This window comes from Aphis gossypii, chromosome 1, assembly GCF_020184175.1.
Source record: "Aphis gossypii isolate Hap1 chromosome 1, ASM2018417v2, whole genome shotgun sequence".
In the NCBI taxonomy this organism is placed as follows: Eukaryota; Metazoa; Arthropoda; class Insecta; order Hemiptera; family Aphididae; genus Aphis; species Aphis gossypii.
Window position 1 is genome coordinate 88,710,959 of NC_065530.1, and position 72,089 is coordinate 88,783,047.

At 35.2% G+C, this 72,089-nt stretch overlaps 2 protein-coding genes and 1 long non-coding RNA gene across 3 annotated transcripts; 1 reads left to right on the forward strand and 2 right to left on the reverse strand.

Annotated features, from left to right (window-relative positions):
• Window positions 1–1,983: 1,983 nt before the first annotated feature.
• Window positions 1,984–6,182, reverse strand: LOC114128470 (protein MCM10 homolog). The gene is made up of 5 exons (XM_027992984.2): window positions 5,237–6,182; window positions 4,750–5,127; window positions 4,551–4,688; window positions 3,286–3,545; window positions 1,984–3,216 (listed from the first exon to the last, which is right to left on the reverse strand). Exons 1-5 carry the CDS (start codon window positions 5,337–5,339, stop codon window positions 2,230–2,232), a joined length of 1,866 nt encoding a protein of 621 aa, XP_027848785.2. The 5' UTR covers window positions 5,340–6,182; the 3' UTR covers window positions 1,984–2,229.
• A 15,889-nt stretch (window positions 6,183–22,071) lies between these two features.
• LOC126549261 (uncharacterized) lies at window positions 22,072–32,228 on the reverse strand. Its single transcript, XR_007603409.1, has 3 exons — window positions 31,975–32,228; window positions 22,739–22,962; window positions 22,072–22,667 (listed from the first exon to the last, which is right to left on the reverse strand). It is a non-coding gene; the product is annotated as an uncharacterized LOC126549261 (long non-coding RNA).
• A 15,051-nt stretch (window positions 32,229–47,279) lies between these two features.
• Window positions 47,280–47,750, forward strand: LOC126555879 (uncharacterized). The gene has a single exon (XM_050210821.1). It carries the CDS (start codon window positions 47,280–47,282, stop codon window positions 47,748–47,750), a length of 471 nt encoding a protein of 156 aa, XP_050066778.1.
• Window positions 47,751–72,089: the final 24,339 nt, after the last annotated feature.

Consider the following 72,089-nt stretch of genomic DNA (forward strand, 5'->3'; position numbering starts at 1 on the left):
ATGTTAATACAATGTGTCATGTGGTAACTTGCTTATAACTTAACAATCACTACTGAATACCGTTGGACAAGTATGACTAGGTGTAACTTAAATAGTCTATCTATAGTTCCGGATTAAGAGATTTAACGCCTCTAGGCACGTATAAAATAACGCCAATTTTATCAACAAGTAATAAGAACATTTTTCCTTAATATACTTATAAAAAACTTTTTGTAACTTGATTGCACAATTTATTTTTTAGATTCTGAACGAGTGATGAATGTATTGATTTTTTTTTGTTTTTATGTCTTACTCTTACATAATTTAATTTTCAAATCATCATTATCTTCATCATCAAATATAACCTAATCACAATTAATAAAATAAATTAACATGATGTATAATTTTATGAAAAATAAAATACATATCTATTTTTCTTTTAATCATTCTTTTTGTGTATTTTGTATACGATTAATCTTTTGTTTAATTAATTCCATCTTTTTCAATATCATCAACAATTTCTTGCAATAAATCAATTTAATTTTCTAATTAAGTGTATATAGTTGAATAACAGTTTCTATGTCTATAACAACTGTAATTTTAAATTAGTAGCATTTAATCTGGAAATTGAATTACATCAATTTAAATATGAAATAATTACAATATCACATGTAAGTTGTATTTATATCTGTATAAAAATATTAAGAATACAGAGGTATATATATATATATTTTTTATATACATTTGAAGTTCTAATTTTTACAAAATTTGTAAAAATCACAAAATATTACTAACTATGTATATTTTGAAATATAAATAAAATTTATAAAAACTCAATTTTTATAGCTAAAATTTAAAAATGTAATACCTATTACCTAAAATATTCATCAAGTAGATTATACTAGAACTAAAAAATAATGGGACTTTATAAATTGTATATAGGTATATTATGAATTTTACCTTACATAGGTAATTGGGTTAGGTAAAGTTTAGTTTAGGTTACAAAAGGTAATTACATTTTTATAATAAGCACATAGATTAATTTTAAATTATTTTATAGGTACCTATATTATGAACTTATTTACATTGTTTTACTATATTCATCGTATGATGTTGTTAACTCAAAAGTTAATAATAATAATATAATATGGTATAAATATACATTATTAAAATATTTAACCATCAACTTAAAATATTTGTATTAAATACCAAACATTATCAAAAAATGATATCAATCTAACGCAATACTAAAAATAAAATAAATTACTTTAATAGCTAAGTATATCAACAAACTTATCATGAAATATACTTGGTAATAATGCAGATGGTTATTCTCTGCTCAGAGTTAAATTTTTCCATATAATGATATATTAACATTGAATTTAAATTTAACATACCCATTCCAGCTACCCACTCAATGCTTCAAAAAATAAATCAAACCATAGTTGTTTCTTGAATGTCTATACTGTAATTGACAGAATTATGATAACAAAATAAACTGAAGAAAACACAAAATAAATGGTAGGAATACTTCAACCTGAATCCAGCAATATCAATAATGATCATGAGTTAGTAGTTTGTGAAGTATAGCGAAATATAAAATTAAAATCATATATCAGTTTTTGTTTTAATTGATAAAGTATAATTATTACTACGAATAAAATCTAGAAAGGTTTTTAAATTTCCAAAATTAATATGCAAAAAATAAGTAAAAATATTTAACTCTTTAGAAAAAAACCATATAAGATTTAGATTAATGTGATTATAAACTCATAACAATATTAGTTATTTATTTTATAATATACATGAAATAACCAATAGTATAATATTATATACTTGGTATCTCAACTTATAATTTTTTATATTAATAATAGTTTTATGTGTATTACATAGTAATAAACTAATTTGAGTATAACATACTCAGATAATGGAAATGCATTAAATTTAATACTGACATTTAAATTTTCACAGGTAAAAACAATATTACTAGTTGCCAAAACAATATAAATAAAAAATAATACATATATATTTATTACAGTTTTTTTAATGTTATAATTCTAGTAATAATTCATTATTAGTTAGTATGAGTATAAATATATTTCATGTAGGCATACAATTAAACAAATATATTAAAGAATATTATAGTCTATATAAATTATTTTAAATATTTTATATTACTCAAAATCATGAAATAACTTCTATATTAAACAATACATTTGCAAAGGAAGTATGAACTTATTTTATAATCAATCAATCTTCTTCTGCCACCATTAAACTCATGCTAAGTTTAGGTTGCATAGAGCTTAAGAATGTTTGTTCGTCTCCACGAATACTTAAATTAGTTTCTTCAACTTTTTTGTAATTCATCATAGGAGCTCGTTCCCATTTTGAACCATTGCAATTTTTACATGAAATCAAAGGGAACATTGTCAAACAAGTAATTCTTGAGTTGCAATCATTACATTTGAAAAACCTTTTAGTAGCATCTAGTACACGCAGCATATGTTTTTCAGTTTTACACCATTCAGATGCTGAAAACCAAGTATATTTGCACACTAGACAACGTACAGCTTTGCATGGCACCTTATATGTGTTCATCATTTTATATTCCATTTTTTCTTTTTTATCCATTTGATCAAAATATTTTTCTTCAGCTTCTTGCTGAGCTGTATCAATAAGATCTTGGTTCTGAGATGTAGCTTTCATTAGTTCCAAAAATATTGGTGAAACTTTTTCTTTGATAGCAACTTTCTTTTTTTGTTCTATATCTAAAACAATATCTTCAGGCAATTTTCTTTTTTTACCAACATCCTTACTTTTTTCAAATAAATTTGGATTTTCTTTTTGAATCGGTCCATGTGATTTAATCCAGTTTAATGCATTTACTTTAGCACACTTTGGATGCATAGATCTAAAATTTTTAAGATTAGCTGAGCTACCTAATATTTCTTTAAAAGTACACATTTTTTGAGCTTCTTTATGATCAATATTTTTTTTTCCGGACCCACTTAGTTCATTGGTTTTTATATCATTAACAAAGTCTTTAATAGCACTAGCTCGACGATTAGCAATAGTTGTACGAGGTGTGGTATGAGATTCAATTGGGCTTAATGCAGGCTTTTTAGCCGGATTCAATCGTTGAAGTTTAACTTGGTCTTCTTTCATCAATTTTGAATGATTAGATTTAGTAGATACAAAACTTTGACCACCATAAAACACCTCATTTTTGCCTAATACCTACAATATTAATAACAAATTATAAATTAAACTATTAAATGTTTAAATATTAAGTAAAATTAGTTTTACTTTATCTCGTAAGCTGTTGGCAGCTGTTGGTCTAGAATTTCCAATATTTGCTCTTTGACTACAATGCTTGATATATTCTCTTTTTACATGAAATGAACAAACATCACAGTTATTAATGTTTACAAACATATCACACTTATCTCCATTTTTCTTAATTCCTTTACAAGTTCCATAATCTTTGGATCTGCCCCACAACATCACTTGGTCCCCACTATTTATGGATAATACTACTTCATCTTTCTTCTCTTTACCATCCAATTCTATTTAAGAAAATAAAAAATATTATTTTTTAGTTAATCAGTAGGACATGAAAGTTATAAAACCTAAAATAGATCAAATATATATTCATATTATGTAATTATTCATTAAAATCTAAAATATGTTTTATTCAAATTCTAAAAATATTTAATAAATTTAATAATTATTATTTATTAACATATTCACAGGATTAAAAAAATAGATAATAATATTTTTTAGATGTCACAAAATGTATTTATATTTTGCTAGACTGAAATAACAAGGATTTTCTTATCTGACAGAAGCTTAAGTTAACAGTTGCAACAAATGTATTAAGTAAATTAAAAAGAAAAAGCTGATGTGTGAAAAACGTAATATTAGTTTTTGAACTGAAAAAATATTATTGATACTAAAATAGTAATTAATAAAAGTATGTTTTTTACTTTTTAAGTATTTGTGAATTTTATACTATAATTAAATACTATTTACTTTTTATAAAGTGTATGGAAAAATATTATACCCATATACATGGTTTATAGATAAATACACAGATACAATTATTATCTTAATACCCTATCTTTGAGGACTTTAGTACATTAATCTAGACAGGTAATCTTTTATTTCTTCTCTATGAATAATAATAATTCATAATTGCTTAATATTGAATAGATATTATGCAGGGCATAGCAGATAACTTAACTCATGAAAAAATGCCAACAAATTGTGAATTCTTTTGTTAAAATAATTTGGTTCATCCATTGTTTAGCAAATATCCACGGGGGCGGAGCATGTGGGTGACAGTGTAATATACAAGTAAAATATAGAAATACATGCTGTCTACTCTATTTGTATGTATTTACTTAAGGATTACAACATGCAACAATAAATTATATTATCAAGACAAAAAAAAAGGTATACCTAATAAATATAACTGACGATAATAAATTTAACAATTTTATAATAGGTATAGTATACATTTTGTTTATTACCTGATTAGTTAAAATAGTCAGTAGTCAATTAAGTCTCACCTTTTGCATTCAGTATTCCAACAACAAATCCTATGTCTGTTTTCCACAAGTCAGCATGTGAACGGCCAAATAAAAATATTGTAACAGTACTCATACCTGCTTTTAAGTCACTTATCTTCCATATGCTAAAAGTAGAACCTAGAATATAAAGTATTTGGAAAACGATTTAAATAATTACACTAAAAAAGGCAATAAATACCTTTTTGAGAAGTCTTGGGAAGAGATTTGTTTACCAAAACGCCAGCTACAACCCAATCAGAACTGTCTGCAGACTTAAGATGTTTTTTCACTTGGCTGACGGGTACCGGTATTTTTCCAATCATTCTATCTTGAATTGTCTGAGATGACAATAATGGATTGATCATACATAAGCCAAACACAGGATCTGCTGTAGGATCAAAACCAAATTTTGGTATTTTGGGCATGGACTTCTTTTTTGGTTCACATTTAACTACCACTTCGTCTAAATCAACAATTTTCGACTTCATAGATTTGAAAAAGTCACTAAATGTTCCAGTTGCATTTCCAGATTTCTCAGTTAGTTGACTACCATTCTCAATATTGTCTTTTATTACATCTACAGATATAAAAAAGAATGATACACGAGATTCACAAAGAACATAGTATATTCCTATACTGTTTCAAATAAGAATCTAAAAAACCAATAAGCAAAAAAATGCACTTACCCTCTTTAGAGTTTATGATTTTTTGGGTCGTTTCCGGATAATTTTCAACTTCAGCATCTAGGAACAAAGCCAACGCTTTTAGATCTTCGTCGCCGGAATTCATAATTTCGAACGGTAGACTAATTAATTACTACTAATTACTGTTTGACGAAGAAAATATGTAAGTTCAACGTTACTGTTTGTTTCCAATGTTAGTGAAAGTTATAAAAACATGTATTATTTATTTATTTATTTTATTTTACTTGTTAATGTAATTATTATAATGTTATTATTCATTACCAATTACCATTATTTATCGAAAGTAGTTTGATAATAAATTGATATGTGCGTTTTACGTATTCATGTACTCGTGTATCTACTTTGTGTAATTTTGGCGGTAAATGTAATTGATAGTAGGCAAATTAATATTATGATAATAAAATGACCGCAACACCATCTATCCCAGAGTTGATGGTGGGGCGTTCAAACATTACTATGTTTAGCGTCTAGCCTATGACACGTTGCCATCATCACCAATTGTTAAAAACAGAACATTATAAAACCGCTAAATCAAGAAACACAAAATACGTCATTCCTTACGATTAGAAATACTTCGCAATATCCGGCCTCAGTATAAACAAGTAAAAATATAAAATAAAATATTAATTAAGTAAGTTAATTTCAAGAACAAAAAATCATTTAGTAGGTATTATACAAAATGCATTCGAACCATAATATCCATTAAAAGTCTATAACATCACACTTATTTATTAAGTTATAAATTTAATTCAAAGGTAGGTGCTGGATAAGTTGCATGCAATTATACGCTAATAAATTACTAATGATTAGAAAGTATCTGTTTACTTAACCTATTTACTTACACTGTTCAACTAAATCTTTTTTAAAAATTTTTTTTTATGATGTTTGAATCATGTTCAATCCAATCATAGCACACAGAGCTATTAAGTATTAACAATTTACAATCTAATATAAAATACACAATTAATAATAGAGTGATTAAGTCTAAAAAAAGAAGGACAAGTGGTTATCTACTGTACAGTAGATGAAGAGTTTAAAATGGGTTACTGTAATAGTATAATACTATAATGGATGAATTCAAAAATTCATCAACGTATACGAAAAATGATTCTGAGAGTTCTCAATTTAGAGACGAATAGCCTGATGGCCTTTATTTCATGTATTTTTGATATTATTATAGGTAAACGTAATTTATTTTATTATTAGTATTTACATTGGGTTAATTTTTGTCGAAAACATACGTAAGTATGTACATACCTACATATGTGTGATATTTATTATATTATTAATATTGAATTATTATAATAGTAAAAACTATGTGTATAATAATTTATACTTAAATTATATCTATTATTGTTATCTATATTTTAGTTTATAACATTTTACCGTTAAAAGTCTGAATATTTAGATTCATGGTATAAACTATGAACAGCTAATTGGTATAATGTGAAATAGGTAGCTTAAAATTAATCCACATATTTTTTAAGTTTTATATAGCTAGATGCGTACTTAAAAATGATGGCATGTATAAGTACCTACTTACCTAAATAAATGTAAATTTAGATTTTTTAAATTTAAACCAAATTCATACTTTTTAAGATTTGATTAATAACTCGAAATTTTTAGTTCATTGATTTTTTTTTTTGATTTTCTAATAACTTTGAGTTATAGAGAAGTAATTGTACATTTGTACATATTAAAGTTACTTGTAAGTTCCTACGAATAATATTTTTGTATTATAAATTATAACATTGTTATTCTTCATTCACATTTGTAATTTTATCCAAATTTTAAATTCAAATAATTGTATATAAAAAAATGTGTTTTGTTTTAGGTTTGCTAAAATCTTATCAATTTTTAACCATACAATAATTTACAATTGTTCGTGATTTTGAAAATTTTTGCTAATATCCTTGCATTAAAGGCTTATAAAAATAATTGTTATTATATTCTAGGGGTGGAGGTATTTTAATTGGAACATAAATAATTTATGAAGAACCAACATTGCATTACATTTTCAAGTAATTTTTAAAAAACATTTTTAAATACCGTAAAACCGCAATGAACTAAGTCACCATATCGGTTATCGGCGTATACAATATACATACATACATGTACAGTCGTACATATGAAAAAAACGATGTTTATTATTATATTATTACCTATCTTATTAATAATTATTATATAAAATGGTCTCATTAAAAACATTTGGTACCCACCTATCTACAAAAACCAAAGTTCACGCGGATATGTCAGTGGCCAGTGCGTAATATTTCCAATACCGTTGATAAAAACAGCGGACGTGATCTTAATAAATTGTTTTATTATTATTTATGATAATCTCTGCATTATAGCGAGCTATCGTGATCGCGTAAAGAAATTTAATTTATATAATTGTCGAGACAAGACGTGCTCTGTTTTATAAAGAGCAACAAGTAATAGTCATAATATAAGTTAATTATTATTGTTTCTTTTTTTCTTTCTATTGTACTTGCAAGTTGCCACTTTGCATTTATAGCAAATTATAATTAAAGTGATATAAATCTCGATTTATTATTTTATATTGTATTAATGTATTAAAGCTAATTGGTAGCGAATGGCCAGCAGCGCACCGACTAATCTATGAGTTACCTGTATTATTTATTATTTTATTATCCGGTTGTATACCAAACTACAAATATTATTTTATTTATTTGTTTTAAACGTTGTGAATAATTATTCTCTTAATTATCATTCAATATTATAAGCTTATTACAATCAGTAACCATTTAGGTGCCGTTTTATTACTTTTAGTTGTTGAGCCAGAGGGGTCGTAATAGATTACTATTTTGTTAATTTGTTTATACCAATTTGTATAACACATTATTATTTATATTATTTTAATACATAATATTATTACTTACATTATAGTTATTACACTGATACCTAGATTATTCTACATAATTTTTACACATTATCACCACACAATTTTATGTTTGTTCAGTCGGTACTCGGTATAGATATTTATATATTATATACATATTATACCTACACAATACGCACATATATTATAGGCGTAACACACGATATAGAGCATAGGTGACTAGGCGCATGGACTAAATAAATATAGAATGTTCCTGGCGAGAGCAATAATTGAAAAAAATGTGGATAATCCAAAAATGTCTAATGTTTATGAATAGTTAAAATGTTAAATAAGAATCAATATTTTTTGAAAATGTCATTACTAGAAATAAACAATCTGTACAATACGTTTATGTAGTAAAAGAAATAACATGACTTGAGGTATTGAATAAAAAACTACCCATTGACGACACTGCGTGATTAATTATGCATTAATAATTATTTATTTATTTATTGTTGAGAGGTTGAAATTATAATGTAAATATAAAGTTTGGTATATATTTTAGGTTGCTAATTTATTGTAAGAGGTCACAAAACCATTTCCTTTTTAGTCTGCGTCTTGGATTTCCTGGGAGTGTTAGAGAGAAGAGAGGTTTTTAATAAGAGGATTTTGATGGGATAGAGCTGACCAAAGTCGCTTGTGGAAGCGCAAGTGATATAATTATTTGGCAAATATTTTTAATAACTATATTTATTATTATTTTTTTGAGTTATATAATGAAAAACCAAATTTGTTACTGGTTTTGAGTAACAATTTTCGTTTTTTCTTAATTTTTTGTTTGATTTACCAGATTATTTATAAAAACACTGCCGCACTGGTCATTTTCACCTTCTAAAAGTACAAATTAAATCCGATTTGCTATCTGAAATCATATTGTAATACCGCATTACATTGATCACTCCGTTTAGAATTTAAAAGTATATGAATGTACTTATATCTATATTTTACCATTTTTTAACGAAATATTTATTAGGATAATATTTTAGGTTTTTTTTTTAAAAAGTACCTATATTAACTATTAACATCACAATTTAAAATTTTAAGTACCTATTTAAAAATTCGCTCTCTGAATTCATTTGCCACTTCATATATTTCGAATAATAATAATATTTTTGAAATGAGATTTCAATACTTTTATTATAATAGAAAATCACAAATCATAATAACTTTTTGTTTACCTATACTTGAGAGGACGTTTTATCTGCATGTGTTGTCTCTGTCTTACAAATGTGTAGGGTTAGGTTAAATATTAATAAATCTACTTATATTTGTTTCTTATTACAGTCCATTAAAAGTTAATAAAAGAGCAACATTTTACTTGCATGTTATCGGATTTGTAGAGGAGAATGTAATTTGTGCTTGAGAGAATAGTTAAGTTATATGTTTATTTTAAATCGAGTTACCTATATACATTTTAAATTAAAATTATTCAAGTAGGAAAATATGAAAAAAAAGCTTTTCGAACGAGCGCAGTTCATATTCTCTTCAAAATTAATTAGATTTTATCTAAGTTTCCTTTAATTTTAATTATAAATGAGTTGTAATATGAATCTAGTACGTAATGTTATACGTGTGCCGCGGCCGTGTGCAATACAGAAAAACCACATGTAAGTACAAATTTCTTTAAAATTTAGTGTAAAAAAAAATAAAATATTTGTTTTTTAAATATCTGAGAAAGCCAAATAAAATTGCTAATTTATGCTCAATTTTAAATATTGAAACTTAATTATTTATGTTGAGTATTTAAATAGTTCGTTAGATTTTAACGGTTTCGTAAGTACATATAAAATATAATACTTCGCAATGAAGAAAAAGTATTATGGAAGATAATTTTTTCAGTCATACTCATATTAATCGTATTTATTGTAGTTCTTTTTATATTTTTGAACTATGAACACGAATAATAATAGTAGATAATTCGATTTTTTTGTTTTTTATACGGATTCAAAAATGAAAATACTTGGGTGTCTTAAGTATTTATAATAAGGAGCAGAAAATGTACAAATAAAAAATAATACGATGTTTTAATTTAATTTTGTTGAGACTAGAAATAATAATAATGGGGTACGGTATAGTGTAGTATTTGGCTGTTATCATTAAATAGTAGACGTGGATCCAGAAGGGTGTGCTAGGGTGCTATAGCATCCCCTTTGGGATGTTGATTCCTGGAAAAACTCTACATAAAATGCATTTTTCAGTAGGCTGGGTACATTTTTAAACAAGATTGGTACCAAAAAAAAAAAAAAAAAATTGAGGAATAATTTTACTAATAATTGATAACCAGATGTAAACTCAAAGAAAATTGATTTTAAAATTAACGGTAACACTATTATGAAATATTAAATAGTGTTTATCACTAACGGTATATTTTATATTAAATTATTACATTAACGATTAACACTTATAACAATTTTCAATCAGGTAAATGTTGAACCATTAAATAATAATGCACTCAGAATTGTTTTAAAATCAGAACATACAAGCTCTACATGCAGATATTTCTGCTTCGGTAATAATAACTAATATTGTATTTTAATTCTATAGTACTGATTAATTAAATATACATAAATATAATTTAAGTATTAATTGTTACATAATTTAGTAATTTTTCATTTTTTCTTATGTTAGTACTTTTGCTTTTGATATTGGGTATGAATTCGTGAAAATGAAACTGCTAAATTGCTTCTGTTCATATGAATGATAAAAATTATAGTATTCATAGCATGTGATAATATTTATTTTTTTTAAATATAGAAATTTGTTTTAGATGTGTTTTCAAAGTTTCCACTCATGTTTATCTTTTTGAATATTAAACACTAAAGCACATTAATTTTGAGGATTAAAAAGAGTCTTGCCTTCAGGATGGATTGGATGGAATATACAGAATATGATACACTAACCTTAGCACCCCTTCTAAAAAATCCTAGATCCATCGTCTAGTCATATAATCATCTATATCAAATAATAATTACCCAACGTTTGCAATCGCTATATTAAAAATAATAATTGGAAATTTGTGCGCAATTAGTATGTTATTTTTTTAGGTTTTTTCCGTAACTCACATGGTTTTTAATACTTTGTCCACAACTAGTAAACCCTGGCAATATTGCGAGTAAATAGTACATTGGTCAAGACAGTGAAGTCATCATGTCTCATACAAAGAACACGTCATACGTACGAAAAACATGTTAGGTTAGGTTAGGTTAACCTACCAAGTAATGTGCAAACAGTCCGGTCTCCATGTTGTAATGCCACAAAAAAAAAGGTTAGGTTAACCTAACCTAACATGTTCTGTTCCAAAAGCCTGCGGTACTATACCTTACACTTTTACAGTTACAAACATAAGTAAACGTACAAAGCCAACAACTAGTGACCTGAGTTTTCAAAGTCTAATTAATACTTTAAATAATACTTTTTAAGTATTGCAATTTAATACTTAGTTTTATTTTAGGCGAAACTATACAATTTAATTATACTAGATAGCCGATAGATATTTATATATATAGGTATTAAGGAATTTGTATGATTTTACTTAAATCACCAAGTATACCAATAATAATAATTATCGTTGTTTAATGGTTTTTGGACTCAGACTATCCGCGCAGAGTGTAAATTGTACAAACTTTGCCTTTTGTATGGGCTCGCTAACTAATTAACTATAAATTGAGTAAATTAACTAAAATTAGAAAAATAAACAAATAAATAATTGAACTGTACAGGATATAATTTAGTAAGTAATTGGTCACATATATCACATTTGTTTCGGAGATTATTTGCTCTGAACGCAATAATATGAAGAAAATTACAACTCGATAACTTGAATACTATTCACATAGTTGGGTAGTTGTAGGAAAGCATACGCTCGCAGTGCTCACACATATTACAATGTCAGAAAATATAATTTTATGATTCGTTTATGAATAATGTAAATATTATATATTTATCGTCCATGTTAAGAAATGGAAAAAAGAATAGAAGAAAAAATACTGTTAATAAATAATAATGCTTATAACATTATATGTGTATACAATGTATATATTATAAAACATATATTTTATGTCCCGTACCGTCTTTTTTAGACTTTGTATAGTTGTTCCTTTATAACGACTGGCTGCAAGATGAGATGAGGGCGAGAATGGGTAAATAAAGAGAAAAAAACCAAAATGCCTCGCTATAATTTTATATATACACGTATCGTAAGCCATCCTACTACGCAAGCGTAGTTTCTCGAACGATGAGATAGAGAACGTGAGAGTATAGTGAGAAAGACAGAAAGAAAAACATGTGGGGTAGGTGTGAGTGGCGGAAACGGAGAACGACCTATAATGATAAGAAAACCCCGGGAAAATTTCACATTTGCATTAGCCAACGGTCGTATATATTTTTTTACTTCTATTTTCTCATCGTTCTTGCTGGGACACCCCGTCGCCTCCACCCTCACATACACCACGTGTACACTTACACCCTTTATGCATACACACTGCCTACTTCCACCCTCGAATTCAGACACGTACACATACACAATCGTATATGCATTATATACATAAACGTGTACACACACACGATCTCGATGACGACAACGACTTCACCGTCGCCACCATCAACATTTACTTCGCACAACCCTCGCAGTATCGCTGGGCCAGCCATATTTTGCAGTTCTCTCTCTATCTCTCTCTCTCTCTATTCCTCTCTCACTTTCTCTTTTCTCTTCCTTTTTCCTTCTCTTTTCCTTTTTTCTTTTTCCCTTCTCACGCCCATCGTACGTCATGTAAACTTATATAATGTATATAATGTATATTATATGTATAGGTATATCATATATTCGAATATGTACGTATATAATATAATACGCACACGCACCCGCACGAGCTTTTTTTCCATCGTGAGTTCGCGTTATCGATCAAACCTTCTCCGTCGCTGCCACCACCGCCGAGGACTCGACACGCGTGGTCCGCCTTTTTACTCCCAAACAATGGCAAACTGCGCTGTTGAATGTATATATAATATGTGTGTATTATATAAACCAAGAGGAGCTGACCGGGAGTTTTTTTATTGACGAAAACGGTTTACACTTTACGTGCCCTGTACTGGTAACTATATCACCACCGACAGGTTTTCTGTATCGATAAGTGGTGGTTGCTGGTCTTCTATTCTTCAACAAGAAAACTTACTACCTATTTCAATATACAGGGAAAGGGAATATTGGGGAATAGATCCTAGTTATTTATTTTTTTTACTATAAGTATAATATTGTTTTATATATTTGAGGTGAATAGGTAATATAAGATAATATTATACTTAATTATAATATTGATAATATATAATATAATATAGAGTGAGGGTATAATATGTATTAATAGGTATGTATGTTATAAATCATAAGTAATAAAATAATAACAAAATAAATATTGTAATAGATATAAATATATAAAATGTATAGGTTAGGTTACATTATGTAAAAAAAAAAAAATATGTATATCCGTTCGACGTTTTAAATAATTCCAATTATTCAACAAAATACAGATGAGTATGATGTCAGTTAAACTAAAACACTAAAATACAAGTTATTTTTTATACTGATCATTGCATTACTTTACTTTTATTCCAGTATAAATAGTATAATTCGTTATTCACTATTATACTTATTACTTACTCACTTACTTATACGGTTTTCATTAATTTATGGCTATGTTTGATGTTCGAGAGTTATAGTCTCTTTTACCCACTTACTCTTACCGTGCTTTTTTTTTAATTTTAAAATTAACCGGTTTAGTGGCTTATTATTGTTATTTGTACACAGTAGATCATATAAATATTTTATACTACTAACTTACTACATTTAAATTTATATATACTTTTAAATGTTTGCCAATCTAGGTATATTCCACCTTTAACAAATCCTAAATACGTTACTGTTATACATAAATATAATATATTATATTCATGAATTTGGTAGAAATATTGAATTTAAATTGTACACATCGAATGTATGTATTTTGAATGTTAACTCTGGTACAAAGGACTTTCTAATAAAAAAATTAAAGAGTTATAATATTATTTTTACTTGAAAAATATCTTAATGAGAAAATACTCTATAAATACATTTTGTTCATACGAATATTTTTATATGGTAAACTATAATAATCATCATGGACGGCCTGGATAAAAATTAAAAGTATATTGGTCAAATTAGAGGTACGACACTCTCTATCTTTCTGTGTTAAATAAATGGGCGACCTTGAGTGCAGCTGGCACGGCTATAGTATGTATGGACTATTAGTTATTTGTTCTTTGATCATATTAATATATTTTTGTAGTACCTGTAAAGAAATTAAGAACTACCTAATCATTTAAGAAATAATGTAACACAGCCGTTAAGTCAGTGAGAAATTTCAATATGTCAGGGCGTCAGGCCATCGAGAACCTCTCGATATATGGTCTTTGATAATCAGATATTATAATTGATTTTCCAAAGCGATTCTGTCCCGAGTAATTCACGTAGAAGAAACTAAAAAGTTCTTTCAGAACTTCAGAAGACATAAAAAGTCACGTTTAAACATTTTCAACGAATATTTGATTTGTTTATTATTAAAAAGGTATATTCATATCCATATTTAAAAATGTTTGGATTTATTTAAGTAGTTTGGTTTTGGTTCATATTATATTTTAGAGTGTTATAGGTTATGTTCTAGTGTTGTACTGTGTCACCAAAGTCGTGTCTCATACTGATTGTGATCACGATTCATGGTCTAAAGTTTTGAGTAATTTAATTTAATCTTATTTTGTAAAGTATACTTCTAGGTTTATTAATACCGTACAAAGTATACGCAGTATGAAACTCAAACAATAGATAGTATAAAGTGTTCGTTTATCGTACGATTTTGGTCTAAAAGGTAATCAATCTTTTTTCAATTTGGTCAGTGAAATCAGCCGAAAAAGAAAGGGTACGTTTTTTGTCAAATATGGTCATTCCCATAGCATTAGCTATCAATATAATCAAGTAATATATTAGATAGATATATATAGCTTTATACTAAAGCTGCAAGTGTGTGGTATATTATGTATTCGGTAATAATAAAATATATAAGAGAAAGTTGTATACTTCATTTAATTAATATATAAGTGCAAATTTATTTATCTAAATTGATCGATCAGAATAATGTATATCTAAAATCTTTGTTGAGTTTGTAATATGTACCTATATATAATATTATATGCTATATATTATATATATTATGCAATTGGTAGGTTTTAAGTTTGTTGACTTTGTTTTCATGTAACAAATTGTTTTAATAGATTCACTTAAAAAAAAGATTATTATAATAATATGTATATTGCATTGTATTAGTGTAATATTGTATGTGTATAATATTTCATGTTTTATTGTTTACATGCGTGTGCTTCTTAGAGCGTATACAGAATTTCCCTTTCCGGGTTGATATTATTTATTTTATATTATAATAAATCAAGTGGTGTTTGTATTACATATATTCTTTGAAATATCCTGTTCGGAGTTTTGAAAGGTAGTAAATATTATTATGGCATATAAAATCCGGTTTAATTGAAAGGATTTGTTAATTTTAAATGCGAAAAAAATTTAAAAACTCTCCCATCATATATTATATTGATCGCATACACTGCACATAATATTGCATGTATAAAAAACATTCAACTTGGAAAAAAAACCCACATCACGAAGGTGCAGGCAGAGAACCTGGAAGCAGCTGAAATATATTTTTTTTCGTTTATAATAATCTATGTGTACATATAAACGGGTGTGTGGGAAACAAAAAAAAATTATTATAAACAATGCACAAAATTGAATCGGACGATGAGTTCTTTTAACTCCCCATATCACGAGTTTTTCTCTCGCGGATGAATAGGACAGTGCGTCTCTCGTCCTGACTGGAACGTACCATGTATATAATATACATATATATATATTATATGAATATAACACGTTCAAAAAAATAAATGATATTTTTTATACCTATAGTTTTGTTTGGACAATATATAGTATGTAAAATAGCTGAGCACTTTATGTTGTCAACGGTCCTACAGATAAATAATACGCGAGACGTCGAGGTTTGAATAATTATGATGACAGGAGAGGATAGGGTGAGGAACAATAGGTTTATCGTATACATTATATATATATAGCGTGTAATACACAGTATTATATTATTATATTATTATAATATTATTATAAATGTTCAACTGGGACAGAGGAAAACAATTGTATTTAAAATAAATTCATTATCCGGCGACCGTATAATACAATATACTGTTTAAGTATATCGTAGATAGGTATTCGTATATCCATCAAAATAAAGAAAAAAAAGTCTTAATTCCTCAACGGTTGACTAAATATTGTTTTAGTAGGTATACCTTCTACATAATATTTTGTGTATCAGATCAAATATCGTTTCAATATAATACTCATTTGTACGATAATTTTTTTTGAGTTTTAATAAAACACGACATGTTATTAAGATTTAATCACTGTTAAAGAAATTATTATTTAGACTTTAATAAAAAATAAAATTGCTAGGTACTTAAAAAAAAATTATGTATATATATATATATATTTTAGATTTTTAAAATACTATTATAATTATTTTATTTTTATATTATTTGATGTTTTATAACTTTTAATTTTTAAACTAAAAACACAATCAAAACTCAACGGCGGATCAAGAGAGGGATGTTTAATACTTGGGTACTATAGCACAACCTTTGAATCATATGCTGATCGTTACTTATTAATTAATTAATTTTTTGTTTTGTAAGAAGTTTTTTGTAGAAATAATATCATTTACAATTACAATTATTGTCGAAGGCTGAATTTATTATAACCAACAACATCGATAATACTATAATATTAAAGTTATTTATTGTTATATCAGATAATTATATAACTTAAAACTCAATGTTGATGTATACTTCAGCAGAATAGGAGCTTGATATATATAGTTTAAATATTTTAAGAATTTTATTGTCTATATGCGCTTGAAATTTGTATTCAAATCTACGGTTTTAAAAAATGAATATGATTTTAGGCTAAACTTTTTTAAGATATCAGTAAGAACGACTTATAAGGAATCTTGTATTATATTTTAAAATTTTAGGTATTAATATGTAAAACTGTAAGAGTTTGGTTAGAAAAAGTAATAAAGATAAGATAGCTAAAAATCAAATTTTATATAAAATAAATCGTATGTTCATTTATACTATGCACCTAATAAATATTAAATTATTATTAATTTATTTTATTTCATTATTTATATTTTAGTCAATTAAGAAGCGGGTGATAACAAAAAAAAAAAAAAAAAATTGCCAAAACAATTACATAAACATTCGTAAGTAGTTCATTATTTCGATAAACTATATTTTAAAATATTAAATTTTTATTCAATCCCCAAAATAAGATCTTTTTCATAGTTGTAAGACAGTCTTCAATCACCACTACAGCTTTCATTCGCTATCGTCATTTTTTCTGTCTTCGGTAGATTCCAAACTTATTAGTTGCTAGTGCCATTAATTCTCATTTATAGAACCATCGACTCTGCGTCCCCGCTTGTCACCTACAACTTTTCCACTTTATCGCGTCTGCTAACAAAATGATGCCCATAGAAGGGACTCGGTTCGTATATTATATCAATAGTGGTATTATAGGTATCTATATATTTCGACTTGCATACTTTTTGCATCCACTCGTCTCAACTTATACACACCCTCAGTATACGCTTAGCCGAAACACGCCATACGCATTTCTCCACTCCCTCAACACCCCTTCCCATCATCACATCTGTATCTACCTCCCCTACTTACTCAATGGCCGTCGCACTTTCCCCAGCACTAATGGCGCCCTGGTAGATCTCATAAATATTTCCATTAAACTGAGTGAAATTGGTTTTTTCGCAATAACGCCAGAACCGCGTGCTCGTATATATTTTATATATTTATTTATTATACACGAACGAAATGCAAGACGAGATGCGATAGTCGTATATATAACGACGCGGGATATGCATTCAAAATGAGATGCAGACGGAGGGAAAGATAAAAAAAAAATCGAAAGCATTGTACACGGTGGTTATATTATTATCGCCGACCGTTCTAAATCTACCCTCGTATACTTTAATTGTGGTTTGGTAAGGCGAGATGGAGAGATGGTTTTTGGCGTTTAACGCAGGCAAAGGTTCTATGTATATTAATATTTATTATTTAATATATTATTTATACATTTTGAATGTGATCGTGAAAAATTAGATTAGTAGTGCATGGCGTTGGAATAGTGAGTTAGGTATAAACTTTGAAAATGTTCTTGGTATATTTTCCTTTTGCAAGCGTAAAATAATATTTTTGTTTGGTATAGAAGTATAATAATAGTTATACAAGATATATAATATGTATGGAAACAGAATTTTTTCTTTTTCTCTATAACGAACATTTTTTAATTCTAATTTTTGATATTAATAAGAATATTATAAAACGCATATTTAAATATAATATTTTTTAAAATACCACCATTATTATTTTACACACTGATGGAATCAACTTTTTATTTTGAAATGGTAATATCAGTTTTTTTACATGCTCTAAAAAAATTGAAAAAAAAAATTATTTTAATAGTTACAATTTTAGTTTATTTCGAAAATTTTTTGAAATATCTTCAACTAGCCAAAAAGTAATAGCCGAATACAAATGAGAATTCAAAGATGTTATTAAATATTTTAAACTTCATTCAAAAAACTCCTGGCTTAAAAATTATTTTAACTTTAATTTTTTGATATAAAAATTAAAAAGTGGTTAAAATTATATTTGTATTACGCTTACAAGAAATGTATTCGTAAAAACCAAACAAAGTGTTATTTGTTGGAGGTGCTATTGTTCATTTGTATAATATCTTACTATGTCAGTTAATTGATTTTATGATACTTATCATAAACATTCTACTGTCTAATTAGTAGACGGTTTATTACGTATTATGTACCGGTTACAATATTTGTAATAAATAATAATAATAATAATAATAATAATAATAAGTGTCAAATATTATTACTTCCAGTGGAGAAACTACGATTATTGAGGTCTGTGTGGTTATAATTTTTTTGGAGTCCATATATATTATATCTATAATCCAATTTTCTAAACATTGAGTTGTTTATTAGTATACAATAAATAAATTGATATTTATAGTAAATTAATAATTTATCGAATTATAATAAATTACAATAAAAATTATTAATAATAATAATTTTGTATTTATAATGAAAATGATTTTTCTGCTATGACCTTGAGCAAATTTCTCTACCAACAAAGTACGATAAATTCAATTTTTTGAATGCTTATTTGGTATCGAAATCATCGCAAGACCACTAAGCAGTGTTTGGAACATGGTTCTTCTTAGATAATTTTTAATAAATTTAATTTTTGAGAATGTCCTTTCAGTATTTTCAACAGTCACTGGTAATGTAAGGAAACAAGTAAAATGCCCTTAATAAGTCAGGAAATACTATTATTGATATTATTTAGGTACTATTGTACTAAATAATAATACCTATTAATGTACTTTTCATAATATAGAAAACATAGGGACCTTTAAACTCTGTGATCAGATAAGATAGTTAGGTGACTCTTAAGACACGTCGAGGTATACAAAATAAAATTTTATTACTTATAAAAATATTTATTTCTGAAAAAAATTAAAAATATATAATAACCTAAATTTGAATAAAATAATATTATTATATTTAAAACTTAAATAATTACACGCAATACTTTGTGAGGATGGGGACGTAATGGAAAATATTACATATAGGTATATTGCAATATATTATTATATTATATGTATATAATATATTGTTATTTCTGTCAAATTCATTGAATTTAATGAAAAAAAAAAATCTATTTTAACAATAAAACCAACTCAGATAGAATGATAGCATAGGGAAATATTATAGTATACCAGCTACAGACTACGCTTCGAGTTACGGCGTGTAGCCACCACATGGCCGCATAACCGCGATAGGGCTTGACATTATATTCGTAATTCGTATAATGTATTTTTCACATTTATTAATAGTAGTCTAAATACTATCCTATCAGTACTTAACCAATAAAAAGATTATAATAAGGAATATTTTATTACTTTTGTTTTTTAATTCAATAACTAATCGCAAGCGAATAATTTTTTTGACAATAAATAAACCAATCAACATGAAATTGCAGGTGACTAATTTTACCATGATCAATTCAATATACGTATGTAATATAAATATCAATGTGACAGTTGTCAAGTAGGCCTTGCAGATTTTTGTTATTAATTTAATGAATAGTATTAATATTTTATTTATTTATTTGTTTGTTTAATAAGTATACGCTCAACAATATTAGTACAAATAAATATAATACAGTCGAGTTTCGACCACTCGAATTTCAAGGGAGGTAAAAATTAATTCAACTAAATATGTATTTTTCATGTTACAAATATTGTATTGAGTTATAAGAATTCCATAGGGACAAAAAGAAATTCGAGTTATCAAGGTTTTCAAGTTATCGAGGCTCGACTGTATACATAAACGCTTATCTTAGTATTAATTATCTTAAATTTAATATTTTAATTTTTAATTGTACAGTTTACAGTTAAATTAGTTGTTTAACCTGGGCTAAGTTGTCAGGAAAAAATCAAAGATATTTATTGAGTTATCTGAAATTTATTAGCAATCTATTGATCGATGCGAATTGATTGTAGTTTCGACGTTAAATAAGTTAGTCGAACGTTTCTGACACCCAAGTATTGATTTGAAGAACATTTAGAGGCATTTATCTAAGTAATTTAGGATATATTTAGAAAAATAAGTAGTTTATATAACCGTTTAACAGTTTAACGTTTATAACAGTTTAGATAATATATTTTTCTATTTTCGATTTTAAGCGACTCGATGTTAAAAGTTAAACTATAGTTTATGTTAAGCTAGACGCTAGTGTCTCAAGCGAGACGTCAGTTTTATTGCTTTTAAGTGTTAGTATTCTCAAAATAACGTTTTAAACGCAATTTAATTTTATTAATTAGACTAGTTTAATGAGGATTCAATATATTGTGTAATACATATTCCATTATGGAATGGACATAAAATAAATATAAAATATATACATCTATAAAGTGTACATGGAGAAAGGGATAGTTATCGGTGCACTCAAAGATTTAAAAATACAAGTCAACAAGTTGATAAAAATATGAAAATGAGCCTTTCTCAACTGTTTATCTCTAAACGGTGGATTCACCGACATAAAATAACACTTTTAAAACTTTAAATGAACTGATGAAAAAAATAATAGTTCTCGTCTGGTCGTTCTGTTCATTAATTATTATTTTATCCGCAAAGAACTTGAGATTATTCACACCCTACTCTAACCCCCGCGACAAATATCGTGGTTCCTTATTTTCAATTACTTTTTTCTTTTTTTTTTTTATTACTTTCTTTTTTTTCCTTACTCTTTGTAAGTTTCTTAATGAAACCTACCCTAATAATGAACGAATTAAGCACTATCTCGTATCTTTTTAAATTTCTCCCTTTTTATAAGATTTTGCACCGTAGTTAAATGATAAAGATTTTCTAAATAAAAGATTAACATAATCATTATTGTTTATATATTTGTTTTTATTTTAAATTGTTTAATAACAAACATGATGTGTTTTATTATTATAAGTTTTTTTCTGAAAAAAAAAATAGTATTACAAGGTAGATAAATTAAGAAAAATTAACAAGACAGTTACATAATAAACGCTGTTTCATAAACGATAAAATACTATTATTCTGTTATCAAAAATTATTTTTATAAATTAGTAGTAGTGTGTATGTTTGTTCGTGGTGTATTAGTATATTAACATTTTGTAATTTCATTAAGTGAAATAATAAAGTTAAAAAGTAGGTATCAGAAAATTTTAAATTAAAATAATAGCACTATAAAAGTGACAAAAATCTTATACTCACCAAAAATGTTTCTTTTTTTATGTTGTTATATGAACTAATATAAAGAAAGTCTTTTAAAAGAATATAAAAAAGGATATTTCAACGATATTATTTTTGTTATTTAATATACACATAACTAGGTTAGGTTAGGTATGTAACTAACCTTATACTTATAAGACATAAATTATAAACTATGAAACAGTATAATACTCTTATGTTATATACCTCCAACGGAAATGAATAAACCACAACCATGTAACTGCTGTAACTGGAAATTATGCATAATATAATATAATATTATAAGTCATAACATATTATATAGGTAAATGTAAATAGGTATTATTGTAAGACAGCTATCGGGTTGTATGTCACGAAATTCTTATATTGTTTAATTCAATTAAAAGCAGTGCTCCATCACCGGAATGTGCGTGTTGGTAAAGTTGTTGGGTTTTGTCGAAAAAAAATATCTTTACCTTGGCGTGATACAGCAGTAGAAATAGCAAAAGCTACAAAACGCTTTTAGCTTATTGAACTGAAAATTGAGTTATTACGTTTTTTTTGCACCCTTCGTTATGTTATTTATATATACATATATATACATACGCATTCATAAATTGAAGGAGAGAGAACGAGAGAAAATTTACATGTATAGTTATTGGCTTGAAAATGGCTTCGGTTAACGTTTCCAAGGAGACCACGACGTGCCAGCGTCTCCGCTGTTCCATCTGCGACCGATGTTAACCCCCACCACACCACCACCACCACCATCACCACTCATGTCAATTTCGTGCCGTTTGCGCTTCATTTCTTTCCACCACTACGCGAAGCTGTTTAGGGAAAAAATATTTCCATAGTACCGATAGCTTTAAAAAAGAAAGGAAAATATAACCAGACTGAAAAATATATTTGTTTCTATCAGCGTGGCATTGCAGCGTCTCATATAAGTGTATTATGATATTCTCTATGAAAATGATTCCATATGATAAGAATAATTAAGACGAACCTTGAACTTTATTTAAATAAAATAAATAAAATTTTCCTGCACTGAAAGTTACCAAGTTTTATAACGCTGAAAAATTTGTTAAACATAGATACATTGTATTATGTCATAATATGATATTATTAGGTTTATTATCATCAGTAAATTAATTAATAATTTTTGAGCTTAATAATCTTAATTCAATTGAGTCAATTGAGAAGTATTAAAATTAAAATTAACACACTACACAATCTATGATATATTCAAGTGTTTAAGTACACTCATTATTTCAAAACATTTTACATCTCTAGAAAGTATGTTTTTGACATAATTCGATGCTATTGCAAAACAAAATTTTTTTATTATCATTGTTTAGATTCTGAGCAAAACAATAAATGTATTGATTTAATAATAATACAATGATACAATGATGAGCAGTTTTTTATACGTGTATGGGTATACGTGTATGGGTTACACGATAAGTATTTGAAAAATGTTTTGATCTTTAATTTAAAGGGTGGTTTTGATAATAAATTGGATCTGTTTTATGCTTTAAATAGGTCAGAACTAAAAATTATCAGTATTTATCAAAATAATCGGAGAAAACAAAAATAAAAAACAAAAAAAAATAATGATTGCGGATTATTTTATTATTAATTTATTATAAATTATAATATTACCTAAGTTTTGAAAATTTAATAAAAAATTCTTTATAAGTTTTTCAATCTATATACCTATGAAAAATTCTACAGGAAAGAAATATTAATTTTTTATGAACATTTAAAGTTCAAATTTTTACCACATTGAATATTCAACTTTGAAATAATCATTTCTAATATGTTTTGTTTTATTTATGAAAAATAATAATTGATACCGGATTTTTTCAACAATTGTTTGAATTATTGTTGTAAAAACTATTGAAAATTCAATACAAGGTGTTTCATAAGTTGTTCTTATATTTGGATAAACATTTTAAAAATACATGTGTAAAATATTTGTTTATTAAATTTTCATAAAATCATAAAAATGTACTATCTACAATTGTTTAGTAGTTAAACATTTCAAAATTTCCAATAGTTATAGCTAAAGTTTAAATATTTAATACAATGTTCCTTACTAATATACTGAAACAAAAAAAAGGAATTGCCATTGTAATTATCTATCTTATATATATATAATAATAACAAATATTATAAGTTCCTCATTTCACAAAGCAATTTTATTTTTGAAATTTATTTTTAAATATAAATGTGTGATTCTATGTGTTTAAAATGATAAAAGTATCAGAATTTCAATATAACTTTTAGTTTTTTAAATATTAAAAATCTTAAAAGAGATATTTTATGGCGCATGATGGATTACCATTTTAATTGTCATATTTCGTTTAACAAAAATATATTTTTTTTGTATTGTAATATATGGTTAGTTTTCACTTAATTGAGTAAATGATTGTTGATAATAAATTATTTTATTTTAGTCTTTACTAATTATTGTATTAAATAACTACACCATATGTATGTTTTATGTCAAAATAATTAAAAATAATAAATATTATATTAAATTAATGTTTGCATTAAAAACTAATAAGTAGTTTTATATCAGTCAGCTAAGGCTATTTTTTTTAGCTCATCCTTCATTAGTTAAGTGATCGCGTTATTTAGATGAATTGGTTCATCTATTTGCATTGATTCTGTGTAATTTGGGTATTTTAGTAAAATATGTTTTTTACTCTAGACACTTCGACATCTTCATTAGTCATGATCTTTTATCTATTTTACTACATTTTTTGATATCGCTGTGCTCGGTCGATTTAAAGAACACGACGTCCTTAAATGTTAAATATGAATTGAGCGATTATCAAACTGATGATTAAAAAATTAATACATATTCTCTTGTAGGCTTTTTTACTGTAATTTGCTTTTAAGCGAATTATGAGCATTTTTTAAAATTAATATTTTACATAATATCCATAAATTATTTAAACATTAAAATACTGTAAAAATTCAAAGGAAAAATATAAATTATGTTTTTACGTTTTGTTTGATAATAGGCCATTTCACTATAATATGTATTCTTAATACACAAAATTGGAATTATTGATCGTGTATGGTATGCGTGATTGGGTAAGACGGAGAAACATATGTCTCACGTTTCGTATTTTTTTCTGGTGGTAGGCTTTCTATAACCATCGTATCCATATTGGTTTAATACTTGAGATATATTTATTTTTTTCAAATATTCTGTTTTTTGTGTTTTTTCAAGTGATTTTCTTTTAAACTGTACAAATAAAAAATCTCGATTTGAGACGCTTAGCCGTAATAGTATATACATAGAGTAGATGTATCCTGGATCCATATGTATTTTTTATTATCGATTGTTATTGATTTGTAGCATATTTCCAGAGTTGCTATTTCACATGAGGAGCGCGAAATTTATATATCTCTGTTAGTTTGATGTAATCTGTTATAATTTTATCTAATTTTACAAGATTCGTTGAACGTTACATCAATATTTTTTACATGTGTTGATATTTGTCAGACTGAATATGTTTATTCAGCTACTAAATATAGCCAAGTAGTTATAGAATTTTAATTTACAATTAATTGTTATAAATTTATTATAGTAATAAGTACATTTACTGAAAATTTCAAATAAATCGGTTTAGTAGTTTTGGCTGCACGTTGATTCTACCTTTCATTTATATATAAAGATTATAAGATGTAGGTATATAGAATGTGTAGCAACGTATAATCAACTATAATGTGTAGTGCAGAATTAGGTACAGCGTATTTATATACTGTCCTAGAAGTTTTCGAAGTAGGTATTACAGACTCATAGTTTTAAAATTTATCGCTTTTCAAAGGTTGATATTTACCAATTAAAGTTTATTAAATTAAATTTCTGTAGCTGTAGAATCATAGAAAAATAACAGAAATTTAAATTTAATAACATATTTTTCCTATTAATCTTCATCATAATAAATTAAGTAACACTTTATTAACCTACAGAAGTGTAAGTAAAATAAATCTCAATTTTCAGAAAATATTACGAAAATATTTCCAAATATTTTCAAAAATAATTTATACTTTATAATTTCCTCATTATAAATCATATCTTATATAACTGGATGGTGAGTGTAACCTCAAGTTTTATTTAAATACGTAGAATTTTATGTAGAGACAATAAAATCATATTAACCAACAAATCTAATTACAAATAATATTAAATAATCAGTTGTTTAGAAATTATTATTATTTTAACTTTAAAATTAGGTAGTGCTTTATTGGATTAGTATAAAAATAGTGTAGGAAAATTATTTTTTAATAGATCAGATTTGCTTGTTAAAACTCTAAATTAGAATGTTGTATTATAATAAGATATAAATTGGGATTAAAAGTTTGCAGGTCATATTATTTTTTTTGCATAATACTATGACAATTTATAATAGTAATAATAATTACAGGTAAAAATTCAATATATACAAAACCATATTATAGTATAGTACATACATAGTAAAATTTAAGTGAATATGTATTACAATAAAATAATTAATTTAAAATAGGAATGACGGATCCTCGTTGACTATTCTCATCATCCGGGTGAGAGTTCGTTTCTCAAGTAATTAGTTGAATAGTGCGGAACAACAAAACAAAAATTATTGCGGGTATTTCGAATAAGTATCTTTATATTTATAAATGCAAGGAGTGATGAAGAGTCAAAAATAGATCCAATGAGCAGTTTTTTAAGAAAATATATATTATGTTGGTGACGACGTTCAGCTAAGATAGAGAGATTTGGGAAACGAAAGACGGGTGAATATAGTCATGAGTATAGGCGGAACTAGACAATTTTATTAGGACAGACAAAGTGATAAATTTGAAAAAAATGTTCATTACAACTTTATACTGTACTTTACCTTTTTAAATGTAATGCAAAACTACCTACTATAATATAAAGTCAGTATTAGGTTAAGCCATGGCCTGACTAGTTTGACACTTAGTTTCACCTATGGTCATGAGGTTCGCAGTTAATATTAAGAGTATATTTAATAAAACTTAAAAACCTGCGTCGGATACGTTTTACTTGTTTACAAGAGCCCGCAGTCTGCGGGTCCCAAATAACCGAACCATATTCAACAATAGGCCTGACAAGAGAACAAAAAATTGCTAAAAGAGTTAAATAACATTCAATAACTACCCATAGGTACATATTGTTATTTAAATAATAGTTCGAATAATATTTTTTAAATTTAATTCTGCTAACTGTTTAACAACGTACGACAGCTGTATTTTTAAGGTAGCTATAGTACCTACTAGCTAGTGTTACAAACGTTATGTAATCAACTAAATCATACCTTTTACGAATAGCGTTTTATATGAAGCCCGTTAATATAAAATATTGAGTTTTCATATAATTATTACATTTTAGATGGTTAAAAAAGTTAAATAATAAAAAAATAAATTTAAACTTACTTATTTTATTTAGTATTACAAAAAAATAAGAATGTTTATAAACCTGCTATAATGTATTCATGTATATTACTTGCGTATATATGAATAGGGCCGTGAACCATCGTGTACAATGAAATACAAATACCGTGAATATAAATAAATTAGGTCCTCGTTATCTATTTATTTTTTGCTTCAACTTTGTAATAGCACTTAAGTACTCGCTCAAACAGATTTTATAAAATGGAAAAAAAACTTTCTTTAAATTAAAAAACTTTTTTCAGTCTCCCTTTTACTCGAGCGTTGTGTATGGGCTCACTTGAGTAAGGACCAAGGACCACAATAAGGGAGGAAAGAGCATTGATTAATAAGAAGATTTCCATTCCATCATGTAAAACGTACATCGTTGTTGGTTCTGTATAACGTCGTATATGAGTGTGTATATTTTTGTATATAGTATATATATTCTTATAAGTATTATTGTGTATAAACCATACAATTCGTGAACATTGCTCAAACGTCCCCTTTGAGAGCTTTTCTTAAAGGCCTTGTATAAACCAACCAACCCTCGTCAAGAAAAAAACGAGAAAGGTCCCGGAAGTATTATTAAAAAGTAAAAAGTACTCGTAATCTGATATTATCATCAACCGTTTTTATATCATTTTTTTAATACTAGTGTTTTCTTTTACAATATCTGTATAGTATTTATTTACCTCACTCTAAATATATATAAGCATTCTACCGATAATTAGATTGGCTTGTGTATAAACATCAAGATATTTAATCGGAGGGTTAATTGCAAATTAGACGCAGGACTTTAATACGTGTTAAAACATTGTAAATGTAATAAGGGTTCTTTTCCTTTGACCGGAATAAAAGGTTTTCTGTACTTTTTTTTCTTTAAATTAAATATTATTATTACAACTAAAAAGGGGGAGGTAAATGAAAAAAGTTTAATTCTTACCACATCATGGAATATTAATGTTTTTCATTACTTTTATTTAACTTTGATAAATTTATTAAAACTATCATTTTTTATAAAGAATTTTAACGTTTTGTTTATCAAATTTCCGATCACATACTTTTTATTAATAAAAGAACATATTATGCGTAAATATAAATTTGAATACATAATAATATAATCAGTGTTATTGATTTTAATATTTTAAGTGATATGGATGAACGTATATGTTATGTTTAGACTTTAAAGTGATAGATAGGTACTACAAAGTTTTTATAAATAAAGTTAATAAATACACTGATTTTTATGAATAAATAGTTCATAAATAAAGTACCCATGTGAATTTAATTTCATATAAAAATAATTAATTTATTACAATTATTATTTTTTCAAACTATTCACATATAGATTATTTGAACTGAAAAAATATTACTGAATTTTATACAATGTACATATAATAAGCTACGTACCTAATGTATACTATTAAATTTCAAATTTTCAAATTCAGTGAATTTACAAATTGTATATTAAATTTTAAGTTTTAATCACATTTCTTTTTTATTTACAATAAAATGTCTAATATGCGTTTTTAATTCTCAGAAATTATTTAATGACAATGTTATTTTCCCTGCATTGCTAAAAAACTTTTTGGAATAAATTTATTTCATTATCGTAAGTCTTAATATAAAAACTTAAATCGTTATTATTTACAATAATAATATATATTATAATGGGTTATGAATTATTTCTTTAATTACAAATTTATTAAATATTTAGAATTTTTATAAAGTATCTAAATGATAATATTATCTATTACAACATAAAAACATAATAACCATTTCATATTGATATAAATTAGAAGTTATGTACGAAATAGTGACAGATACACAATATATATATTATTACGAGTTAAATTAAGATACTATAAATAGCGTAAATAAGTTTCTTTTTACACGTTACTGTCGACACTTTTTTCATTTCTTTTTATCTGTACTTATACTCGTTATTAAATTATAATAAAAAATATCTATATATATAAAGACCAGTGAAGAAACTAATTTTATTATAATTGCAGTAAAGAAATTACATTTCATATAATATAACTCACACGACATAGACGGCTATGGCGGTGGGGAAGAACGAATGGACGTCCAGATTTAATATCGAGCCTATAATATAACTGCAGCCTGATGGTGAACTTTTCTCCCTTTTTCCTTATTCCCTTTTTTTATTATTATTATTACATCAGCAGCTGCCGGCGTTTTCTTTTCCATTTTCTGAATACACTTTTACGTTTATTATTCGAGAATTTCTCTCCTCTGTTCATTCTGGCTGTGACATTTCCCCTCTTCGTTTTTATTGTAATTCAGACTTTCCTTTCACTGTTCGTGGTGTTTGGAATCGAACGCAATCGTATTGGCTTCCTTTGAACTCTCTCTCTCTCTATATATATATTTATATATTATAATATACACTTATATAATATTTAAAATATAACTAGCTCCCTTAACACTCATAAATAACCGTGTTTTTCTCTTGGAAATTTTTCGTTCAATTTTTCTACTTCACTGACAAGTGATTACTCTACTCATTTTTTTCATATTATATTATGTTCTTGTATACAATTGTTTAAAACCCGATGTTTAAAGCCGTCAACCGACTTGAATATCAGAGTACATTATAATTGGTTTAGGTATGTATTTATTGTTTATGAATAAATTAAATACCTGTTGGAGTAATTTAATAAATACATAAATAAATATACTTATATTTACTAATGATTTTATGATAAAAATTTTTGGTACACTTTTTAAGAATATTTAGGTGCTTAAAAAGATGTCACACACTCTGAGTGTAACAATACACTCTATTTTACACATAGAAAACATGGTAAATTTGTATTCAGCAGCTCTAATTTTGTATATTGTTAACTTAAACATTAAAATAAATTGACCTCTTATCAAACTTAAAAGAAAAAAACATTATCTCTCTTAGTTGCATATTATTTTTTATTTTAAGTCATGTGAATATTTTATAACACATATAATAACTTGCTTAAAAATAAAAATATTGTAAAAAATAAAAATCTCCAGATAACATAGGTAGATAATGTTCTTCCCTTTAAGATTGGCAATGGGTTAAGTTACTTTAGGTACTCTAATATTTTGCGAAAGTATTGCGAAAGCAGTTTCCACGGTGCCGTCGGTTCCAAAATAAAAGAAAGGTACTCTGATATTTAAGCTAAAATCACGAAATTTGAACTACCGAACATAATTTGACGCATTAATAATTCGAAAACACATGTGCGGCCGTGCGGGTTTATATTGTATAATTATTAATTTACTAATTCATAATTTTTAGTCATATATTATGATTGTCAATATGTTGAGTAATACACAATGATGCAGAATCGTAGTATATTTTTAGGTTACTTTTAGGTTTATCAAAGAAATGTTTGATAAATTTAAATTTAATTATTTAGGTAGTTAAAATTAAAATTTTAAACATATTATATTGGAAGAAAATTATGTTATTGAAATGTTATTTAAAACATATGATAAATAAAAAATGTCTATAAAATTGTTTTACATTCAATTTCTACCAAATAAATACCAAACTAAAAATACTACATTAATTTTTGAACACTTAAGTTACTTCATACTGCAACAATATGTTCTTTATTTGCTATACCTCTTGATTTTTTTTAATGCACATTTCTATGTTTGTTTTTTTTTTTTTTGGGGGGGGGGCAGAGTTGATGATCTTAGAATAAAATATAGGCTAATTAGTACGTTATAAAAATATGGACATATAAACATAATAGTAAAAAGAAATGCATATTTTTCACTGTCCAGGGAGATGGAAAGAAAAATTATTATAAATGAGAAAAATAAATAGAGGGGTTTCTCGTTGAATTCTAGTGGCAGGTAAAGGGAAATATGCAGCTTAACAAGGCTCTCGGGAAAATCTGGTGAAGCAATTGGATAACGAAGCGTAAATATAATAGCTGTATATAGACGCAAATGTAATTATTATAATTCCAAATTTATTTTCCCAAATATTTTTTATTAATATGTAACTTTTATATAATCAATTCTTCTGACTTAAAATAAACATATTTTATGTGTTTAGTGAAATACGTAATAAATGATAAAAAAAAAAACGATTTAAAAAACTAACTTTTCACAACAATAATTTTATGAGATACATGGGTATAAATGTTTCAAATGTTATTTAATATAATATATTCATATTATTTTATCACACATTTGTTTGAAATGACTTAATAAAATATATACTATCAAAAATTATAAAAAATATTAAACCATCTTACCTAAATAGTAGAATTATAGTAGTCGGTAAACCAAGTTTAACATTATAAAATAATGAGTTATAAAAAACCCGTAACGATGAAAATATTATTATAAAATGTAACTATTTTTATACCTACTTATATAATAACTATGTATGTATGTATGAAGTCTTAATAGCCATAAAAAAATTTGCCGATAACGAACACCATAATTCGCACGTAGTGGAGGTGTTGGCGGTGGTGGTGAATTTTACGAATCAAATGCGCTTATATTTTAAATAATAAAATGTTATGTTATTTTTAATTGTATATTAAATAAGTACACGAAATCGAGGTGTAATTTTTATAAAATTATATGCACATTTTGTTGTAGCCGTCACGAACTGCATTGCTATACTGCTGACTACAATCCATCGCAGAATGGTGTAGGTACTAGGTACATATGTGACAAAAACCAGTTGTTATTATTATACTGTATACAAAAGCCCTGGTTATATATGTGGTATATAAAAAATCAGCAGGCCATTGTCTTGGACAGAAAAACTAATCTGCATAATATTTTTGTATGAAAAAAAGGACGTATGTCTTCCTTGAAGGGATTCCGTTATGGTCGGTATGGGGTCGTGTGTGTGTGCTCGTTTGATGCAGTTGTCTCATCGAGGGTTCTTTAAAAATACTTTCATCGTATGTACTGTATACCTATGTATATAGTCAATGAGAGATGAAAAAAATACCTAACGGATATAAAGGATGTGAAAAAAATAACAAAACAAAACAAAACAAAACAAACGAATACCGCTGGACCGGTGAGAACGTTCATTAATCGTATGCAAAAAAGCGAATAATAATTATTGTCCCCGGGCTAACTAGTGAGTGTTTGTGTGCGTGCATATATAAAGGAAATAATAATAGTAATAATGGGTACACGCAGGGGATATTGTTTCTATATAAACGCGTATATACGACGTATAACTTTTTTTCGTGGCATACATTTACATAAAATTATCTCATCAGGGGTAACATTATGTATTATTATATATACGATATGTAAAAAGTAAAATTTGTTTGTTAGGAATATGCATTACTATGTATAGGTACGTATAATATACATGTCATCATCACCGTCAACTCAGGTATATTACATAGTATGAGTAAAATGTATTATAAATTATAATATACGAGTTTAATGTGTATGTGCATGTAGTGTGTAATATATAGTTTAAGACGTTTTACATGAAATTTTTTTTATGTTGACTTGATGTGGTACACAAAATTAAATGAAAAATATACGTTTCATTTGATAATAAAATTATGATATTATACGCATCCACCTTTGTTAACTTTGTTATATAATAATATGTTCTAGTCGTTTCTATAAAAATGCGATTGTATATTATATTATATTATAAATAAACAATAAAATACCTATTACCTATATCATTTGTCAGTAAAGTAAACAAATAATAAATAATTAATGTAATAATAACCGTGCGCTATACGCAATAATAGTGTAATTTTAATTTCTAATTTAATATTATACCTATGTAATAATAAATAATATACGTAGCTTCAATACCTGCAATAATAATAACTATGATACATAGGTATCTAAATATTGTTGTTTTGAAATTAAACAAACCGTATTTCTTGTGCCTTGTAACCTTCCTTGAGCATGTGTATTATAGCATGTTTATTTAATAATGTTTAAGTAGTTTGAAAAAATTTAAACAAAGAATATTTAACTAGAATATTTTTAACTTTCTAGATATATGATATTTATCTGTTAGGTATACTTATTATGCCTACTTAACCCGTACACTTTTTACTCGTTAACATTTAGATTCTGTAGGGAATGGGAAGCACAGACAATGCTGTTATATATTTTTATTTTTCTGTCATTCGTAACGTTTTGGAGCAGTAAATGTGAAGACGTTGTACAGAGTTTCCTGTAAGTTGTTCTTACAATATTTATTAAATAATGATGATAAAGTAGTCATCATTATTTTACTCGTATTTGTAGTTAACAGTAAATCGTCATTTAATATTCAATAAAAAAACAGCGATTATCATTCAAATCATTATGTGGTACAAAAAATGTTAATCATAATAAAATTAAAATCTTTGGTCATTACATATATTATGATTAATTTTCAAAATATTTATATACCTACAATTTAAGCTATTTTTAAGATCAACGATTTATTATAATATACCTACATAATTTAAATTTAGTATTTCAATGTTACAGTGGAATATCCACAATATTGACACAGTATGACAAAATACATTTAAAAGTGAGTGCTTCAGTTTTTTAATTTAATTATATAGTTTTTAATGTCTCACTAATTTATTATTGATAAAAGGTTATATGCTATAATTTTAACTGTACTTATAGACTTATAGTAGGTAATCAAACACATTCAGTAATAATTATACAGATTTACATATTATATACTTCTATCGTTCTATTTTATAATATATGTATTATACTAGTATAATTCTACTTTATTTTAATTTATCATGAAATATTATCATAATATACCAAAGGAAATTATTATATAATTTAACTTTAAGATGTGTACAAAGTACAATAAATTGCATTTAAAAACGAGGTGTTGTAAGTTATAGTTTAGCACCTCACATTAAACATGAGTCTCTAAAGTTCAACTATATTTAGTAGAATTTTAAAGTATTTTACTCATATTTAAACAAAATACAATATCTTTATTTATATAGGTATAATAGGTATATGTATACGCTTGAGCTATTAATTTACTGAATTTAAAGTGTAGGTTAGGTTACTATAAACTATAGTAATATATGGTATAGACGTTATTATTAAAATAAAAACTTATAAAATATTAACGTCCCTTAAAAGTTGGATTTACAATTTTAATGGATAGATAAATTTTCTCTGAAATAAATCATTCGTTTAGTTTTCCATAAATTAAACATTTAACTTAATAAAAATAATATTATTTTAGGTTTAGTGAATATAAATGGTAAAAAATTAATAGTATCTTTATTACAGACGTATACTATTTAATATTTATAATGCTTTTTAGAGTTTATTTATACCACATTGTTTAAAATAAATATTTAATTATATTAAGTAATTTTGAAATTTATATCGTAATATAATGATTAAATGAATTAAGATTTACGTTTCAAAAAATCAACAGATAGTATGAAATGAGATTCTACAAAAAATTTACATCTATCATTTAGCATATAAAAACAAGAAGGTTAAAAAAAGTTTTAAAATATATCAAAAATACAAATAAGTATATTAGAAAAATTTTTGGCAAAAGTATGAAAAATTTTTTTTTCGCATAATATTTTTTGTTTTATCGTACTAAGTGTACTCTCCATTTTTGAAATTTTTATCAAAACCATTATACCGATATAATCATGGTAACTCGCAAAGTTGTACATTAATGAAAAAAGACCTCAATTAATATTGTGACGAAGAGCAATGGTATTTTTCTTCACATTAGTTTAATTAGGTTAAGTTAAATATTGTTTATTACATAAATGAATTTATACTTTTATAGGAAACATTTTGACTTATATGTTTTTTCATCTTTGGTCCTATAATATAAATTTTTTACATAAATAAGGGCATTATTAAATTATTGTATTATTGTTTTTCTGGAATTTTAGACGTGGTATTTTAATCTTGCGTTTTGTTTCTTTCTTCGTTGTTGCTATAGCAATATGTGCTCATATATAAATAAGTGCAAAAATATATTGTGTAATTGCCCATCGACGAATTCACGGTGTGGAGTGTGTATGTGTGTGTGGTACTCTGGCCGCTCTGGGTGTGTTTTGTGTCGGATCACGTACACATGCTCTGTAGGGGGTAGAAAGATTTAAAACGAGGGTGTCGATTTAGCTACGCAAAACGGACGGAGGCGGCGTGGTGTTCTTCCGGCAGTGGGTTGGTGGGGGACACTGGAAAGCGCGGCGCGGCCATGATGTTTTTTTAGTGTGTGTGTGTATTTGTGTGCACTCAGGAAATTGTGTGTGTAGTTTGAGCCATGCATTATGCCACAACTGCCGCCGCCATTTCACGAGAACTTTTTATTATGATTCTGCGTGCACTTTTCCTTATTTTTTTTTATCAATATTTATCATATTTTATTGAAATACATTCATAATAATATTATTAGCCGTAAACTAGTTATATATTATTATAATATGCACTATTCACGTATCTTATTACATTTCAACCTAACCTAACCTAATAATAACGGATAAGTATATAATTTATGCTATATAATTCAATTTTAGTCTTCAGGCTAACCATGAACTAGAATTTTTTAAATTCTATTACCTAGATAAATTTATTATTTAACCAATGAAATACTATTTCTATACGTAAATTTATAATCAAAGTATAACTTACTGTAGGTTTTCATTTAGGTGGATACTAAATATTTTTTGAATTTTTATTAATCATTGTAAGACAAACAGTGTATTATTATCTATTCAGACGAGTAGTTAATGAGCTATATAAGTATTTTGTGTTTTGATAATCGTAATGGTAAACCTACATTTTACAAGGTATCTTTCTACTCCAACCTAACCGCCAAGATATTAAATACTTATGACTACTCGTTAGAATTTAGATTTTTAGGTACCAACATTTTACAAATAATATTCTGATTCAAAATATGAATATAAAAATGTATCCTGTCATTAAAAAAAATTAAAATTAAAACGATAACAATTATTAAAAATATAATTTTTTTAAGAAAAATGTCGTTTTATTTCAATTAGAAATTGTGTAAGAAAAATATTTTTAATAATGTGAATAGAGTTTGAAATAATGAGTGGTGATTGATAAAAGGATAACACTATCTACAGTACCTATCAGCAGTATTTTTTTAATTAAAAAAAAAAAGTAAAATATCTAGGTATTAATATAGCTGATGTTAACCTTAAATGGCAAAATCATATTATTGATATTACTAGAAAGATCAGATTATTATTCTATAAATTTAAAACTATTAGCAACTTACTATCACCCATCACAACGAGAATGGTTTTTATAGCTATGGCCCAGTCAATATTTATTAATATGGTATTGGGAGTTGGGGCGGTGCCTACAATATACATCTTAATTCACTTAAAACCACTATAAATTCTCTTATTAAAAGTCTTTTAAAAAACCCTATAGAATGAGCACTGTATTGTTATACAGAAAATATAATCTATTATATTTAACTCAATTTTATGCACAACATATATTATCGAATAAGTTTTTCCTTGATATTCAAAGATTTAAATTTAAACATAACCATTGTATAAGAGCGAAACAAACCAATGTATATATTTAATTCCAATGTGTAGAACAGAATTTGTAAAGAGAAACCCTATTAATGTTGGAACAAAAATGGCAATGGAATTAAGTATAGACGTTGGTGTGTTTAAAATTTTTAGATTATATAGGAAAATGGTAAATGAAAAATTAAATTAATTTTATTAAATTAATTAATATTAATTAAATTTTATTAGCTATATTCCAGCCAGATTGTTATATTCATTATATAATTTTAAAATATTTAAAATATATTATATATTTATGATAAGCTTATAATGACTAAATCAAACATGATGGACTTACGTGTTAATTAAAATATGATTAAATTGATTTTAGTAAACGTACGAGATATATTTTAACCTAACCTTTGTCTCTTACAATAAGCTCAGCTTACGGAGACAATCATTTATGTATAATGTCATATTTCAATAAGTATTAATATTTGTATACATTTACATGTATATATACCTTTCAATTTTTAAATGAAAATAAATAATAATAATAATAAAAAGGTTTTATGCTTCGACTAAAATTTGGCTAATACAATTAAATACAATTTACGATTTCGAATGTCTAAAAATTGAGCGGAAACCATAGACATTTTTATGAGAAATTTAAGTTAGAATTTTGACACATTTCATCAAAATTGAAAAAACTTTATTAATTGTTTTGTAGTTAAAAGTTTTGAAAACACCTCTTTAAATTCTAATTTAGTGATTATTCAAAAGCAATCTTAATACTATTAGGATTTAAATTCTTCTTAAATCTTTTTGAAACATTTATAATATTTATACATACCTAATTATTGTTTTCATGTTTTGTATGATCAGTCATTAATATTTAAATGTCTGGATACGTTATTGTTTGGTTATAACAGACGTAATGTGGTTCATAATACTGTGAAAACAATTTTTAAAGTGTTCAAAATGCCCCATATGCTATCCAAATTTTAATGCTAAGTATTTTTATTTAATGTATTTCGAGAAAATCAAAATTATTATTTTTGTAAACTAAAAATTGTTAATTATTAGCTAATTGATGTTTAATAGGTTTAAGTAAATCGTTAACTGTAAATTAATTTTGCTATAATAATATATATTATATATATAGAATGCTACAACAGCCTAGCGTGTACCAATAAATAATTGATTCAATTTAAAATAAATTAAATACTATAATACATTTTAAACTTAAATGTATTCTATACATTAACGGAAATCAAACTAAATTTTTTATAGAAAAACTAGATAGTAATTGTTTACTAAAATAAGTGTAGTTAAAGTATGACTTTCATGTATTATTTTATACTTTAACAAACATTCGTTGGTAGTTCATGAACTACCTAGTTAATTCATAAAATCTATTTTCTTGGACTCTATTACCATATAAAGTGGCTGCAAACGAGTTGTGTCCCAAATACTGAATTGTGTCCCTATGTATTTTTCAGGTTACACGAATTGTGTCCCTCAAGTTTGATCTAAGTATCTAACTAATATAAATTAAAATTAAAAATAACTACACAAATAATTTTAAAAGTATAACATAAAAGGCAAAAACTTAAAAAAAAAACAATTTTTATAAATTTATATTGTGAAATTTTTCTATTAAAATATTATAAGTTTGTTATATATCATATTTTACAAGGAAAATAAGAAGTTCATATAAAAAACGTCATATTATTATAGTAAAAATTTTAATGTAATCCAACAATAATTGATGTTATTTCGTCTAATAAATATTAATAAAAAGTAAAAATAACTACATTAATAGTTTTAATAAAATTACATATTAGGCGAAAATTTAAATGATACCGTTTTAATAAATTCAAATCGTGAAATGTGTTCATTCTTAGATGCATTTAATTTTTGACTAAGAAATAAATGTTTTTCACGTGTTGTCTTTAATAATTGTCCAGAACTTCTAATTTTAATGTAAACGTCATATTATATATTCTTTATCACTTCAGTAAATTGAAATATATTGGGATGGCTTGAATAAAACATAGAATTAAATTTCGAGTGAAATGCTTCACAACTATTAGTTGCGCGTAGCATTGAATTTGATGATTCTGCCCATACACGAGGAGGAAATAAGGCATAATTCATGACATAGTTATCCATTAAATAAGTTTCAAATTTTAGAAAATCGGAATTATTTGAAACACTACAAGACATTAGATCAAACACAATTGCATTTTCTACTTTATCTGAGTGGAGAAATGGTATGGTTAGGTTAGGTTATTTCGAAATCCACAAGAATACGCTGTACATTTAATGTTAAATTTAAATCCAAAAAATATTTTTCTACATGTTCAAAAGCTATGAAATATGATTTTTGTCTTTTATTTGGCAATAATATAAATAATAATGGTACATATAGTATATGTATTGTGAACATTTGGTAAAAAAAATTTGGGGCACTTTTAAATGTGCCATTGACGAATCACATTTCTGATTTAGCCAGTAATTCTAAATTCGTTGAACAAGAAAATCCAACGATATTATTTTCACGATCATTGATAAATATCATATTTTTCCCTCGATTTGTTATAGTTTGTAGATTTTCAATTATATCATGTGCATCTGAAATGGATTTTGGTAGGTTTGGTAAAATATGAGATCGAGCTTGGTACACATTGTCACGAATACGATAAATGTCATAAGAAGTTAGTGTTTCTACGTCACTCTTGCGTAACTCATTGTAAATTAATTTACACGATATCTCACACACATCGTCTATAGCTTTTCTTTTAAAAACATTACTAATTTTTTGTCTATTTAGAACAGATATTTCAAGTTGTTCATGATTATGATTAATTTTGCGTTCAACTATTTCATTAACGTTATTAATTTTTATAAAAGATTTACTTGACGTTTAAGTACATCTACATCTTTGCAAATCAGACTTAAGTAATTTATGAAAACAAAATTTGTAACCATCAATTACTAAAAGCATTTTGTTCTTCTCACTTGTCATTTGCTCCATAGTGGACGGTTAATGTTTGACTGACTAGTGACTGGTAAATCAATCGTATAATATTGTATTACTACAAAAACTACTATTATAACTCGTCGAAAATTCAAGTGTGATATTGGAATATCCGAGTATAGTTATTTATATATATATATATATTTATATATGTATAACCTGGTTTCCGATGGAATAGTGAATATCCTTGGTACATTATAGATGTCAAAGTAACATATTTTGTCATTATTTATATAAAAAAAAAACTAAACAATTAGGAATATTTAAAATACCTATAAATAGATTTAAAATGAGCGAAATATTTTGAAAAGTAAATATTGTGAAGAAAATACCAATCTAAAGAACTGGTGAAATTTTCAAGTATTTATGACTTATACATTTTGGACAACAACAAATATTGAAAATTGTTTGAGTATATAAATCGTTATTGTTACGCAATAACGATATTCTAACGATTAACTTACGCTTATAAAAAAAAAAATGTTGACTTACTATTTTAAATTTTTTTAGCTACAATAAAAACAACTTATAAGAACCGTTGTATTAAATTAAATTTTTTTATCGATAGTTCAAATAAAAATTCTTAGAAAAATTTCAGTTGTCTATAAATAATTAAAAAAAAGCCAATATATTATGAAAATTTAGCAGGTTAGGTTATTTAGCAGGTATTTAGAAATTTCTTTTATGAATATTTGGTGAAAATTTCAATTATTTACAGTGATTCGTTTTTGAGTTACAACCATACAAAAAAAATCAATTTCGTCGAAAGCTGGTTTTGCATAAAAATTCCTGTTTTTTCGTTTATTTTTTTTTGTTTTTTTTTGATTTCCCTGATTTTTTGAAAACTGTTGGAAAATTCTTACACTGACTTCTATAATGCACCAAGAATATTCACTTTGCATTTAGGAAACAACCTCCTAAGTTTGAAATTGGAGCATTATTTCAACAAGTATTCCGTACACAGACACATACCTAAACAATAAAAAAAAAAAAAAATACAACACATCATTGTAAATCAATACATTCATCACTTCGTTCAGAATCTAAAAAGAGTGGTTAAGTGAGTAACTCATAACTGTATAGTAGGTCACTATAATGGATGTATTCAATTTGAATCCAATGATTAGTAGCAGTGTATACGAAAATCGATTCGTAACCCTAAAATTAAATCTTGTACAGAAAATGCCAATTTAAATAACTGGTGTACGTTTCAAGTTTCTTCGACAAGACATTTTTAATTGTAACAAAAATCTTAAATTATTTGATAGTAAATCGTTATATTACGCGTGCATTTTAGAATTCGTAAAAATTTAAACATACGATAACTTTTTTTCAATCTAACCTTGCCAACGCTCAACTTCTTTTATAGTTTTTGTAAACCAAACTAGTGGAAAATCTTGTATTACGTCTTCAACTCTTATCTACTTATACATGAATGTTCTTTTATAAATTTTCAACTACAAAATAATTTGAGAATATTCACGATTTTGACGAATTTCGTCAATAATAGGTAAGTTATTTTTTTGAAAACTGGTTTTGCGTTTTTCCATCACTTTTTTTGACAACTGTTGGAAAATTCTTACTTTTGACCTCTATATATACCTATTTTTGATCTATTTAATATTCCATTTTTTTCTCTAATGTAATTATCTGATTAATTAATAACCTAACCTAACCTTATTTAATAGATAAGGGTTTTTTTATTATATTTCATTCCCCCTCAAAAATTTAATACTCTGAGTTATATTACTGTTATAAATATATTAATATATTATGATAAATAAATATGTTCAAATTATAAATTTCTTTATTCCAATATCTTTTACCTAACATATGTACCTATAGATACTAGTATTGTAAATAATTATACCTAACTATTATTAACTTATTAGTTCATTAATAATTAGACGACCATATGTCTATGTTATAATCTAGAGAATGAAGAATTGTTAAAATATCTAGTTTATATAATGTTTAAAATAGTTGTGATAATTAATTAGTCGTTTATCTCTAAAGTAAAATATCATATTTATTCACGTAGATGAACCTAACCTAACCTAATCTAACCCAATCTACTGGTGGTATTTTTGTAAATGTATACTTATACATTATTGTAGTAATGTGTTATAATAGGTATATATTATCTTGTACAGTTCTAACGTACACGCTTAAACCAACTTGATTTTTTGCACAAAATAACCTTATTGGTATACCTATGCATTTAATATGTAACCGAAAATCAGACGGCTGTACGTTATTACTTATTATACGAAATAATAATTAATAATATGTACCACAAAGATATATTTAACGCTATAGATTATAATATGTAGGTATATAATTCACATTTCTGCATTCAAAATTATAGAGCATCGTCGTTAGAAATTTCCTCATTATTTATAATGAAGTATTGAATAAAAAAAATTAATTAAATTCTATTCATTGTCGACGTTAATACTAGTGCAATATTATTATACCTTCGATAAGAAAAAAAAATGCTAATTCCTATCAAATATATAGGTATATTGTAAGTAAATGCTTATAAATCCCCTGTGTCACAATCTATCTATTGTCTATAGACTATGTTTTATATTATTGTTATTATATACACGCACATGTCTTTTATATCGAATTGCGTTCGTGAGAGAATCACTAAATGTAGCACCATTATAAGTTTATATTATACTGGTGTGCACGCATATATTACTGTAGGAATATATTTAAATTATAATAAGCAAACGGTTATAAACAACGCTCGGTTATCGTAATTATTATACCATGGTGTATGTGCGTGTATGAACACTACGGATATACGATGCAGGGAAGACCGGGTGAGCGGTTTTAATGAACGAATTAGCATTTCCGGTCGCCGGGGACTGGGTTGAACGAAGACGATTTACACGATGGTGAATGAGTGATGGAGACACTCCGCGACCGAAACGTTTATTATCATAATTATTATTATTACCATTATGATGATATTATTCGTTATTATTTATAAGTAAATTGTTCATGCGCATGTTATACCATTATCGGCTGTTAATTATAAATATAGTTATAGAAAAACATAGGTGGTACGCTGAAATATGTATTATTGTAATAGTTTTTGCACAAGACCAACTGTTGATGTGACAGTCCTTACTATACCCCCTTCCCCACCACTATGTTTCAAAGGTATAACAAGTTATCAAGTTATCTAAATAAAAGGTGGTTTTATCCTTATCCTTATTCCTTATACATGTATATATATATAAAAAAACAGGTCCTTTTTTTGTACTAATTTTGTGACGACGCTACTTAACTTTTTTTCAATTTTTTTTCGCAGAATTGTTCTAAATACCTATCTAAGTGGCAACACATCAGCTGATTTTTAAAATTTTGATTTTAAAGGATTGAAATCGGTAAAAAAAATTTAAAAAGTGGGTAAATGGGTACCGCTCTGCTGTACATTAGGTACCGTGTGGATTACTATTATATGTTATAGGAGTGATAAATTTGAATCCAATGATAGGTATCATTGTATACGAAAAACGATTCTGAACGAAGATGATTTGTCAGCCTAGGATATAATTTTCAGTGATTGGTGAAAAAGGTGGTTTATGTTTTAATGGTCTGAATACACCAAAATTTAAGTTCTTTATAATTATTGTAAGCTAAACTTATAAAAAATCTCGTATTAAATTTTCAACTCTTAGTTACTTATACAAAATTTTTTATAAATTATACCTACAAAATAATTTACAAGTATTCATGATTTTGACGAAATTTTGTAAATATTTGAACTTAAAATGCTAATAAAAAAAATTGTGCCTGTGTATTCTTATAATTTTTTAATCATTGTAAGAATAATTTATGAGAAACTTTGTATTAAATTTTCAAGTATTTTGACTGGGCTAAAAAATTTTTATTGACACTTCAAAAAAAAAAAAAATCTCTGAAAAATCTCAAATTTCAGTTGTCTATAAATAGCTCAAAAAAAGTCAAAATATTTTGAAAATTAAATCACGTAAAGCAAATGCCAATCTAAATAACTGATGAAATTTTTAAGTATCTATGAAAACTTATTGAAAACTTAGTGTTGTATTTTTAACCTTAGATATAAACACAAACAATTTTATGATTTTTCAATTACAAAATTACTCTTCGCTATTTTGACATATAATGTAAAAATATGATCTATAAACGCTTATAAAAAAAAAAATGTGACTTACGATTTTTGATTTATTTTAACTAAAATAAGAACAACTAAAAAGAAACCTTGTATTAAATTTTCAAGTTTTTTGGTCATCGCGACACTTCAAAAAAAAAAAAAAAAAAATACTGAGAAGAATCGAAAATTGTAATCATCTATAAATAACTCAAAAAAACTCAAAATATTTTGAAAATTTAACTGTATATAGATAACACTTATATAATATTTGGTTAAAATTTTAAGTATTTACAGTAAAAATTCCTGTTTTCCATCACTTTTTTTTGTGTTTCTCGATTTATAGTAGGTTTGTTGTTTTTTATTTATAGTTTTATTTATAGTTGTATTTTATCCAATGTAGTAAAAAAAAATTGATAAAACTGAAACTTAAGTGTTAGAAATCATAAACTTACGTACACATTTCGTGGAGAAATTAATCAAAGTTCGAATCATATTAAAGAATTGGCAATTTTAACGGGCAACGAAGTACATGGGGGTCAGATACTATATAATACTATATATATTATACAGTATACTATTATAAGTATAATGACTGTATTTATAAATGTATAATATACGTGGCAACTATATAAATGATTATATTATTTATGAATTTTACATACCTATATTATATTATTCTTCGTTTAATACCCCTGCTGCATTCCGCAGGAGGTGAAGACAGGTCACACGTTGACGTATATCTATAATAAATATTATGTATTATAGAAGATTGACCGTTGCTGCAAGCGCAGGAGATAGAACAAATGTTACTAAAACAATTATATTTGGTGAATTATACAAAATAATAATTGATCTTTGTTCTTTTTATGACACAAATATAAAGTTATATATACTTACTTGAAGCTACAGCTAGGTTAACCTACACTAACTAAATTTAGCGTTTATTTGAGTCGACAAATAAATATATATATATATTTAATTAATAAACAAAGTATACAGGTATTATTGTTATTATTATAGATAATATGTACACATTATAATATAATATTCACTCGTTATATATTATAAGAACAAAGGTGTGTATACGTTGCAAATTTATCGACACCACCGCTTTGTCCTCGTAGTCGTCCCCGTCGGGTTTCTCACGTTTATAGGCATTATATAAGAACAATGTAATTATATTGTACCTAGATACTGCAGTGAAATTTATTATTGTTATTATAACATGCTTTTGTATATGTGAACTGTGCGGTATAAATGCCTAAATGTATGCATATTGTATGTACTGTTAGGGACCCCTGCTATATATGAGTATAGAGTATAGATTACTTATAAGTTTTTTTTGTTATGTATAAAATTCCATGAACTGGTCGCCCAACGAGCAGGGACTCAATTTTTGAACCGGTCAACTATTTAGTCGCATGCGATAAATTCGTTTGAAAAAAAAAAAGTTATTTTTGAAATATGATATGATTTAGTCGCACAAAAACCATTCGACTATTTGTCTACTGGTGTAATAGTGGTGACAAAATGTTTATCGCATGAAAATTTATTATCATTTGATAAAATCAGTAAATAACATCAATCCTTATAAATAAATAATCATTTTAATTTATAAATTTAAAATTTTTTATTTAACAACCAAGTTTTTTTTTTATATATAAAATTAAAAATGTCTGATTTTGATATTATGACGAATTTTGTCATCAACAATTTCATAGAAAATGCTGTTTGTGTAAACACTGTAAACGATGATAATTGCGTTATAAATGATTTTCATAAACCTTTATCGGATCCATTCACACAGACCGAACAAATATTTATAAAAAATGTTCGTTTAAAAAAACACGTTGCGCGTTGTCTGATTGATGTGTTAAGACAATTTCTTAAAGTGTCAAGCTGTTTGTTATCGATCGATATAGACACTAAGGTTTGAACATTTTAAATAAAATTTATAACTTAATGATCTATAAATTATAATGATTTTTATCTCATGAAAATCATATATTGTAGGTTTTAGTTGCCTTAAAGTTCTCTGCTACAGGATCATACCAAACACCGGTTGGTAACAGTAGATACACTTCTTACTGTCACAAGCTTCAGTTTACTGTTGCATTAAAGAGGTTGTAACAGCTCTCAACAATCCTAATATATTTAACTCTTGGGTTAAATTCCCAAATAGTATCCGTGAACTCACTGTAATTCGTCACGAGTTGGACATTTATTATTTAGTACTACTCTAAATTGAAATAATTTGTATGGAACAATTTATTGATTGCTCACTATCCTCCTTTTTAGGTGTTATCTTAAAACTGGATTTCCAGGCGTGATTGGATGTTTGGATTGTATATTTGTATCCATATAGCTGTAGTACCTCCATCAACAAATCTCAATCTAAATGAAACCAGGTACCCTGGGTACATGTATGTTAACCGTAAAAATTATCATTCGATAAACGTTTAACTATTAAGAATAAATAACATTTTAATTTTTTTTCCAATTTAATTTAATACAATACATGATAACATATTTTAAATTTAGATATGTGACGTAAATCTAAAAATATTTAATGTAAATGCATTGTTTCCGTGTAGTACACATGACGTATACACATCTGGAATAATAGTAAAATTTCAAATACCCCTCATGAATTACATTCCAGAAATGTTAACAACTTATTTTTATTAGGTAAATAATTAAGTATATTTTTACTAGATAAATAAACAAATAAAATTATTTTTTAATTATAATTTTGATACAAAAATCCCTGTAAGAGATTCAGGTTATCCGTTACGGCCTTGGCTACTCACACCTACAACACAATCCACCACTACAACTGAGGAGTTTTACAACAAAAACAAACGTCTACAAGAAGTATGAAACGGTACGCTCAAAATGCGTTTTAGGTACCTACCTACTACCAAAAAGTGGGCTTACAACCCTCCTCGGCTACGCATCGGAAATGTTCCAATCGCGCTCATGTCCAATATCAGCGGACCCACCCTGATGAAAAGGAGGCTTCTAGCATCGGTGGTAGAGATCCAACTCCTGTATGCTGCCCCCATCTGGTCCCCCACAATGAACTTCACGGCTAGGACTAGGGTGAATCTCAGGAGGCCTCAGAGGGCAGCTGCCCTAAGGACCATTAGGGCTTACAGGACGGTGTCTGATGATGCCGCCTTCCTCCTGGCTGGAATGCCACCAGTCGATCTTATTGCGGCAGAGAGGGTCAGGGTGAAGGCCAAAGCGGAGCTACCATCTCTCCCTGGTGAAAAACCTCCCACTGAGAACTCCATAAAAAGGATTGAGAGGAAGACCACCATCACTGAATGGAAAAGCAGATGGTTTTATTCCAGGAAGGCGCCGTGGACTCATCGGCTCATACCGGACCTTGCAAGGTGGATCAACCGGACGGTTCCCAAGGTGCCCTGGTCATACCAAATATATTAAATATAATAATATAATATATCTCACGTTTCAGCCAGGATAGGTTAGGGGGTGGCCCGGAAACGGTTAACGCCGGATTTTCGACGCGTGGTAGACGAGAGGCGGGCGCGTCGACTCACGTCGCCGGATCTTGGTTAACGGATTCAGTTGCCGAGTTATGGTCGTCGCAAAGTCGACGGCCTGGAGAAAAAACGGCCGTTTTTCGTACTTTTTTCGGAAAATTTCCGTTTCCGCGGGCCCCTGGTCGGCCGGTATTGGCTTGGGGGGCTCGATGGTCACGCCTCCGGAAAGCCAATTCGATATCGGTTCGATGTGAGACTTGAAAACGGCTAACCTCACGGAAAACTCCGGAGCTACGGACCGGAATGCTGGAGAAAAATCGAAAGTCGGGTTTTCCGGTTTTACGGCCGTAACTCGCGAGTTTTCCGTGAGGTTAGCCGTTTTACCGGTTTATATCCGCGGAGCACGGCCAGCCGGATCTAATGATACCGGTTTGACGTCCGTACGACTTACGGTTCCAGAGTTGCGATTTTTAATTACGTATTTTTAATTACCGTATACCTATATACACGTATGTATATATGTGCGCGGTTTTGAAAAACCGTCGCAGGTGCCCACACTATGATTGGACTTTTTTCGGGCCGTCGAGACGCGTTCGGCGGTACCGGTCCGCCGGCTTAGCTCCGGCGGGCGTACGAGCTGCGATTTTTTCAAAATCCGGCGGGGGGTGCCCGTCGTCCGGCATGCGGTGCCAAAAAAAAAAATTTGGCACCGCATGCCGAACGCGCACATTTGGCACCGCATGCCCCCGCCGCCGCGATTATATACGATATACATGTATATTGTTATAATATACTTACGTAAAATATCGTAATATATTACGTAATTCTATACGACTGGCGGCGGCGGCGCACGTGTCGCCCTCTGTCGCACGCAACACCAAACACCTGTACATTTTTACCTACCGTATCGTCGTCGTCGTCGTCGATAACAAACATAAAATTTCACGTTTCAGCCAGGATAGGTTAGGGGGTGGCCCGGAAACGGTTAACGCCGGATTTTCGACGTGTGGTAGACGAGAGGCGGGCGCGTCGACTCACGTCGCCGGATCCTGGTTAACGGATTTAGTTGCAGAGTTATGGTTTTCGCAAAGTCGACGGCCAGGAGAAAAAACGGACGTTTTTTGTACTTTTTTCGGAAAATTTCCGTTTCCACGGGCCTTTGGTCGGCCGGTATTGGCGTCAGGGGCTCGATCGTCAAACCTCCGGAAAGCGAATTCGATATCGGTTCGATGTGAGACGGTAATACGGCTAACCTCACGGAAAACTCACGAGCTACGGACCGGAAGGCTGGAGAAAAATTGAAAGTCGGGTTTTCGGGTTTTCCGGCCGTAACTCGCGAGTTTTCCGTGAGGTTAACCGTTTTAGCGTTTTATATCCGCGGAGGACGGCCAGCCGGATCTAATGATACCGGTTTGACGTCCGTACGACTTACGGTTCGAGAGTTGCGATTTTTAATTACGTACGTAATATATACCTGTATACCTATATATATGTGCACGGTTTTAAAAAACCTTCGCAGGTGCCCACACTATGATTGGACTTTTTTCGCGCCGTTGAAACGTGTTTAGCGGTGCCGGTTCGCCGGCTTAGCTCCAGCGGGCTTAGGAGCTGCGATTTTTTCAAAATCCAGCGGGGGGGGGGGGGTGCATCCGGCATGCAGTGCCAAAACACACATAATATATATATATTATATATCGTACAGTGCGCAATGCCGCAATATTGTTCGGTAAAAATAGGTTATAGGCAGTGTCCGTGCGACTTGGGTACGAGACCGGTGCCAAAATCCGGGCGCGGTAGTAGACCATCACATATGTAGACCGTGGTACGGACCGCGCATTTCCGCCCAAATGGGGCGGTTTATTCGGGGGCTCTGGCGTGAGAGCCGTCGCAGGTGGCCACACTATGATTGGACTTTTTCGGAGCGATCGAAACGCGTTTAGCGGTACCGGTCCGCCGGCTTAGCTCTGGCGGGTGTCGCAGCAACGATTTTTTCAAAATCCGGTGGGGGGTGAGGGTTTTTCGTAAAACTGGCGGGGGTCGTGGATTTTCTCGTGGGTTTAGTGGGGTTTCGTCGCGCCCGTCAATTTTAGCTCTCTTCGGCGTGACCGCCGGACGCACGGTTCCCCAGATACAGACCTGGGAAGGGTGCCCCAGAAGCGATCGGACGGACCAAAGGTAGGGGTACGTGGTGATTTCGAAATGTTAGGTTAGGTTAGGTTAGGTTAGGTTAGGTTCCCGTAAATCGCCTTGCCGTGGCGAGGGGGCTTGAACGGTCGTTCGGTGATGCTTAGTCCTATGCTAGCGGCAGGTCACTCTGCCAGCAGGGTCTCCCACGCTAGACAGTACTAAGTTGAGAATGACCTGACTAAGATTTCCAAGGGTAGGACGGACTCTTTAGCCTCGACAGGCAACCGTCCTAGGTGAAGGTAACACCGAAATCAAATCCCCCTGCCAGTAGGGCTAAAATGGCAGAAGGTAAACTGCAAACCTCATCGGCGGAGAGATCGACCACCGGTGACTTCCAAGATCGGGAGTACGGAACGACAAACAGACAGACGACACGAGGCTGGTGTCGCCAGTGGCGGCCAAGCCATATTACCTTCTATGATGAGCACAACTAAACAAACTGATGTTACTGCTACAGAGGTCTCGGTGACCTCAGAGCCGGCGGTTGGGGGACGGTGCTCGCCCCAGGTGTCGTCATCACCACCAAGCACCAAAAGCGTAGTAGTGTCTAGGCAGGCTTCTACCGCCAGCAACGGAGCTGGTAAATCGACTGTCGGAGAGGGTGCGAAACAGGCTCTCTCCAGTGGCCGTAAAGCCACTGAAGATACTGTAGGCACCTCATCTGAGAAATTAACGACGTCAGTCAACCGAGCAGCCCAAAGAAATGTCGTCGATATCGGTGCACTAAGTAAAGATGAGCTTCTGGACAAGCTCCGGGGGTACATAAATTCAATGTGTGCCTTCGCCCAGGCCAACAAGAATGTTCACAAGGAGTTGAAAGAAACCCTAGTGAACTCCAACAAAGTAATGACGCAATACGTCAAAGCGGTTAACCTGGAACGAACCAAGCAGAATCATAACCCCACAATAGGTAGCGCAGGCGGAAGCACACATCTCATGAAATGTAAAACTACACAGACTGAAACACAGACAATACAAACTACCGAACACACCGAGGTTGAGTGGATGAAAGAGAGACTAATACAGCAAGAAGAAAAGCTGGATATCATCATGGCCACCATTACCCAATACAGCAATGACACCCAATCACTTCGGGAAACTGCGAATGACGGATACGCAGGCCCGCATTCGCGAAATAATGATGGTGGATCCTGGGCGGAAGTCGTTAATAAGAAAGGGAAAGCTTTCAAGGTCAACAACCCAGCTGCAGCCCCACCCCCATCAAAGTTATCTGAGGCCAGGAGAGTCACGAAAGGAGCATCAAGACATGGTGTTAGGATTCGACCAGCAGCTATCGTGATCGACGCTGCGAGCGAGGAAGATTTTCCTGCTCTGACACAAAAAATCAAAAGTGGAATTTCAGTGGGGAACAATATCACAGGGATGAGAAAGACGAAGAAAGGCAGTCTACTGCTGGAGGTGCGTGGAGACCAGGATGCAGTGAATCTGGTGAGATCCGAGGTATCTCGTGCAGTAGGAACTGGTGCAAACGTCAGACAGTTGCAACAGCGTACAATGCTGGAAATCAGAGACATAGACACATGGTCCAACAGGGATGATATCGCTGATTCTATCGTCAACGAGACGTCAGTAAAGAGAGACATGGTGAATGTAGTCAGTCTTAAAAATGTATATGGCAGATCCCAGACAGCACTTGTCCTACTGCCTACCAACGAGGCTAATGCTATTGTCGCCTGTGGTCGAATCAACATAAGTGTTGTCAGCTGTAGAGTCCGTGTAGCCGAGAACCGAAAAAGGCGCTGCTACAGATGTTTGGCTTTTGATCACGAATCGAAGGAATGTAGGGGAATGGACAGAAGAAATTGCTGCAGACGGTGTGGTAAAGTAGGGCACTTTGCGAAGGACTGCACCACAGAGGTGAAAGAGGCGGCAACCTTTGGTGAACTTCTTAGGAAGGAAACTCGCAGTAACGGTGAGAGAACATTGGAGGCAGAAGGGATCCTGGCAAAGATGTCCCAGGCGAACCCGCCACACTCAAAATGACAGGCTTCCTACAGGTCAACCTCAACAGAGCAAGAACTGCTCAAGCTCTGTTGCTGGAAACGATGTATGAGCAAAATGCAGATGTGGCCATCATTAGTGAACCCAACAAAATCCTAAACAATGATGATTGGTATGGCAGCACAGATCACTCTTGCTGTATACTATTGACAAATAACGTTGAGGTTATCAATTGCGGACAAGGTGAAGGATTCGCATGGGTCGACATCCGGACATGTCGAGTTTACAGCTGCTACTTCTCACCTAGCAAAAAATACTCACTCGATGACTACAGAGCATACCTGAGTAAACTGAGTGACAGCATTCGACAGGGACCCAGAGAAACTATCGTCGCGGGGGATTTTAACGCCCACTCTCCGGGCTGGGGCTCCCCCACAACGTGTTTCAAAGGCGAAGCACTAATGGAATTTGCGAGCTCCCTTGGACTGATTGTCATAAACCAAGGGAAGGCTCCCACGTACGAGAGTGGCGGTTACTCTTCTCATATCGATGTCACCTTTGCCTCGGCAAGCGCATCAAGGCTGATAAACTCATGGCAAGTCCTTGAGCTCGACATGGCAAGTGACCATCATCCAATATTCTTTAGGATGGGGGGTGATGTGAATTCGACCAGCACAAACACGAAAGGGTGGTCATGGAGGCGTCTAGATAAAGATAAACTCACAACGTTCCTAAAAGCTGTCAATCCAGTAGGCCAGATAACGTTCGACGACGCAGGTCTCGTAAACTTCCTAGAAAAAGCATGTGACAGCTGTATGCCCAGAAGATCGTTCAAAGGTCATAAGAAACCGGTACATTGGTGGACGGAGAAGATCGCCAACTTACGCAAGGCAAGCTTCCAAGCCAGAAGAAAATACCAAAAGGCCCGAAAACGTAAAGGACAAGACGACTGCAGAGAGGAACACCAGCTTGCAAAACACGCTTCAAAAGCACTGAGACTAGAAATCAGGAGAAGCCAAGAAAAATGTTGGGCCGATCTGTGCAAGCAAGTTGACACTGATCCTTGGGGCTTGCCCTTCAAAGTGATAACCAAGAAACTAATTGGTAGGCGTCAGATCCCAGGCCTTAAACTCCCTGGTAGACTGGATACTATCGTCAACCACCTATTCCCATGCAGCAAACCACCAGTATATCCAGCATTATCGTTCCAACTTCAGGAATCCGAAATGCTTACAACAGCAGAACTAGCAGAGGCAGGGCGCAGTCTGCCTAGAGGGAAGGCACCGGGACCAGACGGCGTACCAGACGAGGTGCTACGGGTCATAGTGCAGGTACGTCCAGACTTGCTGCTACCGACTTTCAACGATTGCTTGATGAAGGGAGTATTCTTGGACAGCTGGAAGGTAGCAACGCTGGTTCTTCTTCGCAAAGGTGATAAACCTCTGGACCAACCGTCGTCATATAGGCCATTATGTCTAATAAACTCGGTCGGCAAACTGTTCGAGAGGCTATTAAAAATGAGGATAACACGGCACCTGCTAGGACAACCTGATGGCATCTCTGAGCACCAGTTCGGATTTATGAGAGGTAGATCTACTAATCAGGCGATTGAGGCAGTGATGAACATAGTGAACAAAGTGGGAAGCGGCCAACTTTACAATCGCAAGCTGTGTGCGCTAGCTTCGCTCGATGTGGCTAACGCCTTTAACTCCGCACCATGGGAAAGGATCGATGCTGCTCTAATTAAAAAAAGGGTACCAGCGTATCTCATAAACGTGTTAAGATCTTACTTCAACGGGCGGAGAATCATAACCGATGGTGGACAGCGCCTAGTGACTACCGGAGTGCCGCAGGGATCGGTCATTGGACCGATTCTATGGAATATTTTTTACGACGAGCTGATGCGGCTAGAACTCCCAGATGGCGTTAATATAGTGTGTTTTGCAGACGACGCGGCAGTGGTGGCCACAGGGTATACCACTCGGCTACTGGAGGAAGCCATGAACGGCTCGCTACAGATTGTATCTACGTGGATGAAAAAACAAGGCTTGTCCTTGTCGAGCAGTAAATCCGTGGCAATAATGCTCACAACCAAGCGAGGATACGAAAAGCCTTCATTCCAAATTGGCGAAGACGAAATAACACTTGCGAAGGACATACGATACCTTGGAGTACAGCTAAGCTCCGTATTAGGGTTCAGAAAACATATACAGACAGTCAGCGAAAAGAGCATGAGAACAGCTACAAGAATTGGTCGGCTTATGCCAAATGTTGGAGGACCCATTGCTGAGAAGAGAAAACTACTGATGACGGTCGTACATTCACAATTGCTGTACGCTGCACCGATCTGGAGCTATGCACTAAAGTACGAGGTAAATAAAAAGAAACTCGCTTCTCCGCAGAGGAATATGGCATTGAGGGTCGCGAGTGCTTACTGCACTGTGTCTAACGTAGCCATAATGGTGATATCTGGTATTATACCGATACACTTACTTGCTGCGGAAAGAGCAGAAATCGATCAGGCAAAGAATGACGGAAATGACGTGAAGAAAGTGAAAAAAGAAGCGAGGGATAGAGCGATGACTAATTGGCAGTGCGAATGGGACCAGAGCAATTCAGGTCGTTGGACATACAAGCTAATACCTCGGATTGATAGGTGGAAGAACAGAAAGTGGGGACAAGTTAACTTCTATGTCACACAGTTCTTGTCAGGACATGGATGTTTCAACGAGTACCTGCTGCGCTGGAAGAAGAGGAACGACGCCGAATGCATGTACTGTGGTGACCCACATGATGATGCTGAACACACGTTCATCGGCTGCGACAGGTGGTGGCAAGAAAGGCGTAATCTGGAAGTGGAGTTGGGAATGGATGTTACACCGGAGCGAATGGTAGATTTCATGCTGCAGTCCAAATCGAAGTGGGATATGATCGTGAAGTACATCACAACAATCATGAAGAGGAAAGAAGCAGATGAGAGGAAAATACAGACGGCAGCTGTTGCAGATTAAGTTAGTTAAGGCAAACTATAATGTGGCTCGAAGAGCATAAATTACAGGGGTAGAGCCCTGATACCATGTATATACTTTGTTTGTAAGGGACAGTGAGTGGGGGATTGGCCCACCACCTCCCGACCTGTGATGTAAGTTTGAAAATAAACGATGGTTGACAGGGGTAAGTAGTGTGACGCGAAAGCAAACAGTCCGCCCCTGTCAATCGGTGAGAAGGTAAAAAAAAAAAAAAAAAAAAAAAAAAAAAAAAAAAAAAAAAAAAGGTTAGGTTCCCGTGCGCAGGTTAGGTTAGGTTACAGTCCAAGAGGAAGTGGGATGCAGCGGCCAAGTTCATTAAAACTGTACTTAAGAAGAAGGAGGAGGACGAAAGAGTGATTGGGTTAGGTTAGGTTAGGTTGCGTGTAGTCGTTGCCAGTGAACGGTCGTGTTTTGGACGAGACCCGCTCCGAAGCCCGCCCCCAGTGGCAGATTTGTGCGTAACAGTGTTTTCAAGCGCCGAGCGCTCCGAGGCCCGCCCCCGGCGGCAGTTTCGTGCACTAAACCAGTGACCCAAGTGGCGCCATCTACGTAGTTATAAAAAGTTCGTGTTCAGGCCGGTGTCGTTTTTGAGTCGGCCTGACTAAACACCCCCCCGAGGGGCATCGTGGGACCCGCCACACCCGGTAAGTCCAAAAGCTTCTTTTGACTATAACTCGGCAGGGAGAGCCCGGAGAGGCTCGGGAGCAAAAATTTGCCCCCCCGTACCCCCCCGTCGCGCTAGCCCGACACAGATAAGTACCCGCAAACCCCGATCCTCTAGCCCCACCAGGGCCGGAGATAGGGCCTAGGGACGTTTAAGGTCCAAATCCGGTTTTTCGCGGATATCTCGGCAGGGAGTGCCCGGAGCGTCTCGGGAGCAAAAATTTGCCCCCCCAAAACCCCCTGACCTCCCACGACCGTCACCGACAAGGCCCCGAAAACCCCGACCCTCTAGCCCTACCAGGGCCGGAGATAGGGCCATCGGGCCCGAGTGCGGCCCCGCCGCCAACCCAGTAGCCAGGGAAAGCCCGGGACGACTGGGCTGCAAGACTAGCTAGTCTAGGTTGCCGCCCCGGTCAACAGCGGCCTCCGGCCAGGCCAGCCGTGCCCTCCTTCCACCTCCTTCCTCCTCCTCCTCCCTCCTCCTCCCTCCTCCTCCCGCCCCTCCCCCGATCCCTCCACCCCGCCCTCACCGCCCCCCCCCACACCCTCCCCCACAGCCCCACCCCTCCTCAACACCCCACCCCACCGCCCTCCCCTCCCCTCCCCTCCCTCATCCCTCCTTCCTCCTCTCCACCACGCTCCATCCTCTCCGGATAGGCGGTCCACGGCTTTCTTGCGCCCCGGGGGTCTCCCCCGGTACTTTCTAACATGGCTAACCAGGACCAAGAAATGAGGGACGTCTCAGAGGGTTCCACGACCCAGGCAAACGTCGGAAACTCCGAAAACGCTCCCCAAGAGTCTGCGAAAAGGAAGGCTTCATCAACAGAGACCATCCACTATACCAACGTAGAAAATTGCATCAAACTTACGAGGCTAGCATTGATTAAATCGATTTCTGCAATTAATACTGAAACCCGATCGAGCGACAACCCGGGGCTGTCATACATTGCACAGTTGATGTGTGATCTCGGTGCGACGCTTCAGGCCATATTTACGGAAGAAGGGAAACTGGTTTCTCCCCTACCTATGCCGTCTTCAAAGAAACCGAAGAACGAACGGTCCGCCACAGTCGACGCAAGCACGGACACCCTACTGACTCCGAGCTGGTGGGACAGCGACAGCACTACGGAGGCGAGAGCGGCCTCCAAGCGTAGGAGAGCAAGGACAGCTGCTGGTATCGGCGACCTCACAGCGGCGACTAACGGCGGTGATGAGTCCGCGATGGAAACCGATACCGAGAAGTGGACCACAGTGGTCAAGAAACCGCCCAAGCACAAGAACCCGGCACCGGCAGAGTCTCGCACGGCGTCAGTCAAACCAAAGGCACAATCGAAAAAGCCCCCGGCCATATTGATTAGACCACTTGAGGGACAATCTTATGCAGACACGGTGCGCACGGTGAGGTCTTGCGGCCTCTCGAGGAGCGATATTGGAACTAATGTGAATATGCGCGAAACAAAGGACGGCAGCCTGCTGTTGGAGCTCCCAGGCGGATCTGGTTCAGGCCCCGCTTTGAAGAAGATTACCTCAGCAATTAGCGCCAAATTGGGCGACTCCGTCGGTAAGGTGCTACAGCTAGGCGCGAAAGCTGAAGTGGAGATCTTGGACCTGGACGCCGCTGCCACGGCCACGGAGGTTCTAGTTGCTCTTCGGGAAGCCATCCCCGGTGGAGAAGACCCAGCCGCGAGGGCGGAACGTGACACCATAGAAGACGTCCGCATCTGGCCAACCCGCTCCGGGCAACAGGTAGCGACGGCCAGGATGTCTAGATACGCCGCCTCGGTGATTACCAAAATACCAGTAGGTTGGACACTGTGTAGGGTCCGCCCTAGAACTCTACCTCCCGAAAGGTGTTTCCGCTGTCAAAAGTTTGGACACAACGCTAGAAACTGCACCGAATCCGACAGGGCTGGCGCGTGCTGGAGGTGCGGCGATACAGGCCACCGAATGAAGGAGTGCAAGGCGGCAGAGGATAGCTGTCTGGCCTGCGACCTGGCAGGTCTCTCCAAGGTACCGCACAAGCCTGGCTCCGGCTCGTGCGCTGCGAGGAAGATGGCGTCGAGTACGATGGTTCCCCGCGATGGTTAACTTCCTGCAAGTTAACCTCAACGGTAACTGGGCGGCGGAGCAACTGCTCGCCCAGACTGCAGTGGAAGGAGACGTTGATGTGCTCGTCACTTGCGAACCATTTGCTCGACACGGAAGGGAAGATAAGTGGGTGTTTAGCGAAGACAGGAAAGCGGCAGTGGGAATTGCAAACGGCTCTGGGTTCACCTTTTCTGAAAAGGGTTCAGGCGTCGGTTATGCGTGGATGGTTAGGTTAGGTTACAAATCCATGGGGATTACCGTATAAGTTGATAATGGGCAAAATCACCAGACCCCCACCAATTCCTGAACTAAACGTCCCAGGGCGACTGCAGAGCATCATCAACGGACTGTTTCCACAGCACCCCATAAGAAACGCCAACATCCCTTTGTGGATCACACCCAACGACCACTCTGCACACGTGATTGATCGCGTCGAACTCACCATGGCAGCCAGAAGCCTTAGAGTCAACACCTCCCCGGGCCCTGACGGCATCCCGAACGAGGTACTAAAAGTGATCGTGGCTCTCAACCCGGACATACTCATCGACGTATACAACACTTGCCTGCGCAGTGGGATCTTCCCGGAAATTTGGAAAAAAGCGCGTCTGGTTCTACTGAGGAAAGGAGAAAAACCCCTGGACGACCCAGCTTCGTATAGACCCTTATGCCTGCTGGACTGCCTCGGCAAATTATTCGAAAAAATTATTGACAACCGATTGAGACTATTTCTGGACACCAGCAAAGGACTTCACGATAGGCAATTTGGATTCCGAAAAGGACGCTCAACCATCGACGCCCTGGAAGTCCTGAAGAAAACGGTCAAGAGCAGTAAGAAAAAGGTGGGCATACTTACACTAGATATAAGAAATGCGTTTAACTCTGCCCCGTGGAACGCCATCTTGGGAGCAGTGCGGGACATGGAGGTGCCCACATACCTTCAGCAAATAATAAACAGCTATCTAGAAAACCGAGTTCTATGCTTCGAGACAGGGGAATCGAGGAGAGGATGCCCGTCACGTGTGGGGTACCGCAGGGTCAGTCCTCGGCCCAACACTGTGGAACATCCTCTACGATGGCCTCCTGCGAATCCGATTGCCTCCCGGAGTCGAATTCCTGGCCTTCGCGGACGACGTCGCTCTCGTTGCAAAGGCCACCGACTCCATAGGGCTAGAACAAAGTCTAGCCCTCTCAGCGCAGAAAGTCAATGAATGGCTCACTCAGACAGGGCTTTCACTGGCTGCACACAAGTGCGAAGCCATGGTGATTACCAACACTAGAACGTACAACGACATGACCATCACCATTGACGGCCACCGCGTGGAATCAAGCAAATGCGTTAAATACTTGGGCATCCACATTGACAGCCGCTGGCGGTTCTCCGACCACGCCCGTATTGTGGCAGCTAAAGCGGGCAAGACAGTACAACAGCTAAGCCGTATTCTACCCAACATCAGCGCAGCAAGGCCAACAAGACGGAAACTCCTAAGCAACGTGGCCCATTCAATTCTTCTATACGGCTCACCGATATGGGAGGAGGACATGTGCGCCGCGGGATGGCTGGCTCTGCAGAAGGTGCAGAGGCGCATCTGCCTTAGAGTGGCCTCTGCTTATTGCACTACATCAACAGATGCACTCGGGGTAATCACGGGAATTGCCCCCTTGGATCTACTCGCGAAAGAACGGCATATGATGCACGATAAAAAAAGAGATCCCGAAAGACTACCGACAGCTGAGAGCATCCTGGAGACATGGCAGAATAGATGGAGCAGCAGTGAGAAGGGCAGATGGACGCACACCCTAATACCGAACATTGGGCCCTGGATTAACCGAAGACACGGGGAAACGGACTTCCATATCACACAAGCGCTCAGTGGACATGGTTGCTTTGCAGCAGACCTAAAACGGTTCGGAAAACTGAGAAGCTCCGAGTGCTGGTTCTGCGGCGACCCGTCGGATGACGCAGAGCATACGCTGTTTAAATGCGATGCTTGGCATCAAAAAAGAAGACAAGCGGAGCTGGCTACCAATACAGACCTCAACGCAGGAAACCTCGTCCAAGCGATGCTCACCTCGAAGGAAAATTGGGACATTATCACAGACATGGTTAGAGGGATTATGAAGAGCAAAGAAACCGAAGAAAGAAGAAGGCAGCCTTGCTACCCGATCCAATTATTTAAATTAGTTAAGCTATTATATATTGTGCGCTGACAGCGAAAGTAGAGGGGATAGAGCCCCCAAACGTTGTAAACCAAATTTGTGCGACCGTAATTAGGGGTATTGTCCCTATGCGTGGTCAAATTTTTGTGTGATTTGTTTTTTCCAAATAAATGATGGGACATAGGGGTGAAATAACCGAAAGGTTGGTACCACCCTATGCTCCGATATATAAGCGTAAAAAAAAAAAAAAAAAAAAAAAAAAAAAAAAAAAAAAAAAAAAGGTTAGGTTAGGTTAGGTTAGGTTAGGTTAGGTTCCCCCTCGACGGGACCCACCTTGACGCGGTGGGGGGGCTTGCGGGCCTTTAACTAGGTCTTACCAAGCGGTCCCAATCCCGGGGTTGACCTTAACTGGTTGGCACCGGCGGACAAAGAGCCTCCTCTGGCCTTGGCCGGCTGGGGGTGGCAGGTTGGAGGCAACCTGCTCCCACTAGCAAATGCCCTAGGGGAAGGAAAACCCCGAGAAAAAACCCTTCAACCCCCAACTCGTCACGGGGGTCACTTGGCACGGAAGTAGTCACGTGTCCACGAGGACCCTGTGGGGCACCTGGCGCCCCCCACAGTATTAGCCTTCTCCGCGGTACGCTGCTCTGCCACGGAGTGACGACACCTTCATGCCCACTCGTGGGAACTTTATGGAAAATAACAATTCAAAAGAACCCGGAACATCAACCGGCCAAACTGGTGAAAGCGGATCACTTCCCGTTAATGCAGTGAACATACCAACGTCATCCGCCCCTACGCCCCAGGAGGGCACGCACGCTGAGGTAGGCCACTTACTGGCTGATAAACTAGCAGCTTCGTCGAAAAAAGCCGCGAAGGAAGGCTCCGCATCGGCGATGGTATTGGCGGTGATCAAGCTAAGGGCGACAATCAAGGCGCAAAACGACGTTATTAATAAGCTGTGCGCTGATGCCAACATCCTCAGTCAGGTCGTGACCTTTACAAGAAGCGACAAAGTCAAGGGTGGCATCGCGAACATCGTGTCCACAGTAAACGAACTCTCCGAAAATAGGAAACCTCTGCATTGCGCTCTAAACGACGCCCTCCAACTAGTACAGCAGAGCTCCCAACCGACAAACCAACCTCCCGCAACGGACAGCATCCCACAGACCAGCCAATCAGGTCCAAAACAGCATGCGGTATTGGACCCTAAATACAAAGAAATCCAGGAAAGACTAGACAGACAGGACACAAAACTAGAAGCCATAATGGCATGCCTAGCAAACCTGCAACAGGAAAACAGCCGTCACGAAGCTCATGGAGGGACGAAAGCCCCTCGTCCGCAACCAAACACTAAGACCAATACTCGGAGACAGGAGGCAGCTCCAACACCCACGACCGCACCAGACCTGGAAATACCGACTGAGGACACCTGGGCCGAGATAGTCCAGAGGAACAACCCACAGAATCATCGCAAAACCAAGCAACGCTATAGACCAGAGGCAGTCGTTGTGCAAGCCGAGGGCCTCACGTACACAGACATGCTGAGAAGAATCAAAACGGATAAAGAAGTACAAGCTGTAAGCACGCATATAAATGCGATATCGATGACTAGGGCAGGGCACCTCAGGGTGGTACTGAACAAAGAAACGGAAAACGGGGAAGCTATTTCCAAAACATTGCAGAAAGCTATAGGCGAACGCGCCAAAACTGTAACCTTAAAAGACTCTACCAAGGTGCAGATCAGCGACGTCGACGAGGAGGCATCAGATGACGAAATACTTGCAGCCATCGCGGACAAAACTGGCAGCAGCGATTCAGCGTATATCGTCAGCAAAAGAAAAGTTGGACGAGGAGTCCAGTTGGTGTATGTCTCTGTCCCCTCGGTAGTTGTCCACAAAGTCACCCCGAGGATCAGGATAGGCTACACTAACTGTAGAACCAAACCGATGATCGAAGTGAAAAAATGCTTCAAATGCCAGTATTTTGGTCACACCCGTTCCAACTGCACGGAGACAGAAATGGAGGACCGATGCTGGAAATGTGGAGAAGCCGGCCACAAGAGTCGCGCCTGTGAGAAGAAACCAAAATGTCTACTATGCGCTAAGGAAGCATCAGACGACCACATCATGGGTAGCTACAGATGTCATGCCTACAAGCGGGCGCTCGAAGCTGCCAAAAAGAAATGACTACCAAACCTATAAAATGTATACAGATAAACCTGAACTGCTGTAAAGCAGCTCAGGCCCTACTTCACCAGACAGCGTCTGAAAAGTCTGCCGACTACATATTCATCAGCGAGTATAATAAAAAAGAGGGCTCAAACTGGTACGTCGACGCAATCGGCAAGGCAGCGATCGTCAACGTCCAAAAAAGTAGACTCGATAGCGAAGGACTCGGGGAAGCCGGGTTCAGATGGGTCAGTGCGAACGGAATCAGAATGTACTCCTGCTATTGGTCCCCAAATTCGACGCTCCAAGAGTACAAAGACTTTGTCAGTAGGCTGGAAGCAAGCATCAAGAGTCAGCCTTCGGAAGTCCTCCTCACGGGTGATTTCAATGCCAAGCACGTCAACTGGGGATGCCCCCAAAACGACAAGAGAGGAGAAATCCTGGCCGAACTCATCGACGCCATGGGACTCGTCATATGCAATAGGGGCAACGCGAGCACCTTCAACAAGGGGACCATCATAGATTTAACAATTGCAACCCCACGCACAGCCCAGAGAACATCGGAGTGGAAGGTACTCGACGAAATATCCCTTAGCGACCACTTCTACCTGACCTTTAGCATTGAGGTTGGACGTCGAGCCATCGAAACTCCAAGAGTGCCTAAAATCGACATACAAAGATTAACTACAACACTAGACCCAGTAAAGTGCCACCAATTTCCCGAATGTATGGACGCAGAACGGAAAGCCATGTCACTGACAGAGACTATACAGTCATGTCGGAGATCACCCCACTCGAGCAGGAGCCCCAGGAAATCTGTCCATTGGTGGAATCCGGAGATCAACGCACTACGCCGCACGGCTAACCACCTACGGCGAATACACCAACGAAAGAGGAAGCGACATGGCCCTGCTGCCAGTGCGGCCGAAGAAGTCCAAGCTAAGGCAGCAAAACGCGAACTGGTCATAGCGATAAAGAAGGCCAAAGAATCCTCCTGGAGAGACCTCTGCGACCAAGTGCAGAAAAATCCATGGGGATTACCGTATAAGTTGATAATGGGCAAAATCACCAGACCCCCACCAATTCCTGAACTAAACGTCCCAGGGCGACTGCAGAGCATCATCAACGGACTGTTTCCACAGCACCCCATAAGAAACGTCAACATCCCTTTGTGGATCACACCCAACGACCACTCTGCACACGTGATTGATCGCGTCGAACTCACCATGGCAGCCAGAAGCCTTAGAGTCAACACCTCCCCGGGCCCTGACGGCATCCCGAACGAGGTACTAAAAGTGATCGTGGCTCTCAACCCGGACATACTCATCGACGTATACAACACTTGCCTGCGCAGTGGGATCTTCCCGGAAATTTGGAAAAAAGCGCGTCTGGTTCTACTGAGGAAGGAGAAAAACCCCTGGACGACCCAGCTTCGTATAGACCCTTATGCCTGCTGGACTGCCTCGGCAAATTATTCGAAAAAATTATTGACAACCGATTGAGACTATTTCTGGACACCAGCAAAGGACTTCACGATAGGCAATTTGGATTCCGAAAAGGACGCTCAACCATCGACGCCCTGGAAGTCCTGAAGAAAACGGTCAAGAGCAGTAAGAAAAAGGTGGGCATACTTACACTAGATATAAGAAATGCGTTTAACTCTGCCCCGTGGAACGCCATCTTGGGAGCAGTGCGGGACATGGAGGTGCCCACATACCTTCAGCAAATAATAAACAGCTATCTAGAAAACCGAGTTCTATGCTTCGAGACAGGGGGAATCGAGGAGAGGATGCCCGTCACGTGTGGGGTACCGCAGGGGTCAGTCCTCGGCCCAACACTGTGGAACATCCTCTACGATGGCCTCCTGCGAATCCGATTGCCTCCCGGAGTCGAATTCCTGGCCTTCGCGGACGACGTCGCTCTCGTTGCAAAGGCCACCGACTCCATAGGGCTAGAACAAAGTCTAGCCCTCTCAGCGCAGAAAGTCAATGAATGGCTCACTCAGACAGGGCTTTCACTGGCTGCACACAAGTGCGAAGCCATGGTGATTACCAACACTAGAACGTACAACGACATGACCATCACCATTGACGGCCACCGCGTGGAATCAAGCAAATGCGTTAAATACTTGGGCATCCACATTGACAGCCGCTGGCGGTTCTCCGACCACGCCCGTATTGTGGCAGCTAAAGCGGGCAAGACAGTACAACAGCTAAGCCGTATTCTACCCAACATCAGCGCAGCAAGGCCAACAAGACGGAAACTCCTAAGCAACGTGGCCCATTCAATTCTTCTATACGGCTCACCGATATGGGAGGAGGACATGTGCGCCGCGGGATGGCTGGCTCTGCAGAAGGTGCAGAGGCGCATCTGCCTTAGAGTGGCCTCTGCTTATTGCACTACATCAACAGATGCACTCGGGGTAATCACGGGAATTGCCCCCTTGGATCTACTCGCGAAAGAACGGCATATGATGCACGATAAAAAAAGAGATCCCGAAAGACTACCGACAGCTGAGAGCATCCTGGAGACATGGCAGAATAGATGGAGCAGCAGTGAGAAGGGCAGATGGACGCACACCCTAATACCGAACATTGGGCCCTGGATTAACCGAAGACACGGGAAACGGACTTCCTATCACACACACAAGCGCTCAGTGGACATGGTTGCTTTGCAGCAGACCTAAAACGGTTCGGAAAACTGAGAAGCTCCGAGTGCTGGTTCTGCGGCGACCCGTCGGATGACGCAGAGCATACGCTGTTTAAATGCGATGCTTGGCATCAAAAAAGAAGACAAGCGGAGCTGGCTACCAATACAGACCTCAACGCAGGAAACCTCGTCCAAGCGATGCTCACCTCGAAGGAAAATTGGGACATTATCACAGACATGGTTAGAGGGATTATGAAGAGCAAAGAAACCGAAGAAAGAAGAAGGCAAGCCTTGCTACCCGATCCAATTATTTAAATTAGTTAAGCTATTATATATTGTGCGCTGACAGCGAAAGTAGAGGGGATAGAGCCCCCAAACGTTGTAAACCAAATTTGTGCGACCGTAATTAGGGGTATTGTCCCTATGCGTGGTCAAATTTTTGTGTGATTTGTTTTTTCCAAATAAATGATGGGACATAGGGGTGAAATAACCGAAAGGTTGGTACCACCCTATGCTCCGATATATAAGCGTAAAAAAAAAAAAAAAAAAAAAAAGGTTAGGTTAGGTTAGGTTCAGTCGCGTGTAGTCGTTGTCAGTCGCGTGTAGTCGTTGTCAGTCGCGTGTAGTCGTTTAGTCGCGTGTAGTCGTTGCAGTCGCGTGTAGTCGTTGCAGTCGCGTGTAGTCGTTTAGTCGCGTGTAGTCGTTGTCAGTCGCGTGTAGTCGTTGCAGTCGCGTGTAGTCGTTGTCAGTCGCGTGTAGTCGTTGCAGTCGCGTGTAGTCGTTGCAGTCGCGTGTAGTCGTTGTCAGTCGCGTGTAGTCGTTGCAGTCGCGTGTAGTCGTTGCAGTCGCGTGTAGTCGTTCCAGTCGCGTGTAGTCGTTGCCAGTCGCGTGTAGTCGTTGCCAGTGAACGGTCGTGCTTTGGACGTGTTCCGCTCCGAAGCCCGCTCCCCGTGGCGTTTTCCTACACTTGTCTATTGATAAGGACGTGTCTCGTCGAGTATCTCCGAGGCCCGCTCCCCGTGGCGTTTTCTTGCACCACTGATAACAGTGATTGTGATAACAGTAATTGTGATAACAAGTGCGCGTACAGGCCGGTGTCGCTTTCGAGTCGGCCTGATAACCACTCCCCCTCGCGGGGTCGCGCGTTGCCGCCAGGCGTCGCAGTCTGCCAGATCCGGTGAGTAAACCGTCTTAGTTACCTAGGTTAAGTTTAAAACCGCGTATCTCGGTAGGCTTTGGTCGGAGAGCTTCGGGATAAAAAATTTGCCCCCCTTAAACCCTTGATCTCTCCAGGAGATAACAAAGAGCCCTGCGAAAACCCGAACCCTCTAGCCCTATCCAGGGCTGAGTTATAGGGCCCCAAAAACGGTCATTTTTCCGCAAAGTTCGGAGTCAAATTTTTGGCAGTGGGTACGCCGACGGCACCCCCTCCAGGGCTCGGACAGGTGGAATCCCACCCCCCTCGGGGCCGCCCCCAGCTACCACACGGTATTCCCCGGGCCCACACTCCAGGATGTCGGACCAGGCATGGGAAGACGACTCGGAAGGGACTCAGGACATAGACATGATGTCACCAACCAGTCGTTACCTTGCGACGGGTAAGTTGGACTCACCAATGGACAGACAAGCCAAAAGAAAGGGGGGAACGAGCCCCCCCCCGGCGTCCTCCACGGTACCCCCTACCCTGGAGGCAAGCCTCAACAGGATGAGGGAGATTATCAGATCCGCCGAGAGAATCATCGGGCGCGGAGCGGCAGAGATCGGTGCCCCTATGTTCAACGCGCTTGTAGGACACCTGGCGAATCTCACCAAGACTCTAGATATCGTCATAACGGAAGAGGTTAGGTTAGGTTAGGTTCTCCCCCGACGGAACCCACCTTGCCGTGGTGGGGGGGCTCACGTCTCTTGTCGACTCCGCGAGCTATACCGGCAGGGTCACCCATACCGGAAGGTCGCGTACGAGAGAGACAACTAAGAGGTTCCAAAGGGTAGGACGGGCTCTTTAGCCTTGGCAGGCATCCGTCCTAGGTGAAGGCAACACTGAATACAAATCCCCCTGGTGGTAGGGCTAAAACACGCGGGAGAGGCACCCGTTAAAAAACTACCAATGGAAGTTGATAACGGAAATTTGGTTACCGCACCAGGGGATTCGGACCCCCAGGTGCCGGCAGTAGTGGGTGGATCCGGGGTAGCAGCCGGGTCCAACGTAGCGGGCCCACTACGGTCGTCATCCATCGACCGTGAGGGTACGGGGGTGGCCAGCCAGGCCCCCGTCACTCTAGCAACTACTAGCGCTGGAAAATCCAAAGAGGAGACGAAGGGAAATGAGGGCTCATCTGTTCGCCCGGACGGAGACTCACTTCAGGGCGCGGTAATCCATCTCCGCAAGTGCATCGCCACACAGGACGGTGGCTATAAACTACTACTCCAAAAGGCGTCGGCTTTGGATACGTGGTCGGTTAAGACGAGGAGCCCGGAACTCAAGTCCGCCATTGAAGATCTGTTGGGCGTCATCGCGGGCCTCAAGGGCAGTCGTGAGAGTGTATTCAAGGCGTTCAACGCTCTCACCCAACGTGTTCCGAAGGGCGACCAGGTACCCACAGTCGTCCACAAGGAGGCTTCAGCGCAAACTGAGAAGAATCCAAAGGTCTCGGATCCCATATCGGTGGACAACGACGGAGACCGAAGCACGGCTATCCTCAGCGCCATTGCTGAAGTGAGGGCGATAGTAGCTGACCAGCAGGGGCAGCTAGATGGTCTCTTGTCTCGGTCGGCTAAGGACGACGAGATTAATCAGCGCTCTGATACATCTCGGGAGAGGAAACGGAGGAAGCGAGCCCGGACCCGTAGAAGAGGTGATAGCCAATCGGCTTCGGGCCAAACCAGTCATCTCGAGGACGAGGACGAGGGACCCAAGAATCACTCCCGCTCCAGACAGGTTAGGTTAGGTTCCGCGATGGAGACCGATACCGAGAAGTGGACCACAGTGGTCAAGAAACCGACCAAGCGCAAGAACCCGGCACCGGCGGAGCCTCGCACGGCGTCAGTCAAACCAAAGGCAAAATCGAAAAAGCCCCCGGCCATATTGATTAGACCCCTTGAGGGACAATCTTATGCAGACACGGTGCGCACGGTGAGGTCTTGCGGCCTCTCGAGGAGCGATATCGGAACTAATGTGAATATGCGCGAAACAAAGGACGGCAGCCTGCTGTTGGAGCTCCCAGGCGGATCTGGTTCAGGCCCCGCTTTGAAGAAGATTACCTCAGCAATTAGCGCCAAATTGGGCGACTCCGTCGGTAAGGTGCTACAGCTAGGCGCGAAAGCTGAAGTCGAGATCTTGGACCTGGACGCCGCGGCCACGGCCACGGAGGTTCTAGTTGCTCTTCGGGAAGCCATCCCCGGCGGAGAAGACCCAGCCGCGAGGGCGGAACGTGACACCATAGAAGACGTCCGCATCTGGCCAACCCGCTCCGGGCAACAGGTAGCGACGGCCAGGATGTCTAGATACGCCGCCTCGGTGATTACCAAAATACCAGTAGGTTGGACACTGTGTAGGGTCCGCCCTAGAACTCTACCTCCCGAAAGGTGTTTCCGCTGTCAAAAGTTTGGACACAACGCTAGAAACTGCACCGAATCCGACAGGGCTGGCGCGTGCTGGAGGTGCGGCGATACAGGCCACCGAATGAAGGAGTGCAAGGCGGCAGAGGATAGCTGTCTGGCCTGCGACCTGGCAGGTCTCTCCAAGGTACCGCACAAGCCTGGCTCCGGCTCGTGCGCTGCGAGGAAGATGGCGTCGAGTACGATGGTTCCCCGCGATGGTTAACTTCCTGCAAGTTAACCTCAACGGTAACTGGGCGGCGGAGCAACTGCTCGCCCAGACTGCAGTGGAAGGAGACGTTGATGTGCTCGTCACTTGCGAACCATTTGCTCGACACGGAAGGGAAGATAAGTGGGTGTTTAGCGAAGACAGGAAAGCGGCAGTGGGAATTGCAAACGGCTCTGGGTTCACCTTTTCTGAAAAGGGTTCAGGCGTCGGTTATGCGTGGATGCGGGTTGGCGGTATCTTCGCTTACAGTTGCTATTGGAGGCCAGGGTCGTCCCTGACCGAATTTTCCGCCTTCTTGGACGACCTGGGCGAAGATGTGAGGTCACGCGGTGAAGGGAAAATAGTGGTGTGCGGTGATTTCAACGCGTGGAGCACTGATTGGGGGTCACGCTTGACCACCCCGAGAGGGGCACTCCTGTCGGACCTAGCATGGAGCCTGGGGCTAGTCCTTGCGAACAGGGGCTCGTCCCCCACTTACATCAGAGGAGAAGCCAACTCAATCATTGACGTGACGTTCGCAAAAAACGCAGCGGTCTCGGGGTGGAGGGTGTTGCCCGAAGATTCACTTAGCGACCACCAATACGTCGCCTTCTCCATTGACGCTCAGGAACAGAGGCCAACCCACGAGCCAGCTGCGGTCTCCCCCAACGGTCCTGGATGGTCAGTAAGAAAAAGGGACCCCTTAGCCTTCGCGAACTTTGTGGGAACCCACCCACTAACGTTGACCGACGGCGATTCACCGACGCACGCAGCAGAATCCTCAATGGCCTTAGACGAATACTTGGCTAGAGCCTGCGACGCCTCCATGCCGCCAAGGAGGCTAGGCCCCGGTGGCAAACGTCCCGTGCATTGGTGGTCAGCCGAAATCGCAGATTCTAGAACGGGCGTCCTATGCTGCCGAAGACGGTACCAGCGGTCTCTCCGACGCCTTGGCCCCCAGGGCTCAGAGGTGGTTAGGCTAGAATTCTTGGCTGCCAGGAAAAAACTCCGCTCGGCTATCAAGATAGCTAAGGACAGATGTTGGAAAGAGCTCTGTGAAAAGGTGGAGTCTGACCCATGGGGCCAACCCTATCGAATAGTGATGAACAAGTTCGGAAGCATCGCCTCACGAAAGGCCTCAGCGGGCAGGGAGCTAGCCATCGCTGACCACCTATTTCCGACCGCTCCTGTCACCAACTGGAATCTCGCTCCTCCTGCCTATGCAGTGAATTTGTTTGACGCTTTTGACTCTGAAACGGATGAAATGCCATACGTAATGACCATCCCACCGTTCGAACCGACGGAGCTCCGAAAGGCATGCGGGAGGCTTAGCGCTGGGAAAGCCGGTGGGCCATCAGGAATACCGAACGAAGCGCTTAAACAGTTGGCGATGATGCGGCCGCACACGGTCCTCCAGGTCTATAACAATTGCTTAAGAGCCCTGCACTTCCCAAGACAATGGAAGCAGGCCAAACTAGTACTCCTGCACAAGGGCACAGGGAAACCCGTCGAGTCACCTTCAAGCTTCCGCCCGATATGCTTACTGAATACTCCTGGGAAGCTACTAGAGAGGCTTATCCTGCGCAGCGCCTGGAAGAACACTTGGATGCACGGGGCGGTGCGCGCAGATCTCCCAACCAGTTTGGTTTCAGGAGGGGCATAAGTACGGAATCCGCGATCGAGAGTGTCCTGTCAGTCGCCGGACGGGCGGCCGCCTTTCCGGGCCGTCGCAAGGAGTTGTGTGTTCTGGTTACCCTCGACGTGAGAAATGCGTTCAATTCCCTGAGGTGGCCGGTCATAGACAGCGCTCTGAGGACGAAGGGCACTCCCGAGTACCTGGTCCGTATCCTCAGATCATGGCTGTCCGAAAGGAGTTTGTTGGTTGGTGAAGAGTTGACGGAGAGACCCGTGACATGTGGCGTCCCCCAGGGGTCGGTGCTCGGGCCCACTCTCTGGAACACAGCCTATGACAGTCTCTTGAGTCTCGCGGTCCCTCCTGGGGTCCAACTGGTGGGATTTGCTGATGACCTTGCAGTTGTTGGAAGGGCGGCGACTTCGGAGGAATTAGAAGAGAAAATAAACAAAGTGCTGGGGGACATAGACAACTGGATGTCTAGACACGGCCTGGAACTCGCCCATCAAAAAAGCGAGGCCCTGATGCTAACTAAAAGACGGGCGTACAATCGTCCCCGACTGTCAATAGGTGGCCACGCCATCGTTATCAAAGAAGACATCAGATACCTGGGTGTCAGGCTAGACACCAGGCTGACCTTCTCCTCACACGTCAAAACCGTCGCAGAGAAAGCCATCAAATCCGCAACAGCCCTGAGCAGGCTGATGCCTAACCTCGGGGGTTCGGGCCAATGGAGACGTAGGCTGCTGGCCTCCGTGGTTGAAAGTCAGCTTTTGTATGCAGCCCCCATCTGGGGAGACAGAGTCCGGGCTTCAGCACGGACAGTGACACACCTGGTGAGAGCCCAGCGGTTGATCGCCCTCAGGGTAATCAGAGCGTACAGGACTGTATCAGACGAGGCAGCCCTAGTCCTGGCGGGAATGCCTCCCGCGGACCTCCTCGCGCTGGAGAGAGGCAGACTGAAAAAGAGATTTGGCAGTATCCCAGTACCGGGACAGGCTCCAATATCCAAGGACTCCATAAGAAGAAGCGAAAGGTCCACCACGCTCGACCTATGGCAGCGAAGATGGCTCTTCTCGAACAAGGGCATGTGGACTAAGAGTATGATCCCGGACGTCCGCAGATGGGTTGGTAGGACGCTACCCAGAGTCCCTCTTACGTTCCGCATGACCCAGTTTTTGACGGGCCATGGTTGTTTCCAGTATTATTTGAACCGTATGGGGAGGGCGACCTGTCCTCTCTGCGTGCAGTGCGGCATTGCCATAGATACCGTCGAGCACACGTTCTTAGTATGTCCCTATTGGGAAGAGCACAGGACGGAACTGGTAGAAAGAGTAGGGGCCAGGCTTTCAGTGGCAGTCCTCTCTAGAATCATTTGCGGACCAACAGAGGAGGATCTTCCTGTCGACCCAGAGGAGAGGGAATCAGCAATCCAAGAGGCCCTAGAAAAGCTCAGGTTGCTCTACAGAATGGTGGAGAACCTGCTTTCAACCAAGGAGCAGGAGGAGCGTGCCAGGCAAGGTTAGGCGCAGCGTATGGAGTTTGTGCATAAATTGTATTATATATTATGTATTATCTTTTTGTTTTGTTTTGTACTGTATTATATATAGAATTAAGTAATTTTTCAATGTAAAATGTTGTAAGGTGTCAAGTCGGGGAGATTGGCCCCGTCTTGCGCCATAACGCTATGTAATTTGGTTTTTCTCAAATAAACGATGGCGGCCGGAAGGAAGTAATGCGAAAGCGGTTCCCTTCCGGCCGTCGATTCAAACCCGGAAAAAAAAAAAAAAAAAAAAAAAAAAAAAAAGGTTAGGTTAGGTTAGGTTAGGTTATTCTAGAACGGGCGTCCTATGCTGCCGAAGACGGTACCAGCGGTCTCTCCGACGCCTTGGCCCCCAGGGCTCAGAGGTGGTTAGGCTAGAATTCTTGGCTGCCA

What these genes read in the sequence shown, in the direction of transcription:
- LOC114128470 (XM_027992984.2), bottom strand. Translation starts at nt 5,339, where the DNA reads ATGAATTCCGGCGACGAAGATCTAAAAGCGTTGGCTTTGTTCCTAGAT. An exon ending in TCCCAAGACTTCTCAAAAAG is followed by an intron (nt 4,689 to 4,749) that starts GTATTTATTGCC and finishes TTTATATTCTAG; the next exon opens with GTTCTACTTTTAGCATATGG. An exon ending in CCAACAGCTTACGAGATAAA is followed by an intron (nt 3,217 to 3,285) that starts GTAAAACTAATT and finishes TTAATATTGTAG; the next exon opens with GTATTAGGCAAAAATGAGGT.
- LOC126555879 (XM_050210821.1), top strand. Translation starts at nt 47,280, where the DNA reads ATGTCCAATATCAGCGGACCCACCCTGATGAAAAGGAGGCTTCTAGCA.